A 72089-nucleotide genomic window follows, 5' to 3' on the forward strand; every position below is an offset into this window, starting at 1 on the left:
TGGAAAATGCCCTGGTATCAATGGGAGTAAAGAATTCCCCATCATAAGTATTAGTGGGAGGAATAGTGCCCCATTGTTGGCTTTGGGAAGAAATAGTGCCCCATCATTGGTGTCTTTGGGAGGAATAGTACCTCACTGTTGGTATCAGGAAGGAATAGTGCCCCATCATAAGTGTCAGTAAGAAGAATAGGACTCTGCAGTTGGTGTCAGTGGGAGGAATAAAGTCCCTTCATTGGTGTCAGTGGGAAGAATAGAGCCTCGTCATTGGTGTTAGTAGGAAGAATAGTGCCCCATTGTTGGGGTATTCATTATTTTTACCTGCAATTATACTAAGTTGGCAATTGGGGTATATTTATTGGAAAACAGGCTCACTGGACTAAGTAACAAATTCACATCAATTCATTTTTGTGTCTCTGCGTTAATGGAAAGGGTTCAGGACTTTTTTAAAAAGCAAAACTGTGCTTTTTTACATTCAAAAGACTTTATGGAGAATCTGCAGAAAAGAATGTAGTGCATTATTACTGCAATTTTGAGTTTTTTAATCTACCCAACAATAAATTTGGCAAAAAAAAAAAGCATAAAAAACGCAATTCGATGCAAAAACACGATAAAAACCCACAAAAAGCACTGCAGAAAAGCTCAAAAGCAAACTGCATAGGTGTGAATCGAGCCCCATTCACACTTGAGTATATTGATTTACTGGCATTTTTCAGGCTTTTTACAAGCTCTTTTAAAGCATTTCAGAAGTGTATTACAAGCGTTTTAGAGCTTCCGGTGTTTTTGTTTAGCCAATAGAAAGTACTAGGAGGAGAAGAGGGAGAGGAAATTAGAGGTGGAGAGCTGCTATTTGAAAGTTTTTCTGCTCAAGTCAGGCATTTCAAATTGAAGTCTATGGGGCCAAAAACGCTTGTAATCTGCCAAAAAGAAGCTCATGTACTTTTTTGAGCTTTGGGCATTTTGCTTCAGGTGGCAGAATGCTCCGATATGAACAGGGGCCATTGAAATGAAGGGGATTTTGCTTGTTGGGTATTTTGGAGCTTCAGAGCTGAGAGTTTTACAAGCTGAAAAACTCTCAGGTGTGAACAGTGCCCCGTCTCATCTTGCCATTGAGGCTTCTAGTTATTTTACTAATTTCTATAGCCCCAAATTGTCCAGCCAGATTTATGCTAGGCATACATGTGTAGAATAATCCTAGCCATACCTACAGGCTGAATGAGAGAAATCAAATAGATTCTGCCTTCTTTACCAAACAGCTGCCAGATATTGTATTCAAGCATCCACCAAGAGCTTTCCAAATACCTGAACAATGGCTGCATCTGCAAGAGTTGGAGTTTAGCAATAATGACCTTTGCTAGCAGCAGATATAAAATGTAGTGTAAAAAAGTTTGAGTTTTCCTGTTTGCATTTGGGCAGCAAAACCAGCCCAGGTAATAAAATGACCACAGCTACTACTAGTATTACCTCCATTCCATATCCCTAGGACAGCCAAATTAAGTTTACTTTGAAGTTTGGGATGAGTCATTCTTTGGGTTCCTGGTTACATAGACTACTCTAGACCTACTCATAATTTACTGTATAAGCCCTTCAAGGTGGCCCTTGCCCTTATAAGAGTGGCCCTACTGTCCCAAATATCTGAATAAATATATCTTTGTTGCCCCGTGATGGTCATTTTCCAAAGTAAAGAGCTGTTTTCAAACCTGATAAAGTAGGTTGACTGTTAGGCTGGGTTCACACTTGGATGCGGGTTTACCCACATCCAATTAGCATGACAGGAGAGTGTGCCTGGCTCACAATGGAGCCGGTTCACAACCCTCTGAGGCGGCTGCGGTCCACACTTGGAAAGGGTCCTGTGTGTTCTGATTTGGTTCTGATTCAGGTGCGAATTCAGGCAAAAATTCAGACCTGAATTGGTGAACAGGGACACCCCGGACCCTTTCCAAGTGCGGACCCCATGCTGTGAGCCGCAGCCACTGTGAACCCAGCCTTATGCAGGGACACATCAATGATGGTTGTGGGGTGATCAAAGTGAATGAGATTGCAGCATTTAAATATTGTTAGACCGTGAAAAGCCATAATTATTCTGCCTGCATAAGCAATCAGTAAATTTCACTGTTTATCCCTATAGACTATAGCTAGAGTACAGTTCTTTAAATAAGGGAGAGAGGCAGAAAGGGCGGGTATAGTTTCACTCTCAGCAATTGCCTAAAACAGATCAGTCAGTTAATATTAATCCCTGTAGCACTTATTTCCCTATGACGGTGCTCCCACAGAGAAAAAGGGATTGGACACTTCACATTGACTGTAAGCACTGTCCCTTGTGCTGATTCTTTTTTTTTTTTTTAAGTTTTAACCAAACTAATAAGGTGTTAAGCCATTGGGGTTTATTTACTAAAGGCAAATCCACTGTGAACTACAAGTGCACTTGGATGTGCAGTCGCTGTAGATCTGAGGGGGACATGCAAGGAAAATAAAAAACAGCATGTTCGCTTGCACATGGTTGGATGAGAGAAATCAGCAAAGCTTCCCCTCAATTCAGGCTTCCCCTCAGATCTACAGCAACTTCTATGTGCACTTGCAGTGCACAGTGGATTTGCCTTTAGTAAATAAACCCCTATGTCCAGGACCCAATGCTCAAACTTCCTCCTTGTACTTAAAAAGGAAAGAAAAAAGCAGCGCTGTATGAATAATAGTGATACTCTTCACATTCAAATATGCATAAACAAAACTGAGTTTTAAATCAAATAAAATAGATCACAATGAAGTGAATAGAAGTCCATAAGTATAAATGAAATAGTTCCAGTGTTATTACAGCACAATTTCAGTGAATCACCGTCTAGGTGTTTCCTCCGCAAAATATAAAAAGTGCACACTCACCAGAACCAGTTGCTGTCTTAAGTTATAGGACTGCAAAAGTGCATTCAGTATTCAATGGTCTTCCTTATTAAGATACATCTAATACTCTATGGATGTGGTGGATCTTCCAACCTCACAGATAAAGTCATCAGGGAAACTGCTCAATCTCATCAAGCCAGACAGAAGGATCACCGACCCCAGAAAAAAATTCTCATAGTGTAGTATTTATTAAAATATGTAAAACAAATGAAAAACACCTCTAACTTAGACAGCAACTGGTTCTGGTGAGTGTTCACTTCTTATATTTGGTGGAGGCAGCACACAGACGGTGATTTTATTTACACTTATGGACTTTTATTCACTATTGTGATCTATTTTATTTGATTTAAAACTCAGTTTTGTTTATGCATATTTGTATACTTGTTGAAGAGTAATACTATTATTCATACAGCGCTGATTTTTTTTTTATGTACTTTATGTGTTTGTATATTTAAACATTGCATGCTGTTTTTTCCAGACCACCTAAGCGCTGACAGCTGACTTTTTAGATTTCTTCCTTGTACTGTTTGACTGTTGTAAATTAATTCCAGGTAATATACTAACACTGGAGCAGATAGAACCTGGAGCAGTTGTGCATGGCAGCCAATCATCATCTATTTTGCATTTTCAAAGCTTATCTGAACAAGCCGAAGATAGAAGCTGATTGGTTACAGTGCATGGCTGCTCCATATTCTGTCTGCTTTAGTTTTAATAAATTCCCCTCATTCTGTAGCATAAGGGTCACATATTAGCCTGCTTTACTAGCTGATATAAGGTATTGTTTTGTGCACATCTTTTGTTCTAGCTTCATATAACCCCAGATACATGCTGTGCATAGGTATTAAACCCTACTAAGAAAACCCGGGAGTAGGGAAAATCATGTCAGAAGGCGTGGCTTGTGAAGTGGTGCAAGGTAGAAGCCATCTCACACGTTAACCTCACAGACTGGATTGGGAGAGTGGCAATTTTCTAAGTGTGCTATACACTATTGGATGGTGATATCAGCTAGCACCCCATTCCTGAGCGCCAGCAGGATTATACACATTCCCCTTCTTTGCCTAGTATTAGGGATTAAACCCTGTTCTAGATAGGTCAGATATGGCATGACGTTTGGACATCAGGTTTTATCTGCTGCCTCACTGGCTGATTTACTGCTATCCTTTCTATGTGTATGTATTGTAGGCTTCACTGCCTGGGCACTGGAAATACTGCTACTGTATACCCAGGACCCACTACCAAAAGCCTTGGTGCCAGAACAGCTGGCATATAAATTACTGGAATTGTCTGAATCCCTTTCCTCTGCCTGGGTGACAGTACAATTTGTGCAAACATTGCTCTGAAGAACTGAAATTTTTTGGTCCATGGTCTGAGCAGTGGTGCCACTTAAGTACTGGTCACTGCAGAGGGGGTTATTTTTCACTACCTTCCTTCCGTCTGAACTGGTGTATATATCGTCCTGTGAGCTTTCAGAAATGTTGCTTGATGCTTGGAGCCCACCAAAACCTATGGTAATTTCTCCTTTGAGCGTTTGAGCATTCTTTAACTCTGTTTGTGCCCCCCTATAACTAGTATACAGATCGCTCTGGAAGCTATCAGAGGTCTTTTTTTCTTGCTGATTCCCTTTGAAACTGGTGTACATATCAGTTTGGAGACTTTGAAAGTCCATGTGTGCTTGCTTCCCATCACAGCTAGTGTATATATCACAAGGATAGCTCAGAGAGTCCTTATTCTCTGTCTGCATACCACCACAAGCAGCATATAAATCTTCTGGAAGAATTTCAGAGTCTCCTTCTTTTGCTTCTGCCTCACCACACCTTGTGTTTTTGTCTTTCTGGAGGCTCTGGACATCTTTGCCTTCTTGTGATCCACTATAAGTGCACAGATCACTTTCCGAGTTCTCTGTCTTGGCCCGAGCACAGCTAGTATATATGTTGCTCTGTAAGCTTTGAAAAGCCTTGTTGTCTGCTTTTGTCCTACAGCTAGTGTGTATATCTCTTCTGAGGTCTAGAGGGTCCTTAATTTTTGCATTAGGCCCACTACAACTTGTGTATATATCACCTTGGAGAATTCCTGTATCCCTGTTTATTTGGGTACCACCACAACTAGTGGATATATTGCTCTTGTTGGTTGAGTTGTTGGTCCTAGCAAACAAATTACTCTCTAAGACATGATCATTCATATTAATGGTCCCCTCCTTCTTGAGAGATCCACTGTCACCTTTTTTTGAAATTGCATATTCCTGCAATTCAATCTCAGTAGAGATCCTTGATGTGCTGGAATCCATTGTTTTACAGTTTATAGCCAAAATGTTGCTATTGGATACTAGTGTCTCATAGCTCCCTAATGAGAGGTTCATGTTGGGCTTGGGTGAGCAAGTTTCACTAAAGCAGTCTTGCGTCATTGGGCTTCCCATGAATGTGTTACAGATGGACCCTTGTGTAACAGGGCTTGTCGTTGACATATTGCTGGTGAACCCTTGCGGGATGGAAGTTCTCACTGATGTATTGTTGGTGAAATCCTTGGAAACACTCCCTGAGGTATTGCTGGCAGATGCCTGTGTGTAAGAGTTTTTCAGTGATGCCTCACTGATAGCCTCTTGGTTCACTGAGCTTTTCACAGATATATTGCTGGTGGACATTTGTGTTATGTAGCTTCTCACTGATGTGTTGCTAGCTAAATTTGATGCATTACTAGCAGCCTCCTGTATGGGGGAGCTTTCTGGTGATGTGGCCCTGGTGGCCTCTTGATTTATCACTGATGTAATGTTGGTTGACTCCTGTGTCATGGTGCTTCTTAATGGCGTATCCCCAGTGGACCCATGTGTTCCAGAGCTTATCAGTGGGTTATTGCTAGTGGGCTCTAGTGTGTGCGAGCTTGTGAGTTGGCTGTTTATTCCAAGCAGGCTGCTGGATGGGCTCCTTTCAGAAGTGTTGCTGTTTGTTTCTTCTTTTGAATCATCTTGGTGAGCTGTAACCGTTGGCAGCTCTGAAAGGTCTATAAAACAAAAAAAAAAAAAAACATTGGTAGGTTATTGATTTAAGTTATTAAATTGAAGAAACAGCTGGCTTGAAAGTTTTTAATGGGCCTTTCATAGCCAAAAAATGGTTACTTTAGGTTTTCTACCTTCTAAAATGTCTACTTTATAATATAAACAATATAAACAAGATGGATTATATGCCAGGAACCCATTTGTTGGGAATTCCTGAAGCCGTAAAGCCACAACTACTGCTATATAGCATTGAAGGCTCTCAAGCAGTGTTAACAAAACTTTGGTCACTTTACCACAATAGTAACCTTATCAACCTGTAACCACTTGCCAACCGCTTATTTACGTCGGCAAAGTGGCTCTCCCAGGCAGAATCACGTTAATAAACGTCATCTGCTTGGGAGGAGCTAGGGGGCGAGTGCGCGCCACCGCCGGCGCAGTCCCGCCCCCGATCGTCAGCGGGGAAGCCAGTGCGGGTGTCAGGCGGCTCCGATTGCCGCCTGACACCGGCGATCTCTCCCCGCTGACGGAGAAGGACGGACAGCTGATGTAAACACAGCCATCCGTCCTTCTCCCTCGGATGATCACAGAGTCTATGTGATCCTTCTATATAGGATCGCATGTCTCTGTGTTCATCTCACACGTCCAACCCCCCCCCCCCCCAACAGTTAGAATCACTCCCCTAGGCTTACATTTAACCCCTTGATCACCTATACTGTTCAGTGGCATCTTAAGAGCATAAAGGGCCCCAGGCAATGCAGTGCACTGGGGCCCCGCCTGCACAATCACCCACGAGAATAAAAATGAAAATTATAAATAAGGAGATATTTATTGGTACAGCAGTGCCAGGCTAATGACAGCTTCCAAGTAGTGCGGCTGGGTCCAGTGAACACACACATGGACGGGAGTCAGACTTGACTGTCCTGTGTGTGCCTGTTCCCGTGGAGGCGGACAGGCATTCCTGCAGTTGTGGGCTCCCCCTCCACGGCCCAAGTGGCCTGATAGCAGTGCAGGGCTGACAGGCGCTTGCCATCTTCTAAGTTTGGGACATAGGAATCGGGACTAATGCTTGGCTGGGGCTGGGTCACTGGGCAGGTGGGGCCCTTCAGGCAAGTGGGGCCAACGGGCAACTGCCCAGCATGCCCATTCAGTAAGATGGCCCTGATACTGTTAACCCCTTTCCCTGCCAGTGTCATTATTACAGTAACAGTGCATATTTTTAGCACTGATTATTGTAGTAATGTCACTGGTCCCCCCAAAAGTGTCAAAAATGTCAGTTAGGGGTCCGATCTGTCCACCGCAAATGTCGCAGTCCCACAAAAAAAAAAAAAAAATCGCAGATCGCCGCCATTACTAGTAAAACAAAAAAAACATAAAAATGACATAAATCTTTCCTGTAGTTAGTAGACACAATAACTTTTGCGCAAACCAATCAAAATACGCTTATTGCGAATTTTTTTTTACCAAAAATATGTAGCAGAAAACAAATTGGCCTAAATTGTTAAAAAAAATGTGATTTTATTTTCTTTTGTTGGGGAATGTTATATAGCAGAATGTAAAAAATATTTTTTTTCTTTTGCAAAATTGTCGCTCTTTTTTGTTTATAGCGCAAAAAAAAACCGCACAGGTGATCAAATACCACGAAAAGAAAGCTCTATTTGTGGGAAAAAAAGGACGTCAATTTTATTTGGGTACAGCGTCGCAAGACCGCGCAATTGTCCGTTAAAGTAACGTAGTGCCGAATTGCAAAATAGAGCCTGGTCATTAAGGGGGAAAATCCTCCGGTCTGAAAGTAGTTAAAGCAGCCTTTCTCGACACAGGGGAACAAAAAAAAAAAAAAAAACTTTCCGGTGTCAGGGAACCCCTGCTAAAAAATGTCTACATCTTCAACTCATGATACATTAGTGTGATGGTCAGTGGGAGGAATGCGCATTATGCAGGCCGGTCAGTGGGAGGAATGCGCATTATGCAGGCCGATCAGTGTGAGGAATGCGCATTATGCAGGCCGGTCAGTGGGAGGAATGCGCATTATGCAGGCCGGTCAGTGGGAGGAATGCGCATTATGCAGGCCGGTCAGTGGGAGGAATGCGCATTATGCAGGCCGGTCAGTGGGAGGAATGCGCATTATGCAGGCCGGTCAGTGGGAGGAATGCGCATTATGCAGGCCGGTCAGTGGGAGGAATGCGCATTATGCAGGCCGGTCAGTGGGAGGGATGCGCATTATGCAGGACGGTCAGTGTGAGGAATGCGCATTATGCAGGCCGGTCAGTGTGAGGAATGCGCATTATGCAGGCCGGTCAGTGGGAGGAATGCGCATTATGCAGGCCGGTCAGTGGGAGGAATGCGCATTATGCAGGCCGGTCAGTGGGAGGAATGCGCATTATGCAGGCCGGTCAGTGGGAGGAATGTGCATTATGCAGGCCGGTCAGTGGGAGGAATGCGCATTATGCAGGCCGGTCAGTGGGAGGAATGCGCAATATGCAGGCCGGTCAGTGGGAGGAATGTGCATTATGCAGGCCGGTCAGTGGGAGGAATGTGCATTATGCAGGCCGGTCAGTGGGAGGAATGCGCATTATGCAGGCCGGTCAGTGGGAGGAATGCGCATTATGCAGGCCGGTCAGTGGGAGGAATGCGCATTATGCAGGCCGGTCAGTGGGAGGAATGCGCATTATGCAGGCCGGTCAGTGGGAGAAATGCGCATTATGCAGGCCACAGACGGTGCAAATGTCTTTTCTTCTGCAAACCATGGGTTGCAGGAAAGAATTTTGCATGATTGCCCCATCACCTTAGTACATTCAGCCTGCCCATACAGAATTTGAATCTCAGCCAGTTCCTGATGAACCGGCCCAAATTTGAATGGTTCGCCTTACACTTGTAGTCATTAGGAAGAATTACCCCTTTACAGACAGCTAAAAAGATCAATGGTGTCAGTGGGATTTTATCTGAGAGGCAGAAATTGCTCAAGTAACCCCTAGCAACCTCTGGAGAAACCCTAGGGTTCCATGGAACATTGGTTGAGAAACCCTGATTTATAGTGTCACCTGTATATTTCATGTGTGCAAAAGTGAGGATAACTACAAGTTTGTACCACACAGCCATAACTATGGGTGATGGGGCACCATAGCAAAACTATTACAGGGTCACCCATTGCTGTCAGCATTTTATCTAGGCATAGATTATATCAATTGCATTCATAGAACTCATATAGAGGTTCTCAAACTATACAATATATATTATATTTATCCAAATGTATTTGCTGAATTATATTGTTACTTGCATGAATCATTTTGTTGCCAGATAGTGCTGCCCCCCCCCACCCCGGGTTTCAGGGCCAAGCAGAAGTTGCCTGGTCTTCTATGGCTACAGATTCATCCTTGGCAACACAATTTGGGAAACCATGTTTTAAAAGTAATAAAGTAAGCCTAGACTGCTCATTGACAATAGAGGGTGGCCCTACACAATATTTTGGCCCTCTGTGTTCTGCATCTTCCAAAAGCTCCATAAACATGCACACACGCAGCTCCATAAACATGTACACACACAGCTCCATAAACATGCACACACGCAGCTCCATAAACATGCACACAGGCAGCTCCATAAACATGCACACACACAGCTCCATAAACATGCACACACACAGCTCCATAAACATTCACACACACAGCTCCATAAACATGCACACACACAGCTCCATAAACATGCACACACACAGCTCCATAAACATGCACACACACAGCTCCATAAACATGCACACACACAGCTCCATAAACATGCACACACACAGCTCCATAAACATGCACGGACGCAAGCTCCATAAACATGTACACATATGTGTGTACATATATTCGCCATGGAAAGGGGAGGCAGGAGCAGCTGCTAGACACTCATTTCTAAAGACATGCATGAGCTCCGGACCTCACCTGATAATTGCCTATGGTAATAATGTGTGTGGAAAAACATTGCAATGTTTGTGTGTAAAAATAGAACTAAAAGGCGCTCTATTGTGAAGGATGGCATGCAAACTTTTATTTACATGGACTTGGAATCTTATCTCATAATTATCAGAAAGTTCAAGACTTGATTGTAAAAAGTAGAAAGAACATTTGAATGACATACTTACATGAGACTATGGCTTTCCTTAGCTGTTCAAACACTTTCTGGTCACCTTGAACATCTTTATAGGCAAACATATGCCTTAGTTCTTTTGGGTAATATTGGAATGGCAGCTCTACCAAGACCGGAATCAAACGCCCATTGCCATGTGGAGCCAATGCCAGAAACTGCTGCATTTGATATTGGCACCATGGGTCTGAGCGAGAGCTAGAGGTCAGCAGCAGTATCCAGCAGTGACTGTTTTCTGCACCGTCTGTCATCTCTGTTGGAATGGCTCCACCAGGATTCATGTCCCGCATAGGCAGGAAGCAACGCAAACTTTCTGGCTGCTTCTGTAGGTACAAGAGCAATGCATGAGCATAAGAAAAGTCCTGTTCACTGGAGCAAATATATATGTCATACAGCTTCTGCCAACGGGCACTGTTCTCTGGCCACACAAGGACTCTCTCAGGGGCTGGTATGGTAGTTCTCGTTGTCACAGGTCTTCTAGGCGGATTGCAGCTATGGGTCGATGTTGGCTTACTTTCCTTAACACCCATATTTAAAACCCTGCAAAAAAAAGAAATGTATGGTATGATATATATAAGGCAGTTGTGTACGAGAGATTTTGCACACGGCCCTAAAGGCCTAAAGCTGGCTACACAGTATACAATTTTTATTGTTCAATTTCCTTTAGATTTACCTTCAACTACTGTATGTAGTGCAAGGGCCTGTCTGATTGCAAACATTTTGAAAGTGTTTAGGTTTTACCTCATTATATGGTTTTGGTAAAATCTAAAGAAAAATTGTAGAATGTGTAGGCAGCTTTAAGCCTCGTACACACGATCAGATTATCGGACAAATTTTCTTTAGATTTTTGTTGCATGCTAGTCTCATATGGAAAGTGAAGAGGTTACTTTCATATGAAAATTCTCGTACAACAGAATTCAACTTCAGAAGTGATGTCATGTGTTGAATTGTTTTGTATGTGTTCTTTAGTTTCCGAGCATGTCTAGTCTTGCTCTTATGATTTTTTTCGGACGAAAACTGTACTAATAAAACGAAAATCAGACGTTGTGTTCACGTATGATAAAAATTTTATAGCCTGCACATCCAGTTTTTGTCGTACGAAAATTCGTAATCGGCTGTCGAAAGCACCATACTAACTATTCGAAAATCAGCAGATAGTTCGTCAGACGAAATTTTACTTCCGATTTTCTTATCGTGTGTACGGGCCTTTACTCTGACCCTGGTCCCTCATTTCCTGCACCAAAGAAGCGCCACTGCAATTTTTATAAGCTAGAAGATGCTTTTGTGTTCCCAAGTTGTATTTCTGAACCAAATATATTTAGCTATATTTTTTTCCAATATATCAAATTGGCAAAGTGCTCTGAAAAGTTAATTTGAGAAATGAGTTTAGGTAGTTGGAAAGTCAGCTCAAATAGCAGTAATATTTGGTAATCTGTGATAGCCATATTTTACAGCTCCCCTTTTCCTAGTCTCCGAAGGAACAAATATGTAAACTTTTATAATCCAAGTATACGGTATACCTCTGCTAGCAAAAGTCTGCACAGGACCTGTACAGAGGAAATACACATAACAGATGGGGATGGGGGTGGTGCTGTGAATTCTACAGATGCATGCAAAAATAACAGGAAAATGTGCTGTGCATTTTTGCAAAGTTTGGTTGCAATAGAGCAGGATCCCTTGATTGCCTGGTCTAATCTTCCTGATGGTGTGATTTGCTGTTATTCTGTACATTCTACAGGGGATACAACTTCACTGTGTTTGCTGTGCATTCAATATACCAAACATTACAGGTTTTCTATCTATACAGTGCTAAATAGTCTATACTTAAAGTGATTTATATACATTCTACACCCCTTTCTGTGATATACAAACTTCACATTTACACTGAGACTGGGTTCACATATGCTGCGGCCGCGGTTCACAGCAGGGGGTCCGGTCACAGGGTGTCCCTGTTAACTGATTCAGGTGCAAATCCGGTCCAAATTTGTGCCTGAATTCGCACCTGAATAGGAACCAAAGATGCATACATAGGACCCTTTTTAAATGCATAACTCGGCCGCCCCCGGGCTGTGTGAACCGGCTCCATTGAGAGTCAGTCACACTCTCAAGTCATGCGAATTTGGATGTGGGGAAACCCACCTCCAATTCACATATGTGTGAACCCAGCATGAGTTATATGTTTTTTACACAACACTGTGATTTCCAGATTTTAACATTTACACTTTGCTGTATGTTCTATACTTCACATTTAAGGTATAGACCTTGCACCTTCACTGTGCTATAGATTCTATACTTCACACTGTGATTTACAAACTTCACACCTACACAGTACTGCAAGATCTATACTGCAAGATCTATACTGCACGATCTATACTGCATCATCTATACTGCATCATCTATACTGCAGACCTCTCCAGTATGTATACTGCATTTTTCTACACATTGTATTGTACATTCCAAACTCCACACTGTACAAATCTTTATACTATTTGCATTGTTACCATATTGTAAAGACTGTGCATTACATGCTGCGTTTCGTACAGATTTGGCAATTCTCCACTCTATTAACTGTGCTTTGCATTCTGTACTCCACCCTGCCACAGCCTATATAATTCTGTAATTGGCACTGCTGAACTCTGCTCTACAGTATATCCCGGTCTCCTGGCCTGCGGCCAGCTATCCGAATACCAGATTGCATTTATGTGCAAAGGAAAGTAAGTGATTGGCGCTGTCAAACGTAGGGTATTTGAACAAATAGATAAGGTGGGTTTAATGATTAGTGAATATCTATTATGGTGTATGGGGTTAATTATTGTGAAGTATAGTGATAGTGCTATTCCAAAATTGATAAATATTAGTACTAAAAAATATATAATAAATAGAAAACTCCTTTGCAGTGTATGGCAATAGTGCAAAATAACACACACACATATATATATATATATATATATATATATATATATATATATATATATATATATATATATATATATATATATATATATATAATATATGTGTGTGTGTTTCTAAAGAAAGGTGCAAAGTGTCCAAAAAATTGAGAGGTGTGTTGCCTCAAATTTATAAGAAAAGAAAGTGCAATAAGTGCTGTGTCTAACAGGTGTAATCACCTATAACAAAATTAGATATGATTATAAAAAGAATTCAATTGTTCCAACTGTCCCCAAATAAGAGGTATACTACAGCTGGATGAATGAATAAAAAACAAGTGAGCTAACTGGATATATATCCGTAATTATGTGTGACTCCAATATCAACTAAAAAATTAAATAGCATGTGAAAAGTAAAAAATCAATAAAAGGTGCAAATCCAGTGATGTGACAATTGATGTCCCATACAATACCATATAATAATAAATACGTGTTATATCGAAGGTTAAAAAAGGCTATATGATTCCATAATAAAATTCATAATGTTCATACAGCCTATAATCAATATATATAAATCCACAAAAAGTGCAAACACAAATTTGTATAGAAGTGTCCAATATTCTTATAATAGTGCAAAGTACATAGAAGGTCTTAGGGTGCTCTTTTTTGTTGTGGCCCGGAGTGCAGTGGGTGAGCGAAAAGATAAGGTGCTCCCCCTCTCCTTAGGTCCCACGCTTACCAGAGTAAAGTACCCCTACAGGGGTGGACCGGGGATCGATGTTGGGGATCGCTCCCTCACATCGGTGATCTGGTCCCTGGTTCCGCCCAGTCTCCTCAGTCGCACTCCAACTCAGTACAAACGTGGCTTACAGCATCGATATCCCAATCAGTTGGAAATAACCAGAATAATCCCGGGGCATGTATAAGAGAAAAGATGCTTCCAATAGTGAAGGATTGCTTTTAAATCCTTTATTTCATGTACAAAGACAAGTACTCACATAAGCAGCTTCAAAACAATGTATCCGTATGGCATAGGAGCCGCAACTTCCTCTCTAGCGGTGTGCGCTTGGAAACGCTTGGAAACTCTGAGAGCGTGACCACATCACTTCCGTCTACTGATCCAGAGGCTTGGGACGCATATCCGGCGGTTGATACGCACGCCGTTTCCAAGCGCCCACCGCTAGAGAGGAAGTTGCGGCTCCTATGCCATACGGATACATTGTTTTGAAGCTGCTTATGTGAGTACTTGTCTTTGTACATGAAATAAAGGATTTAAAAGCAATCCTTCACTATTGGAAGCATCTTTTCTCTTATACATGCCCCGGGATTATTCTGGTTATTTCCAACTGATTGGGATATCGATGCTGTAAGCCACGTTTGTACTGAGTTGGGAGTGCGACTGAGGAGACTGGGCGGAACCAGGGACCAGATCACCGCTGTGAGGGAGCGATCCCCAACATCGATCCCCGGTCCACCCCTGTAGGGGTACTTTACTCTGGTAAGCGTGGGACCTAAGGAGAGGGGGAGCACCTTATCTTTTCGCTCACCCACTGCACTCCGGGCCACAACAAAAAAGAGCACCCTAAGACCTTCTATGGACTTTGCACTATTATAAGAATATTGGACACTTCTATACAAATTTGTGTTTGCACTTTTTGTGGATTTATATATATTGATTATAGGCTGTATGAACATTATGAATTTTATTATGGAATCATATAGCCTTTTTTAACCTTCGATATAACACGTATTTATTATTATATGGTATTGTATGGGACATCAATTGTCACATCACTGGATTTGCACTTTTTATTGATTTTTTACTTTTCACATGCTATTTAATTTTTTAGTTGATATTGGAGTCACACATAATTACGGATATATATCCAGTTAGCTCACTCGTTTTTTATTCAATCATCCAGCTGTAGTATACCTCTTATTTGGGGACAGTTGGAACAATTGAATTCTTTTTATAATCATATCTAATTTTGTTATAGGTGATTACACCTGTTAGACACAGCACTTATTGCACTTTCGTTTTTTATAAATTTGAGGCAACACACCTCTCAATTTTTTGGACACTTTGTACCTTTCTTTAGAAACATATATATATATATATATATATATATATATATATATATATATATATATATATATATATATATATATAATAGTTATTTTGCACTATTGCCATACACTGCAAAGGAGTTTTCTATTTATTATATATTTTTTAGTACTAATATTTATCAATTTTGGAATAGCACTATCACTTTACTTCACAATAATTAACCCCATACAGTACACCATAATAGATATTGACTAATCATTTAACCCACCTTATCTATTTGTTCAAATACCCTACGTTTGACAGCGCCAATCATTTACTTTCCTTTGCACATACATTCGATACATCCCATATTGGGCTGTATTTTTTAAGTGGGCCGCAGCCAACTTTTGGGTTTATAGCTTTTATCCTAAGCGCGGATCTGTTGGTTTTTATCCAGATTGCATTTATCATTGCAATCTTTGCTCTTTCCAAAATGTTTTCTATTTTCTTTCTCCCATGTTATTGACCATAAATGCCAACCCTTTATTTTTATTTTTTTAACTTGAAATGAAAAGTAAAAGAACATTCTTGGCTGGTAAAGGGAAACTCAAATGTGGAGTTTTTAAATAGCCAGCTTTTCCAAGCACAGAGAAATTCCTGTCTATTTTAAACCTTTCCTTCACATTTTACTGCCAATACAACTGACCTGCTGATGACTTTAGAAACTTGTTGCAAAATCTTTATGCTGACTGATGTAAAACCAGTCCCAGCGAGGAAGAGTTTGAGCAACGGACTGACTATTTATAACAACCAATCAGCCTCTCCAATTACTTTACAATAAAGTGCACCATAAAATATAATTAGTTCAAAATAAGTCCAAACATTTCAGCCACCTTGACTCTAAGCCTCCGTTCACATTAGGTCGCTCCGACTTAGGGGGCGACCTGTGAAGTCGCGTGCAGCGCGACTTCGGCGAAACTTGCACGGACTTCACATAATGGAAGTCAATGCAAGTCGCCTCCAGGTCGCCCCGAAGTAGTACAGGACCCTTTTTCTAAGTCGGAGCGACTTGTGTCGCTCCTATTAGAACGGTTCCTGTACTACACAATGGGAGCGTGAGGACCGCGACTTGTCAGGCTGACAAGTCGCGGTCCAAGTCGTACCAGTGTGAATGCTGTCTAAGGGGTCTATTTATGTTTAGTCTGTTTATTTGGATTTTCAAAATTTGGGAAACAATAGGAAAAATTCCAAATATTCCAGGAGGCGTTCTACAGTTCAAGAAGCAATGCATTCAAAACAATGTTTGATCAGGTTATTAAAATTAAGAACTAAAAGGCGAAACATTTTTTGTCATATTGGATAGAATAAGGGCTCCTACACACTATGTGTCCGTCAAACGGACTCCGTTTATCTCAGCGGGGGATCAATCCGCCGATCCCCCGCTGAGCAGGAGGATGACAGCTGTTCTCCGCACTGTGTGCAGAGATACAGCTGTCAGTTCCCCATACATCTCTATGGGGGAATTGGATGGGAACGGACCGTCGGTTCGTTCTCATCCGATCCGCTGGACGGATGGAAAATAGGGTTTCCATCCGTCCAGATTTGACAGATCGGATGTCAGCGGACATGTCTCCGCTGACATCCGATGCCCCATAGGGATGCATGGGGGGACCGTTCAGATCCGCCAAAAAAACGGACAGGCAGATCTGGACGGTCCGCCTGTGTGAAAGAGCCCTTAGGGTTATATTTTTTTGCCATTGGTGTCCCATTGGGGAGATTTTTGTTCACTTCCTGTCCCATAGCCAAAATAAGAAGTGAAGAAAATCCTCCAAAGTGAGGATGAAAGCAGAACCTCTAACTGGCATAGGGGTAACCTCCTTTTTAGCTTATAGAATAGGGTTTGGGGAACCCCTCTAATCCCACACAATTTTTAGATGCAGCCTTTCACAGATTGGTGAACCTCTGCTCATCTTTACTTCTGAGACACTCTGACTCTCTAGGATGCCTTTTTTAGACTCAATCATATTACTGACCTGTTGCTATATAACCTAATTAGTTGCAAAATGTTCTTCCAGCTCTTCCTTGTTAATGTAGTGTTACCCCCCCCCCCCCCCCACAGGAGCCGCTGGTTGATTTGCTTGTTCCAGCACTGTTTGAGGCCTCAACCTCACTGACACCACCAGTATATCATCTGTCTTTCAGCTTCAATAAGTAGAACAAAAATTTGACTCACACCTCTATAGAAATTAGCATAATGCATTGGCAAGTTAAAATCAACCCACATAAAGTATAGTATTGGAAACACAACTAGATCCATAGAGTTACTTGCAGTGGTTTTACATTTTAGCATATACTGTGACCCCCAACAGCATAAACTGTTGCTCTCCTCATAAGATGAGCTGCAGCAAGTGACATCAAAGTGTAAAAAAACTGAGTAGGGCTAGGTCACTTGGAAGCTCACTATAAGGAACTAATCATTATTATTATATAGGATTTATATAGCGCCGACAGTTTACGCAGCGCTTTACAACTTGAGGCTAGACAGTACAAATACAATACACTTTAATACAGTAGGAATCAGAGGGCCCTGCTCGTTAGAGCTTACAATCTAGGAGGGAGGGTCAAGAGATACAAGGAGGTAATAACTGTGGGGGATGGGCTGATGGAGAAAATAAAATTACAGTTGTTAGGTGGAGGCCAGATAGGTTTCCCTGAAGAGATGTGTTTTCAGGGATCGTCTGAAAGTAAAAAAAGTAGGAGATAGTCGGACAGATTGGGGTAGAGCATTCCAGAGGATGGGAGAGGCTCGGGAAAAGTCCTGGAGGCGAGCATGCGGAAGAGGTTACAAGGCAGCTAGAGAGCAGGAGGTCCTGGGAGGAATGAAGAGAACAAGCTGGTTGGTATTTTGAGACCAGATTAGTTATGTAGCTGGGCGCCAAGTTATGGATGGCTTTGTAAGTTATGGTTAGTAACTTGAATTTAATTTGTTGGTTGAGTGGCAGCCAATGGAGGGATTGGCAAAGAGGGGTAGCAGACACAGAGCGGTTTGCAAGGTGGATGAGCCTGACAGCAGTGTTCATGATGGACTGAAGGGGGGATAGTCTATTTAAAGGTAAGCCAATGAGAAGGGGGTTGCCTAATTCTAGGCCTGTGGCAACTGTATCAATGTCAATATGGATCTACCCTCAGGATAAAGTAATCTGGATTCAGTTGTTAGCATTCATTTTCTGCCGGTTAAGTTGGGGCCTTTGAAGACGTTGGGCCGAGTGAATAAGGTATGTTTAGGACGTTAATAGTTGCAATCTTGCACCTTATAGGTCGGGCTGAAAGAGATAGGGGTTCTTTAGGATACAACTTCAGCAGTTAAGTAAGAAACAGGCAAAAGTGGCCAAGCTGGGCCTAATACAGCAGCAGCAGAATGATGGACAGTTGTGTGTGTAGTATTTTGGGAAAAAACACAAGCTTCTTGCAAGTGAACAATATAAACAATGTCAGAATTCCAGCTTAACTGTGGGGCTGCGACCCTCTCACCACTCTCCCTTGGGATTTCCTTCAGCGACCAGCAGAGACGTTAAAGGTGCCCCCCTTTGATGTATTATGTCTGACGGGAAAGATGATGTGTAACGTAGCAGCAGGACGCCTCCCTTGCTCCTGTAGAAGGCCTGGGCAGTGGATACTGGGATCACTGGTTGGTGATTCAGACTAGCACCAGAGCAGCCGACGGTGTTGATTTAGTCTAACTCAGTCCAGCAGTCTGTGTCAGGTTCCAGCAGAATCTACTCGCCAACTCCTTCTTCCCTTAGCAGGTCACAAACAGCACCTCTACTCAACAACCGCTCTCCAGTTGGGAGCTGCCCCCAATTCCTCCCCTTCGCTTCCTGGGCATTTCTTTTTATACCCCACTCCTGTCCGCTCCTCCTACTCTCAGGTACACTTTGGTACAAAATAGTTCTTTTCCCTGCAGTGGCTCCACTCTCAGCCCAAACTACTTTTCCCAGCTGCCGCCATCCTGTAGAAGAAAAAGAGTCCTGCATAGTCCAGTAACATCAATTCCTGTTGCGTTAGTGCCACTCACTTTGCCAGATTTTTGTTGCCCTGTCCCAACTTTTTTGAAATGCGTTGCTGCCATAAATTTTAAAGTTTTTTTTTTAAATTTGCTATTGTGAATAAAATATGGGTTTATAAGATTTTTAAATCATTGCAATTTTTTTTTTTTGTAAATTTTACGCAGCATCCTGACTTTTTGGAATTGAGTTTGCACTAGGGCACGTGTCTAACTCATTTAATTTGATCCTCGCACCTATCCTCCCCCTCATCTCTGCCCTCACTTTGTCTCAGTAGTCGCTGCAGAGAGGAAGTCAGAACTCGTTCTACAGATCCTGCACCTCTCTGTGCAGCCACAGCACCCCTTCATCTCCGCCTCCCCTGGTCTCAGCTATTAGCCCTCCTCTGGTCCTCCTCCAGACCCTGCACTTTTTCCTCAGCTCTGCCCTCAGCTTCTTCCTGACAGCAGGGAGATGCACTGTGATGTAAGGGAGGGCGGGGGGACTCTTGACTTCTGATGGTGGGTTGGCTATTGATATCTGATGTAAGGCAGGGGGGTGGGGTGCTCTGGACATCTAATCCTACAGATACAACCGGCCCTTTGAGGGAGTGGATACGGCACTTAATGAAATGGAGTTCGACACCCCTGCACTAGGGGGGATCAGGTATTTGGGATACCCAAATAGGGAACAGGGCAGAATCTTCCTAAAAGAGGACCCAATTGCTGCTTATGAGGAAATCTTTTTCCTCCCCAGGGTCACCAGAGCTAGTTCCCCAATTGGACGAGTTCCTCTCTATTACTGTTCTGGGGAAACCCCACATTTTGGGAATTTTGTTCACTTTCAATGATAATGGTAGACATGACAAAAAAAGAGAGGGTGAATTTCCCTAACGGGAGCAGAAATGTAATCACCAATGTGATCTGACAAAACTCTGAAAGACATGCCAAAGAAGCAGTTCTATTTTTAAAACAATCGTTTGCACAGCACATATTTTGTACATACCATGTCACCCTGTACATTAGTAAAATAACTGAACAGAATGTGTTGATGACTGCGGCCTTCTCACAGCAAAGACAAACTATCAGGAAAACCCCAAGGGTTCAATTCATAAAAAATTAATGTAGCCATTCGTCCAGTGAATTTGTATGGGCATTCAGTCTGTGCGAATTGGGCAAAAACGAATGTTATCGGGCTATTTTCACTTCGGAATGTTCCTTTATTATGGGCAGTAGTAAAATACCGCATTGTGGTTACTAGATGGAGCTGAAGACCATAGGAAATACATGCATTTTTTGTAACAATAGATCTTCTGTCCAGCGTATACAGTCAGGTCCATAAATATTGGGACATCGACACAATTCGAATCTTTTTGGCTCTATACACCACCACAATGGATTTGAAATGAAACATACAAGATGTTCTTTAACTGCAGACGTTCAGCTCTAATTTGAGGGTATTTACATCCAAATCAGGTGAACGGTGTAGGAATTACAACAGTTTGTATATGTGCCTCCCACGTTTTAAGGGACCAAAAGTAATGGGACAGATTAACAATCATAAATCAAACTTTCACTTTTTAATACTTGGTTGCAAATCCTTTGCAGTCAATTACAGCCTGAAGTCTGGAACGCATAGACATCACCAGATGCTGGGTTTCATCCCTGGTGATGCTCTGCCAGGCCTCTACTGCAACTGTCTTCAGTTCCTGCATGTTCTTGGGGCATTTTCCCTTCAGTTTTGTCTTCAGCAAGTGAAATGCATGCTCAGTCGGATTCAGGTCAGGTGATTGACTTGGCCACTGCATAACATTCCACTTCTTTCCCTTAAAAAACTCTTTGGTTGCTTTTGCAGTATGCTTTGGGTCATTGTCCATCTGCACTGTGAAGCGCCGTCCAATGAGTTCTGAAGCATTTGGCTGAATATGAGCAGATAATATTGCCCGAAACACTTCAGAATTCATCCTGCTGCTTTTGTCAGCAGTCACATCATCAATAAATACAAGAGAACCAGTTCCATTGGCAGCCATACATGCCCACGCCATGACACTACCACCACCATGCTTCACTGATGAGGTGGTATGCTTTAGATCATGGGTGTCCAACCTTTTGGCTTCTCTGGGCCACATTGTGTGTACAAAAATTTTCTCGGGCCGCATAAAAAATATATAATTTAGTTACGGTATATAAGTAATAAAATGCCGCCGCGCCCTTCCCGTGCTGCCATGACCCAGCCTGCACTAATTTAACACAACTAGAGGATGATGAAATGAAATAGAATCAGTATACAGAGGTTTACTTCTTCTGAGAGATATTAAAGGAACACTCTAACCACCATGACCACTTCAGTGATTTGAAGTGGTCATGGTGGTAGGATGTCAGAAACACTGCACATGCTGGGATACTTACAGTTATGTGTTGGGGGATAGTTGCACCCCTAGCACATATCACTTAGGTAGCCAGAAAATGTCATGTCCTCATTCATACATGTATGAACAAGGACATGACATATTATGACAAAACACAACTAGTTATTAAAAAAACATATTGCAACAAATTACACACGCTCATGCACATACCTTTTCTACTTATTTTGCAGACTGCTGGCGATTACTGCTGGCGGGTACTGCTAGTACGGTTACTGCTGGCGGATACTCCTAACGGTTACTGCTAGCAGTTAATGCTGGTGGGTAATGCTGGTGGGTAATGCTGGTGGGTACTGCTGGCAGTCACTGCTGGTGGGTAATTCTGGCAGTTACTGCTCGTGATTACTGATAGCGGATACTGCTGGCGGTTACTGCTGGCAGTTTCTGCTGGTGGGTAATGCTGGTAGGTACTGCTGGCAGTTACTGCTGGTGGGTAATTCTGGCAGTTACTGCTGGTGATTACTGCTGGCAGGTAGTGCTGGTGGGTACTGCTGGCAGGTAGTGTTGGTGGGTAATGCTGGCGGTTACTGCTGGCGGGTACTGCTGGACCTACAGGCAATGGCCAACAGGATCCACAGGCCATGGCCAACAGGACCCACAGGCCATGGCCCGCTCCCAGCAGAACCCACAGGCAGTGGCCAGAAGGACCCACAGGCCGTGGCCAGCAGGACCCACAGGCCATGGCCCACTCCCAGCAGGACCCACAGGCCATGGCCAGCAGGACCAACAGGCCATGGCCAGCAGGACCGACAGGCCATGGCCAGCAGGACCCACAGGCCAATGGCCAGCAGGACCCACAGGCCAATGGCCAGCAGGACCCACATGCCAATGGCCAGCAGGACCCACAGGCCAATGGCCAGCAGGACCCACAGGCCAATGGCCAGCAGGACCCACAGGCCAATGGCCAGCAGGACCCACAGGCCAATGGCCAGCAGGACCCACAGGCCAATGGCCAGCAGGACCCACAGGCCATGGCCAGCAGGACCCACAGGCCATGGCCAGCAGGACTTACAGGCCATGGCCAGCAGGACCCACAGGCCATGGCCGACGGCCAGCAGGACCCACAGGCCATGGCCAACTGCCAGCCGGGCCCACAGGCCATGGCCCGCTCCCAGCAGGACCCAAAGGCATTGGCCAGTTGGACCCACAGGCCATGGCCAACTGCCAGCTGGGCCCACAGGCCATGGCCCGCTCCCAGCAGGACCCACGGGCATTGGCCAGTAGGACCCACAGGCCATGGCCAACTGCCAGCAGGACCCACAGGCCATGGCCAGCTCCCAGCAGGCAATGGCCAGCAGGACCCAAAGGCAATGGCCAGCATTACCCACAGGCCATGGCCAACTGCCAGCAGGACCCACAGGCCATGGCCAGCAGAACCCACAGGGCATGGCCAGTACCAGATAGAATTGAAGGCTATTTACTATTTTAAGGTTACTGGGTGGGCAGGGCACTGGAGCTGGGTAAATGGGGTGTATGGGGAGGGGGAGATGGGATGTGGGGGTCAGGGTCTCTCACCTCAGTGATGCAGATTGCAGCTCCTTGAACAGCCTCCTGGGGGGGGTGATGACATCTTTAAGTAGCAGCCAGCATCAAGTCCGAGCCAGTCACACGTGTCCCCTTGCAGGCTGCCATGCCCTGCCTCTGCCTGCCTCCAGTCCAAAGACACCCGAGAGTTAATAAAAGTATGCTGTTCTCTGGGTTTTTTAAGGTTTCACTGCTGCAGACCCAGGAATTTTACCACCGCCCGGACTGCAGTGCAGCAGCAACTCAGCCAATCGGCGGCCGCGGCGGCTGACTTCCTCGGAAAAAAAAAAAAAATGTCAACAGAGCGGCCGTGATAGCGGCCGTTTTGAATATACTGTATGTTAGCGGGAGACTGTCTGGAGTTCCGCGGCAGGTGGGCCGCATTGCCTGCGGCACCGGGCCGCAGGTTGGACATGCCTGCTTTAGATCATGGGTGTCCAACCTTTGGGCTTCTCTGGGCCACATTGAGTGTACAGAAATTTTCTCAGGCCGCATATAAAATATATACTATTAGTTAAGGTATATAAGTAATAAAATGCCGCCGCGCCCTTCCCATGTTGCCGCGCCCCCCCCCCAGCACTAATTTAACACAACTAGTGGATGATCCCCTCCGAGGCTGCCTCTGACCGTGCCCCCGACTCGACTTCCTTCCTCCCCAGCAAACCGCAAAAAAAAATTAAAAATTGTCAGGGGGCAGTGGGCCGCATTGCCTGCGGTTCTGGGCCGCATGCGGCCCCCGGGCCGCAGGTTGGACCTACCTGCTTTAGATCATGAGCAGTTCCTTTCCTTCTCCATACTCTTCTCTTCCTATCACTCTGGTACAATTTGATCTTGGTCTCATCTGTCCATAGGATGTTGTTCCAGAACTGTGAAGCCTTTTTTAGATGTTGTTTGGCAAACTCTAATCTGGCCTTCCTGTTTTTGAGGCTCACCAATGGTTTACATCTTGTGGTGAACCCTCTGTATTCATTCTGGTGAAGTCTTCTTTTGATTGTTGACTTTGACACACATACACCTACCTCCTGGAGAGTGTTCTTGATCTGGCCAACTGTTGTGAAGGGTGTTTTCTTCACCAGGGAAAGAATTCTTTGGTCATCCACCACAGTTGTTTTCCGTGGTCTTCCGGGTCTTTTGGTGTTGCTGAGCTCATCGGTGCTTTCTTTCTTTTTAAGGATGTTCCAAACAGTTGATTTGGCCACACCTAATGTTTATGCTATCTCTCTGATGGGTTTGTTTTGTTTTTTCAGCCTAATGATGGCTTGCTTCACTAATAGTGACAGCTCTTTGGATCTCATATTGAGAGTTGACAGCAACAGATTCCAAATGCAAATAGCACACTTGAAATGAACTCTGGACCTTTTATCTGCTCCTTGTAAATGGGATGTGAGGGAATAACACACACCTGGCCATGGAACAGCTGAGCAGCCAATTGTCCCATTACTTTTGGCCCCTTAAAAAGTGGGAGGCACATATACAAACTGTTGTAATTCCTACACCTTTCACCTGATTTGGATGTAAATACCCTCAAATTAAAGCTGAAAGTCTGCAGTTAAATCACATCTTGTTTGTTTAATTTGAAATCCATTGTGGTGGTGTTCAGAGCCAAAAAGATTAGAATTGTGTCAATGTCCCAATATTTATGGATCTAACTGTATGTATTTTTGGTGTTATATTGAACTGCATCAGGTTATTACTGTTCTGTAATTTGCTGACATCTGGTGGCGATTTAGAGCCACTACAATTTGTTTACTTATGTGTTTTGGTAGCTCACTCTGTACTCCCCTCCTGTTTTATGCTAGTGAGTTTAGCCCTAGCTAAACCCTCTGTTTTCTTCCAGAATCCTTCAGTCAGTGTTTGTTAGTACTTCGCAGAGACATAGCATAGGAAAGTCACTGCCTTCTTACACCCTGGAAAATCTTCTGTACTGCAGTTATCTGAAGTGAAATTGTATTGGACTGAATCTAAAGAAGTATGTCCATGCATCAAATGGCATATGAAACAGAACAGAAAATACAATGTAACAATTCTTAAAGGATGCTAGAGGGAATCAGCAAATACATGTAACCAATGGTAACATGTACACTGCTCAAAAAAATGAAAGGAACACTTTAATCAGAGTATAGCATCAAGTCAAATAAACTCGTGGGATAATGATCTGGTCAGTTAAGTATCAGAGGGGGTTGGTAATCAGTTTTTAGCTGCTTTGGTGTTAATGAAATTAACAGGTACACTAGATGGGCAACAATGAGACAACCTACAAAACAGCAGTGGTTTTACAGGTGAAGGCCACTGACATGTTTTTCCTACTCATCTTTTCTGACTGTTTTTCACTAGTTTTGCATTTGGCTAGGGTCAGTGTCACTACTGGTAGTATGAGGCTATACCTGGACCTTATAGAGGTTGCACAGGCTGTCCAACTCCCCCAGGATGGCACAGAAGGTTTGCTCAAGAGTCTCAAGAGCATGGAGGAGACAGGCAGTTACTCTAGGAGAGCTGGACAGGGCCATAGAACGTCCTTAACCCATCAGCAGGACTGATATATGCTCCTTTGTGCAAGGAGAAACAGGGTAAGCACAGCCAGAGCCCTACAAAATGACTGCCAGCAGGCCACTGGTGTAAATGTCTCTGACCAAACAATCAGAAACAGACTTTATGAGGGTGGCCTGAGGGCCCGACGTCCTCTAGTGGGCCCTGTGCTCACTGTCCGGCATTGTGGAGCTTGATTGGCATTTGCCATTCAACACCAGAATTGGCAGGTCCACCATTGGCGCCCTCTGATTTTCACAGATGAGAGCAGGTTCACCCTGAGCACATGTGACAGACGTGAAAGGGTCTGGAGAAGCCGTGGAGAACATTATGCTGCCTGTAACATCGTTCAGCATGACTGATTTGGTGGTTGTTCAGTAATGGTCTGAGGAGGCATATCCATGGAGGGACGCACAGACCTCTACAGGCTAGACAATGGCATCCTGACTGCCATTGGGTAGCGGGATGAAATCCTTCAACCCATTGTCAGACCCTACACTGGTGCAGTGGGTCCTGGGTTCCTCCTGGTGCACGACAATGCCCGACCTCATGTGGCGAGAGTATGCAGCCAATTCCTGAAGGATGAAGAAATTGATACCTCTGAATGGCCCCCACACTTGCCTGACTTAAATCCTATAGAACATCTCTGGGAGATTATGTTTCAGTCCATCCAATGCCGCCAGGTTGCACCTCAGTCTGTTCAGGAGCTCAATGATGCCCTGGTCCATATCTGGGAAGAAATACCCCAGGACACCACCCATCATCTCCTTACGAGCATGCCCTGACGTTGTCAGGCATGCATACAAGCACATGGGGGCATTACCAACTACTAAGTACTATTTTGAGTTGCTCTAATTAAATTTAAGTAAAATGGACTAGCCTGCTGCATCCTTTTTTCACTTTGATTTTTGGGGTGTCTTTAAATTCAGCCCTCTGTAGGTTGATCATTTTCATTCCCATCAATCGATGTGGCATCCTTTCATTCCTAACACATTACCCAGTCCATATCTGTATAGTTATCCAGTATTATATTTTTCCCCATTGAGATCTGATGTGTTTTTAAAGTGTTCCTTTATTTTTTTTTGTGTATTATTTATCACCATTTTCTAACATTGTATCTCTTGTTACAAATATGTATTTTGTGTTCTCTCCTGCTCCATCTAGTGGCCATAATTCTGTATTTTTCTACTGCCCATATTAAAAGAACATTTATTCAGAAGAGAAAATAGCCTAAAGAACATTCGCTTTTGCCCAATTCCCATAGCACAAATGTACATGCAAATTCCTTTTATGAATGCAAATTTCTAAATAAATAGACCCCCTATAGAGTTGAATTTCACATGTTTACAAAAACTATTGTATAAGACTGTAAAGGTTTGTGTACACACATTTGTTTGCATAAGAATTACTTTTCACGTCTGGCAAGTGAAAGGCAATTTAAAAGCTACTCAGAGAGAGAGAGAGCAGAAGAAAAGACTGAAGATTTTCAAAAGCATACAAGCAGTATAAAGCAGTGGTGTATGAGAGATTGTGTTCATGGCCCTAAAGGCCTAACTCTGACCTTGGTCCCACATTTCCTGCTTCTTCCCTCTCACTACACCAAAGGAGCCCCAATACAATTTTTATAAGCTGTAAGATGCTTTTATCCTCCCAAGTTGTATTGGGAGCCAAATACATTTAACTACACCGCTTAAATATATCAAAATGGCAAATTTCTCCCAAAATTGAATTTGAGAAAGTGACTGCAGAGAATCTTCTTCAGCCAGAAGCCTATCGTCCAATCATGTAAACAAAGTCCAAATGTTTCTTATTTAAAAAAAACTGTAAACTAAGCTACTGTGACTATAAGACACCAATACGACTTGTCAGGCAAGTCGCGGTCCATTGACTGCTACAGGAACCGTTCTAATAGGAGCGACACAAGCCGCTCCGACTTAGAAAAAGGGTCCTGTACTACTTCAGGGCGACTTGCATAGACATTCATTTTATGAAGTCCGTGCAAGTCGCGCCGAAGTCGCGCTGCACGCGACTTTACAGGTCGCCCCCTAGTCGGATCCGACATAGTGTGAATGGGCTCTAGGCTACGTTCACATCTGTGCCGGTGCAAAAGTGCACACAAGTTTCTGCACAATTTTGTATGCCTCCTTTAGAGCAGCCCATTCATTTCAGCAGACTGCTCTATGCGTGAATAATTACACAACAAAGTTCTTGATATTTTTCTGTAAATCGTGCTGCACCAAAAAGCATTGTACTTGGTTGCAATAAGAGATGCACATATTTGTGCATTGCAGAAAAAATCATGTGCGTTCTCACAATGTACAAATGTGAACATAGCCTAAAGATTTGCGTACACAGGGCTTTTATTACCTCACTATGGCTTTTCATATCACACAAGTGAAAGAGAATGTAAAAGCAGCTCAGAGGGAGGTCAGAAGCAAGTCAGAGGAACCTCAACCTTCTCAGCTGAATACATCGGAATACATTTGCCCATCTACACAAACCATGGGCTTTAGTTCACTTTAGATTCGCTTCTCTCCCAATACACAAAAACGCTGCCAAAACAGCTCACATGCATCTAAAATGAATTCTGAATGATCTGAATGGAGTGTCTCAAAACAGATGTCAAATAGCACAGTGCAATTGTCCCAAATATAGCAGACTTTTCCATTGCTAGAACCCAGTATGCAACATCAGGAAAGTAATTTTAAAACCCAACTACCCGAAACTTGAAAAGTCTTCCTTAAAAAGTGGGAGGCATAAAAAGCATTTACTTACCCAATCATCGGCACCACTGTGCTGCTAGCTGGTCTCTGCAGTGTCTTCTCCTCCATGCTCCAGTGGCTTAAAGTCCTGACATCATCAAGCCGAGGGTCTACAGCCCTGCATAGGATGTGAGGACGCTGAAGGACAGTGCACCAATGAGGTGTGGAGGAGTGCCAGCTGCCAGGGGAGCAGAGGATCAGGTAAAGAAAACTGCTTTTACTCTCCCCTAGAATAAACAAGCAGTCAACCTTTGCAGCAGCGGTGGCTCGTCCATTGGGGGCGCAGGGGCGCCACCCCCCCATCCATGCGTCGGCCCCCTAATCTACATGCAGGGTGTCGGACGCATGGATTCCAATAGGGGATTTTTTTTTGAAGCACGTGATTAGAGCCAGAGGCTCTAATAGGCTTCAAAAAAGGGTGGTCTCGGGGCGCAGAGCACTGCGCCCTGAGCCCACCCAGTTGTATGGCAATAGCAAATAAATATTCGCTACTGTCACACTGACTCTCCTCCCAGCCAATCCGGAAGAGGGTTGTGAGACCCCTTTTCCTGATTGGCCAAAAGGAGAAGCAATCTTACCGGGCAGTGGCCAAGAAGAGGCAGAAGACACACGGCTGGAGGAGAAAGACAGCGGTTCAGCCATCCAGCACTGCTCGGCTCGGACAGGAGGAAGGAGGAGGTAAGGAGGCAGACCGTTGGGGAATGTGTTGCCTGCCAACCGACCGGGGGGGGGGGTGCATTGGTTTGCCGCCCCCCCCCCAAATTACCGAGCACCAGCCACCCTGCAAGGAACAATTTTCAAGTTTCCTGGAGCTGGGCTTTAATCAGTCGCTGATATAAATACATCTACAGCATTTTGTAGTGTAGTTACTTTAGATGCAGAAGAAAACATATGACCACATTTAATGGGACCAGCTATGGTTTACTTCTTTTCATTCACATCAGTCTCTGCCCTCAAGAATCTAAAATCCTTATCTCACACAAACAAAATAAGACCAAATTAGGCGAGAGCCAATTAACCTACCAGTCTTTGGAATGTGGGAGGAAACGGAAGTACCTGGAAGAAACCAATACAAGCACTGGGAGAACATGCAAACTCAATGCAGATATTGTTTTGGCCAGGATGTGAATTGAAGACCCTGCCACATAGCAGAACAGCTAACCACTAAGCCACTGATGTAATGTGTAGATTGTAGAAGTTAAAAGAGAAGTGATATACTCACCTAGATAGGTGCAGCACTGATCCCAGCTGCAGCTTTCCCCCACCGGCTCTACCCCAAGAACTGGGTGATCAAAAACCACTGATCTTTTAGTCTCCCTGTCAGGGTTACCTGATCCGAGGCCGAGGTGCTGAGAGGGCTCCCCTTGCGGCTCAGTGCGGCACACCCCTGGAGATGGTACAAAGGGTGTGGCGCCCCAAGTGGCACGGGTTACCAGCTGCAGGCAGGTAGGTAGAACCAGAGCAATCCGAGAGCGAACTGGAACAGGCTGGAATCGCAGCACGGTATGAGTCTTCAAGGCTCTGAAGCAGCCGGGCTACCTTGTGCCAAGGAATAGTCTCTAGTAGCGGAAACCGTGGTACAAGCCGAGGTCATGCACAGGAGACAACCAGAATAGCCGAGGTCTTGAAGCAAGCCGGGGTCATACACAGTAGGTAACGGAAGCAAGGTCAGTGGGAGAAGCCAAGGGTCAAACCAGGAGCAGGAGATCAAACGGAATCAGGAACAAGCCAAGTCACAACAGGAAATCCAAACAGGAAACAGGAAGCACAGGAAACACAGGAAGCTGAGAGATAATCCAGCAATGAGTCTGATCCTATGGCCACCTTTTATAGGCCATTTCCCTGACAGGCCAGCAGAGGGCTGTGTCAGTTGAGTCAGGAGCATCCATTTCTATTACTGGCAATGTTGCCAGTTCTCCTATGGCCATTTCCCTGACAGGCCAGCAGAGGGCTGTGTCAGTTGAGTCAGGAGCGTCCATTTCTATTACTGGCAATGTTGCCAGTTCTCCTATGGCCATTTCCCTGACAGTGCCCCCCCCCGAGGGGCAGCCTCCGGATGCCCAGACGGGCCAGTCTCTCTGAGTGTCTGTTGTGGAACTCCCGGATCAGTCTAGGAGCGTGTACATTATTTGCAGGCTCCCAGGAATTTTCCTCTGCAGAATACCCCTTCCACTTGATGAGGTACTGGGTTTGTCTACCCCTCTTTCTGCAGTCCATTATGGCCTCCACTTCATACTCCCCTTCACCCTCCACCAGGACTGGAGGAGGGGGTAATTCATGCCTACCAGAAAAAGGGCTGGGTACAACTGGTTTTAGCAGAGATACATGAAATACTGGGTGAATTTTGTAGGAGTTGGGTAAAACCAGTTCGAAAGCCACAGGGTTGACCTCCCTTTTGATCTCAAAGGGTCCAACGAATCTTGGACCCAGTTTTCGGGATGGGCAGGAAAGTTTCAGATTAGCTGAGGAAAGCCACACTTTGTCCCCTCTTTTAAAGGTAGGTTCATTTCTTTTCTTTTTATCATAGAACCTCTTGTAATCCGTTTGTGCTTTCTGGACGGCCTCCTGAAGGAATAAGTAGTTCGTCTGAATAGAATTAATCCGGTCTTGGACTGCAGGGACAGATGCTTCCGGAAGGGTATTGGGCAAAAAGGAGGGATGGAACCCATAATTCGCCCAAAATGGGGACTGGTTAGTGGAGGCATGTACCGAATTATTGTATGCAAACTCCGCACATGGGAGAAGGGATATCCAGTCATTTTGGGCAAAAGTACAGAAACAACGAAGATACTGTTCTAGCGTCTGGTTTGTTCTTTCTGTCTGGCCATTGCTTTGGGGATGGTAAGCGGAAGAAAGACATATTTTAATGGACAAGGTCTTACAAAGATCCTTCCAGAATCTGGAGGTGAACTGTACTCCTCTATCGGAAACAATATTATCCGGAAGCCCATGTAGTCTGATTACTTCCTTGATGAATATTTTTGCTGTTTCTGGGGCTGATGGAGTGCCGGTCATGGGCAGGAAGTGGGCCATTTTGGTCAGACGATCCACTACCACCAAGATGGTAGTAAAACCCCCAGATGAAGGTAAGTCAACAATAAAGTCCAATGAGATCATCTTCCAGGGTTGCTCAGGGATGGGTAGAGGCCTTAACAGACCCCAGGACTTGGTGTTGGACCCCTTGTTGCGCTGACAGACAACGCAGGAGCTAACATAAGACTGGCAATCCTTCCTTAAACTGGGCCACCAGAAGGAGCGTTGGATAAGCTCAAGGGTCTTTCGTACACCAAAATGTCCTGCCAGCTGATGGTCATGGAAAGTCTTTAGAACTTGGAGCCTGACTGGTTGGGGAATGAAAACTTTGTCCTGGTGCCAAAGGAACCCGTCTCGACTCTCCAAGGGGAGTATTTCTGTGTCCGCGTACTGGGTGGATGCCTGTTTAATTGAGGATTTTAATTCTGGCTGGATCAGGAAAAAATGTTGTGCTGACAGAATGGTACTTGGTTCCACAGACTCGGGGGCATCAGGGAACATTCGGGAGAGGGCGTCTGCTTTCCCGTTCTTGGAGCCTGGTCGGTAAGTTATGTGGAAATTAAATCTTGAGAAAAATAAAGCCCACCGGGCCTGTCGTGGTCTCAGACGTTTAGCGGCCCTCAGGTATTCTAAATTTTTATGATCAGTGAAGATCAAAATTGGGTGGGCGGCACCTTCCAATAAATATCTCCACTCCTCCAAGGCGGTTTTAATGGCCAACAGTTCTCGGTCACCCACATCGTAATTTCTCTCTGAGGGGCTCATCTTTTGAGAGAAAAAGGCAATAGGGTGAAGTAGGGCCTTAGGTCCTTGGCGCTGAGACAAGATGGCTCCTGTGGCTATTTCTGAGGCGTCTACCTCTAACACAAAGGGTAAAGCCGGATCTGGGTGCTGTAAGACTGGTGCAGAGGTGAACAGTCCTTTGAGTTTGTCAAATGCTGCCTGAGCTTCTGGGGACCATTTGAATCTGGTCTGCTGGCGAGTCAACTGCGTAATCGGTGAAATGATAGCTGAAAAGTCTTTTACAAATCTTCTGTAAAAATTAGCAAATCCTATGAATCGTTGAACACCCTTCTTGTCTGAAGGGGCTGGCCATTCAAGGATAGCTTTCACCTTTTGTGGGTCCATTGCGATTCCCTTGGTAGATATGATAAGACCCAGGAATTGGATGGAAGTCTTTTCAAATTCGCACTTTTCTGCTTTAATGTATAAACCGTGCTTCCTCAGAGTCGCAAGGACTTTTTTCACGTGAGCTCTGTGGAGATCCAGGGTAGCAGAGAAGATGAGGATGTCATCTAGGTAAACGATTACGAAATAGTCCAAAAATTCCCGGAAAATATCGTTTACGAAGTGCTGGAACGTGGCTGGGGCGTTACATAATCCGAATGGCATAACTAAATATTCAAAATGTCCGAACCGGGTCCTGAAAGCCGTTTTCCATTCGTCCCCCTCCCGGATACGAACAAGATTGTAAGCTCCCCGTAGATCAAGTTTAGTAAAGAGCTGGGCAGTTCGGAACCTTTGGAAAAGTTCAGGGATGAGGGGAAGTGGGTATCGGTTTTTAATCGTAATTTTGTTAAGTTCCCTGTAATCCACACATGGCCTTAGTGAACCATCTTTCTTCCCGACAAAAAAAATTCCAGCTCCAGCGGGGGAGGAAGAAGGGCGGATGAATCCCTTTTCAAGGTTCTCATTAATATACAGTCGTAAAGTTTCTAGCTCAACCTCAGATAACGGAAATATACGTCCGAAAGGAATCTCGGCACCAGGAAGCAGTTCAATGGGGCAGTCGTAAGGCCGATGAGGTGGGAGAACATTGGCCGCCTTCTCATCAAAAACATCCAAAAACTCGTGATAGACTGTAGGTATAGCCTGACCGACATCTGGAATTGATTGGATGGTTGAACAACTGGCAGGACTGCTAACCCCAGGAACGAAGCAGTGTTGCAGGCAGTAGGAAGAGGTAAAGGAAATCTCCTTCTTGGCCCAGTTAATCTGTGGATTATGGGCTTGCAACCAGGGAATTCCCAGGATGATGGGGAACATGGGAGAGCAAAGGATGTCAAAACAAATGAATTCCTGGTGGCCAGAGTTTGTTATTGTGAGGATGGGCTTGGTTTCCTGGGTGACAAGTCCAGAACTGGGCAAGGAACCATCGGCCAGATGTACCTCAAGTCGCTGACGTTTATTGCAGAGGGGTACACGGAGTCTTCTTGCCAAAGTCAAGTCCATAAAACAGCTGCAAGCCCCCGAATCAACTATGGCTAGGAGCCGGACCTCCTCTTCCGCCACCTGTAGTGAGACAGGAAGAACGAGATGAGATGGAAAAGATCCGGAAACTTGGAAGTAAGGGCTTTGTGGGAGGAACTTACGGGGTCTCACGGGGCAGTTTCGTAGGAAGTGTCCAGACCCTCCGCAGTAGAGACAAAGATTGGCGTGTCGGCGGCGTTGTCTTTCATCTGCACTTAGTGAAGAACGCACTTGGCCGATCTGCATTGGTTCATCCTCTGCATGGGTAGCGGGGAAAGGTGCTGGTGTTGGAGTGAAGTGGTAAGGGGCCCTAGGCAACATCCAGGTTGGGCGAGAAGTCTGTGAGCGCTCAAACCGACGCTCCCGGAGGCGCCTATCGAGCTGGATAGTAAGTTGAATCAGTCCCTCTAGAGTAGTGGGAGTCTCTACCCTGGCCAACTCATCCTTAAGAGATTCGGATAATCCCAGACGGTATTGGTACCTGAGGGCCGCCTCATTCCAGCACGTATCAGTGGACCACTTGCGGAACTCTACTGTGTAATCTTCGGCGGGGCGTTTTCCCTGCTGGAGGGAATGCAAGGTAGCCTCAGCCGTAGCCACACGCTGAGGATCATCATAAAGTTGGGCCATTAGATCAAAGAAGGTGTCAATAGAATTGAGAGCAGGGTCCTTTTGCTCCAGCAGGCCATGGGCCCAGGCCTGTGGCTCCTCCAACAGTAATGAAATCACAAACCCAACCTTTACAGTCTCTGAAGTGAAAGTCCTAGGCTGGAGGGCCAGGTATAGTTGGCATGCGTTTCTGAAGGCCCTGAATTTCTTCCGTTCACCAGAGAAGCGTTCAGGTATTGGCACCCGTGGCTCAGGGGGAGGAACCATCATAGTGTGGGAGGAAACTGGCTGTCCCGGGAGGGATGGAGCAGAAACTGTGCTGGTGGATGAAGGACTGGGATCCGCAGGAGCAGGAGAAGTTGTCAGATGTTGCAGTCGACCTTCCAGTTGGAAGTATCCCTCCTGCAGACGCTGTACTGCCTGGGTAAGGGCAGTGACCTGCTGGCATAGAGCCACGAGTGGGGAAGCACCTCTGTCGGCCTCTGACATGGCTGGATTATACTGTCAGGGTTACCTGATCCGAGGCCGAGGTGCTGAGAGGGCTCCCCTTGCGGCTCAGTGCGGCACACCCCTGGAGATGGTACAAAGGGTGTGGCGCCCCAAGTGGCACGGGTTACCAGCTGCAGGCAGGTAGGTAGAACCAGAGCAATCCGAGAGCGAACTGGAACAGGCTGGAATCGCAGCACGGTATGAGTCTTCAAGGCTCTGAAGCAGCCGGGCTACCTTGTGCCAAGGAATAGTCTCTAGTAGCGGAAACCGTGGTACAAGCCGAGGTCATGCACAGGAGACAACCAGAATAGCCGAGGTCTTGAAGCAAGCCGGGGTCATACACAGTAGGTAACGGAAGCAAGGTCAGTGGGAGAAGCCAAGGGTCAAACCAGGAGCAGGAGATCAAACGGAATCAGGAACAAGCCAAGTCACAACAGGAAATCCAAACAGGAAACAGGAAGCACAGGAAACACAGGAAGCTGAGAGATAATCCAGCAATGAGTCTGATCCTATGGCCACCTTTTATAGGCCATTTCCCTGACAGGCCAGCAGAGGGCTGTGTCAGTTGAGTCAGGAGCATCCATTTCTATTACTGGCAATGTTGCCAGTTCTCCTATGGCCATTTCCCTGACAGGCCAGCAGAGGGCTGTGTCAGTTGAGTCAGGAGCGTCCATTTCTATTACTGGCAATGTTGCCAGTTCTCCTATGGCCATTTCCCTGACACTCCCTCTTCGCTCTGAGCAGAGAGCCGGGGCGGTCAGTCAGTGGCTCTCTGCTCTGTCCCTCCAGCGCTCAATGGAGAACTGGGCTGTGGATGGAGCTAGCTCAGCCTCCCAGCAGCAAGTATGAGAGGCCAAGCAAGCTGCTGGTCCAGGCATTTGGGTGGGTCCCAACTGTACAGACGGGATCTTAACTGTGCCTGGCTTTAGACCACTGTCAGCTGAAAATGGGTCACAGGTGTGTGGAACTAATTTCACTCCTGTGATCCATTGAAGAAGTAAAGTCAATATAGCTTTAGCCATACTTCTCCTTAAATTTCTTTGGTCAGTGATCATTTGTCTGTGTAATTTGTGACTAATTTTCAAATAAAGTGGGTGGAAGTGGATTTGGTGGTTTTGTTAATTGTCTGTGATATTCGTTTGTTTTTTCTGTTTTTTTTTAATTGACCTATTGTGCTATTTGATCTGTTGGTCTATTCCAGTGATGGCGAACCTTGGCACCCCAGATGTTTTGGAACTCCATTTCCCATGATGCTCAACCACACTGCAGAGTGCATGAGCATCATGGTGAAGGTAGTTCCGAAACATCTGGGGTGCCAAGGTTCGCCATCACTGGTCTATTCTGTGTGGGAAATGGAGGGTGAGATGAAAAGCAGCTAAGATATAGTCTGTGATTTAAAAAAAATACTATTTGATACACCTGTGTAATACATATTTCTCCAGGTTTTATCCTTTCACTTGATGCTGTCAAAGCATTTGACAGTATTGAGTGGTGTTATATGTGGGAAGTTGTAAAAAAATTCTGGTTTGGAGATTTTTTTTTTGTACCTGGGTTAAATTATTGTATACTTCTCCAAAGGCCTCGCTCTGGATCAATGGTGTGCAGTCCTCTCTCTTTCTGCTTTATCGTGGAACGAGACAGGGCTGCCCTCTGTCGCTGCTTCTATTTGCGGTCACAATAGTGCCATTGGCGACTGTTAAGACAGACTCTAGAAGTGCGTGGCTTTTATAGGAAAATGAATGAGGAGAAAGTAGCTTTTTATGCTAATGACATACTCCTTTTTCTCCATTCTCTGTACCTGCCTGCACCAATCTCCTCAAGATGGTCTGAGTGCCCCAACTGTTATACTTTTTACATAAGTCACCCTATTGGATACCACTTAATTATTTTAGGAATATTGATGCAATTTTTAGAAATTTGATCTGTTGAAAGAAAACCCTCAGGATTACATTAGAATTTTTGCAAGATTCTAAAGAGTGGGGGTGGGGTTATCTACTCCCAGACTCATGGGTGTATTTCCTTGCTGCTCAGCTTAACCACTTAAGCCCCGGAAGATTTTACCCCCTTCCTGACCAGGGGGTATTTTGCGATTCGGCACTGCGTGACTTTAACGGACAATTGCGCGGTCGTGCGACGCTGTACCTAAACTAATTTGACGTCCTTTTTTTCCCACAAACAGAGCTTTCTTTTGGTGGTATTTGATCACCTGTGCGATTTTTTGATCATGCGCTATAAACAAAAAAAGAGCATCAATTTTGCAAAAATAACAATATTTTTCACATTTTTTTATATGAAATTCCCCAAAAAAAATGTAAAAATCAAAATTTTTTAACACTTTCGGCCAATTTGTTTTATGCTACATATGTTTGTTAAAAAAAAAAAAATCGCAATAAGTGTATTTTGATTGGTTTGCGCAAAAGTTATTGCGTTTACTAACAAAGGGAAAGATTTTTGTCATTTTTGTTGTTTTTTTTTTAACGCGTAATGGCGGCGATCTGCGATTTTTTTTTGCGGGACTGCGACATTGCAGCGGACAGATTGGACCCTTGACTGACATTTTTGACACTTTTGGGGTTACCAGTGACATTACTGCAGTAATCAGTGCTATACATATGCACTGTTACTGTAAAAATGACACTGGCAGGGAAGGGGTTAACTGTATTGGAGAGGGAGGGGTTAAGTGTGTCCTAGGGGCGTGTTTCTAACTGTGATTGGACATGGCTACTAGTGTAAAAACAGAGATCAACGGTCCTACATAGTAGAACCGTCTGATCTCCATTTTTACACAGGGGAGAATGACAGGCGGCTTGTTTACATTAGCCGCCTGCCTTTCTCCTTTCCCGGCGAACGATCGCGAGTGACCGGCAGACATCGGGTCCGCCGGTCACACGCACTGACTTGTTGGGAACGAGCCGTGGCGGGCGCTCGCCCGCTATTGGCTCACAAGCGAGTGACAGGCTAGTGACGTACCGGTACGTCACTTTGCCTGGCCGGGGTATATGTACTTGCGGCGGTCGGCAAGTGGTTAAGCATATTGCGGGATGGGGAAAGGCATAGACCTTAGGGGTCTTCCTTTAATATTTTTCTTTTTTTTTTACTTAAAGGTAAAAATCCATTACAGATGATAGAAACTCCTACTGTTCTTAAAGAGCAATCTGCACAGTCTGCAATAAATTTGATGCATAAGGTGTGGCAAACAGTTAAAACTCTTTTGGAAATCATTGGATACATCAGATATACACCACTTTGGTCCAATGATACATTGGCGGAACTTTCTCAGCTGAAAGGCTTTTTGAGGTGGGAGAGAGCAGGAATCACAGCTCTGTCTCAGCTTTATTTTAATGGAACCCTTAAAATCTTTTCAACAATTGCGTTCAAAGTTTAACTTGGAACAGCATTGGTTCTATCAATATTTACACGTACGTCATGCACTTTTTGCATTGGGCTTGATTCCATCCACCTCCTGTGCCTCAACGTCTTTGCTTGATATACTTGCCTGGGCTGAGACTACTAAGGGACTCCTCTCTTTGGCATACACACATTTCTTCTTAAGTTTCCTCTTCCATGTAAGCACAGATGGGAGGAGGATCTGGGTCCCCTCTCCGAGGTGCTGCAGAATAGTCAGATTATTACACTTTCTCCATCCCATAACACAGCTCTTTATTTTGCATAGTGTGTATCGTACACCAGAATGTTTGCATAAAATAGGCTGCAGGGAGTACTCACACTGTGCTAGATGTGCCCATCCACATGGTAATCTCATACATTTACTGTGGAGATGTCCAAAGCTTAGGCATTACTGGCAGGGGTTTTTTTCAACTTTAGATAATTTATATGGTATTTCCATAACCCTTGACCCTATTTTTTGTATCCTGGGATATTTTGATTTCAATACATTGGACTCAAAGTTACAAGGGGGAGGGGGGGGGGGGGGTACCACGCTTTAAAGGTGCATCTGTGCTCTTTTAAATATATATATAAAATGTGAATATAAATAATTATGCAGATCTATGTATAAAAGTGTCTCAGTGGTAAATAAATAAATATAAATGTATGCTTGCTATAAACAATTTATATAAATAATATCTTGCTTGTGATAGTGTGTAAAACCATATAAATATATATTCAATGAAACAAATCTAATAAAAATTAATTCCAAAAAAGTGTTCTGTGCTTATACTGTGTTCAACCGTTTCTTTAAGTCTCTTGTATAAGTCCACAAATAGTTCAATACAATTTGTATATTTAAAGTGCTCAAGTGTCCCAAATAGTGCTTATAGTGCTCAAAAAAACTTCCTTCAAAATACACATGCAGGTGCTCTTCAGTGCTGTGACCACTAGGTGTCCTATGCGCTCACCTCCATTTCTTTAATATAAAGCCTTATATCCAAAGTGTGTGTTTCTTATTCCTCTGTGCCTCTTTCTCCTTATACTGGGAATCGATGTGGCCAGGTCACAGAAAGGACCTCTCAGTCTCCAAAGAAATAAACGGGCTCAAATAGTGAAATACCGCCAGGTTATTTATTCATTAAAATAGAGTAACACCCACATGTATCTTTCTTTGTTAATAGCCTGTATCTAAATGCGGGTCCGATTGCCGCTACGTCACTTGCAGTGCTTGATCCTACGCGTTATGCTGCGTACTCACGCAGCTTCTTCCAGGGGAACTCAAAGTTAGTTGTTGCAGTTCTAAGATCTCTTTTTATTGCACGAAAACCGATTGCATCACGATGGGTATCCATTAGTCCGCTATCACCAGATGAGTGGAAATCCGAAGTGGATAAATATATTTTGTTTGAGAAACAGATGTATCCTCGCTCGCAATGGTCTACATAAGTTTGCTGCAATATGGTCTAGTTGGATAGACACAATGGGCCTGTCTATTACTCTTTGATGAGAAAGTTTCTTTTATTGTTACTTGTAGGATATTTATTAGGTTGCCAAGTATGTTAGAAGGGTACAGGTGCTACATTGATATATGTATTTAATGGTATCTTGTGGGCTTAGTGTTGTATTATTTATTTATTTTTTTCGTTTTTTGTTGCTATTTGGTTTAAAAAAAAAATCTGTATTTTTTTAGCTCTTTTATTTTGTGTGACAGTGTGTCTCTATGTTATTCTGTACTTGTAAATAAAAAATCTCTAAAGAAAATTTGATTAAAAAAAAAAAAAAAGTATAGAATACGTCTGCCCAGATCTTCTTACTGGACTACAGAACATCCCTTTTCCTTACCTCCATAACATAAGTGAGAGGTGTCCTGTAGTACAAACGAGAACTGGGTAAGACAGCTTTTGATTAAAGTATAATTAGAGGCAGAACTTTCTTATTTGGGTTGCCATCAGAACAATAATAGAGGGAAATCTTCCAATAGGGACACTAATTCATGTGACCACTAGGGATTCACGCAGTTTGGAGGGATTTCCTCTCACTTCCTGTCTTGGTTGTGGGATAGGAAGTAAAGGAAAATCTCCCCAATGGGACACAGATGTAAAAAAAAAAAAAAAACTACTGATGGTAATTAAACCCTTCCTTACTCTATCCAAAATGAAAGAAAAAAAGGTTTTGCCCTAGATCCTACTTTAAGCACCTGTCAGTAGCTATGTAACTGTGGATTAAAGCGGTTCTAAAGCCTAAACGTTTTTTACCTTAATGCATTTTTTAACTTAGGCATCAATATCCCCTTCCCTTTTACTTAACTGAGCCCGCGTTAGATCAAGTGCTGTGCACATCTGCAGCTCTTCTCTCCCCCTGGTCCCAGAGGCTTTGCTGTGGCAGCAGACGAGCCACTGGCTCCCACTGGTGTCAAAGCTAGTGACGGGGGGTGGGGCCGAGTCCCACTGTTTCTGACTATAGACACAGACAGATAGGCTCATGATCGAGCCTGCACAAGTGCCCCCATAGAAAGCGGCTTTCTATGGGGCCAGAAACTGGAAGGGAGGAGCTAGGAGCACAGGTGGGGGACCCCAGAAGAAGCTGCTTGAGCAGGTAAATATAAAACCTGTTTGTTATTTAAAGGGATTGTAAAGTCAGAAGGTTTTTTATCTTAATGCATTCTACGCATTAAGCTAAAAAACCTTCTGTGTGCTACAGCCCTCCTTAGACCCTTAATGCTTACCTGACCCCCCCTCTCGATCCAGCGATGTCCACAACTGTCGCAGCCATCTGGGACTCCCCTCATTGGCTAAGACACAGCAGCGGCACCATTGGCTCCCCCTGCTGTCAAAATCAGTTAGCCAATGAGGAGAGAGAGAGGGGGCGGGGCCGAACCGCAGCTCCGTGTCTGAATGAATACACGGAGCTGTGACTCGGCTTGGGTGCCCCCATAGAAAGCTGCTCGCTGTGGGGGCACCCAAAAGGGAGGGAGGGAGGGACCAGATGAGCCTAAGAGGGACCCAAGAAGAATAGGATCCAGGCTGCACTGTGCAAAACCAACTGCACAAGGGAGGTAAGTATAACATGTTTGTTGTTTTTATTATAAAAAAAAAAAAAAGAGGACTTTACAATCACTTAAAAAAAATAAATAAAGGTATTTGCAATCATTGTAAATACTCCTATGAAATATTCAATCACTGCTTGTAAGACCTCCCTCTTCTGTGAAGGTTTCCTAAACTGTGGGGTGATTATTCGTTGATGATCTGCTGTACTTACCCAACAGTTAGAAAAATAAGTACAGTAAAACCTTGGTTTACGAGCAACGCGGTTTACTAGCATTTTGAAAGAAGAGCAACTTTTTTTTTAAATGTTGCCTTGGTTTGTGAGCGCTGTCTTGATATACAATATCCAAGCAGTAGTTTCCAATGTAAAAAAAATAATGACATTCACAATGTTAACCACTTGCCGACCGGTCACGTTGACCGTACTGCGGCACAGTGGCTCGATATCGTCCAGCGACGTAGACCTACGTCGCTGGACTCCTCCCTTTGTGGGCGTCACAGCGGGAGTCGGGCCAGGGGAGGAGCGGCAGTGATCACCACCGCTCTTCCCCGATCGTCGGGGATCGAGTGTGGAGATCTGCCCGCTTGTGTAAACAAAGCGTGCAGATCTCCTAAGTGACAGACAGTGACGGATTACAGGATTCAGCATAGCTGAACCTGCGATCTGTGCCTGTGTCACACAGTCCCCTCCCCCCACACACGTTAGTAAGCACCAGGCATACATTAACCCCTTGATCACCAATAAAAGTTAACCCCTTCCCTGCCAATGTCATTTTTGCAGTAACACTGCATATTTATAGCACTGATTACTGTAGTAATGTCACTGGTACCCCCAAAAGTGTCAAAAATGTCAGTCAAGGGTCCGATCTGTCCGCCGCAATGTTGCAGTCCCGCAAAAAAAAAAAAAAAAAAAAAATCGCCGCCATTACTAGTTAAAAAAAAAACAATAAAAATTACATAAATTTCCCATAGTTGGTAGCTGCGATAACCTTTGCGCAAACCGATCAAAATACGCTTATTGCAATTTTTTTTTTTACCAAAAATATGTAGCAGAAAACAAATTGGCCTAAAATGTTAAAAACATTTAGATTTTTACATTTTCTTATAAATAAATGTGAAACATATTGTTATTTTTTCAAAATTGCCGATATTTTTTTGTTTATAGCGCAAAAAGTAAAAATCGCACAGGTGATCAAATACCACCAAAAGAAAGCTCTATTTGTGGGGGAAAAAGGACATATATTTAATTTGGGTACAGTGTCGCACGACCGCGCAATTGTCCGTTAAAATAACGCAGTGCCAAATCGCAAAATATAGCCTGGTCAGGAATGGGGTAAAACCTTCCAGTCTTAAAGCGGTTAAAAATACGCTCATTGAGAATTTTTTTGTCAAAGACATGTAGCTAAATACATTTTGGCCTAAATATATGACAAAAATTGAATATATTGGATATTTTTTAACTGTCAAAGTAGAAAAATATTGTTGTTTTTTCAAAATTGTCGCCAAAAAAAAAAAAAAAATTGCACAGGTGATCAAATACCACCAAAAGAAAGCTCTGTTTGTGGGAAAAAAAGGACGTAAATTTAGTTTGGGTACGGCGTTGCACGACTGCGCAATTGTCAGTTAAAGTCGCACAGTGCCGAATCGCAAAAAGTGTCCCAGACGTAAGACAGCAAAATCCTCCGGTGGTAAAGTGGTTAAAGTGTTTGTTAACCCACACTGCTATGTTGCTATAATCCTCTTTGTTTTCAAATGCTAGCTGCTCCTGTCACTGTTGATAAAAAAAAAAATGCTGGTTTTACCAGATTTCAGAGTGCTGATCGGCCATCACGTGACCTCTCTGCCTCTCTCCTCTCCCAGCCTGACCCAGCAGAGCCGAGATTCCCCCGCTGACGTCAGTCAGAAGGGGAGGAGGGGAGAGCTGGCCGGTCAAGTGATGGCCGAGCAGCGCTCTAAAATCGGGAAAAGCCAGAATTTAAAAAAACACAGTGAGAGGAGCAGCTAGCATAGGGAAACAAAGAGGATTATATAGGATAATAAATGTTTTTTCAGCATTAGAAGGGAGGGGACGGGCACCTGACACAGGCCACTTACACAATATACTTTATACTGTATTTTGTATTGCCGTAATCATTTTTATATGGATAAATGGTTGTGGAACGAATCATCTGAGTATCCATTATTTCTTATGGGGAAATTAGCTTTAAAATAAGAGCGCTTTGGATTACAAACATGTTTCCGGAACGAATTATGCTAGCAATCCAAAGTATTACTGTATGTGTTTATACAATAAAACTGTATCCTAATAGAGGCAGAGATAGCAAATGGTCATAAAAAAGAAGAGTTGTCTGTGTCACTGACAACATCCAAAAGGATTTTTCCTCTTTGTATTACACCACACTAGAATGTCACCTTGCAGACGTAGACAGCAGAATTCTAACTAGCACCTAAAGGGTTAATTACAGCTTTTAATTACACCTCATTCTTTTACATGCAAATAGGATCCGTAATGCGCGCACAGACTCTCCGTCTGTTTATGACTCATGTATTGATCTAGTTTTTCACAAGTAGCACGCAAGTTGCATAAGCAAGGAAGGGCTCCACTCTTAAAGCGGTAGTATCCCGCTTTTTGACACTTTTACCTACAGGTGAGCCTATAATAAGGCTTACCTGTAGGTACAAATAATATCTCCTAAACCGGCATGGTTTAGGAGATATTTGCAGTGCATGCAGCCGCTCGCGCGAGCGGCGCATGCGCTCTGAAGGTCCGGGGGGACCTTCAATTTTGTTTGCCGGAAGCTTGCCGGAAAATCACTCCCACGCGCATGCGCGGGAGTGACGTCATCGCGGCTCCGGCCAATCATCGCGCCGGAGCCGTCTCTTCCGGCCAATCACTGCGCCAGAGCCGCCGAACCCGGAAGAGACGGCGAGGGATCATGGCAGCGCCCGCAGCGATGTCCGAGGGTCCGTATCGGGGCTTCGTTCTAAGGTAAGTTACACATAATGGGCTAGTATGCGATGCATACTAGCTCATTATGCCTTTGTCTTGCAGGGTTATTTTTTTTTTAGTTTTTTTAGGGTTTACAACCGCTTTAACACATTTCAACAGTTTGATTTCTCAGAGCTTATAGGATCTCACAATATAACTTTTTTTATTATTTTAGTTTTTGACGAAGTGGCATGGGGTTAGACCCTCCATTATTGATGTCTGTGGTCCTACTGGTTAGAGTTGCCCTCTCTGTTTGTACCGGTGACGTTGTCACCTGGGATTAAAATTGCAGTATAATGCAAATGCTGTCACCAGAGCAGGATTTAGAGGGGTGGTTGCTGCACTGAATGATGTTCAACAATAATATGAGCCCGGGCCAACATGACGACAACGCACACCCAGTGCCGAATTCTTTTCATTTTTTGTCTGCCAATAAATCAGGCTTTGAAAAAAAATATTGGCCCAGAGGGGGCTATAAGTATAAGCTAAAAATAATGCTATTAGCTGCCGCCTAAGAGGAGAAAGTGAAACTACCCAAGGGTGTTTTAGCGTTTTTTTATAGCTTCATCCACAATGAAAGAAAATATAATTTGGCTGGAGTTCAACTTTAAAGCAGATGTAAACCCAATCACTAAAATCTCATATAATCCTTAACATGTGTATATCATTTCAAAAGTCATTTTCAGTACTTTTGAATCTGCATCCTTCATCAAAATAATAAATAGTGATTCTGCCATTAGGATCTTTGTTCTGGCAATTCCTGTTAGAGGGCGACAACCTGTCCCTGTCTTCCAATTGGGCTTCTGTGTTGTCATTCTGTCATATGAGCTTCCAATGGAGAAATGGCTGTATCAGCGCACATTACACAGGCCTGGTCTGCTGTTGTCACCATCAGGAAACCCGCAGTGAGAAATGCCATACACCTGTCACTGGAGTGCATGTAGACCGATAGTAGTTGCAAAGATGCCACAGGTGATCAGCAGTATTAAGCCAGTCCATACAGTCTTTTTTTTTTTTTTCAATCAGTGGGTTGAATGGGGAAAAAAAAATGACCCGATTCCCCCATCCACACATTCGAGGTGGATGGAAGAATCACTACTGCTGAGCTATTGTGTTCTTACGGCGGGTAAGTCTATAGTCGTAAGGGCTGATCATGCGTTAGTTTTCCCAACAGACTGGTTGTAAAGAAGTTGACCTTTACAACCAGCCTGCCCATACATGGATTGAAATTCAGCTGGACCCTGCTGAATCAGGTGAATTTCAATCCATGTATGGCCAGCTTAAATCGGTAGTAAGCCGCAGGTGGGGGGCACAATGACATTACTCCTGCGAATGCACCCGGAAGCCGCAGTTTACGGCCCGGGCACTGTAAGCCGAACCCTCAGATATTCACAGTACCTTTATTATAGGCTTACCTGTAGGTACAAGTGGTTTAACAGAGTTTACTACTACTTTAAGATGCAACAAATTTGGGAAATTGGTTAAAACAAGGATTTTATTTAAAAACAAAGTGATGATACTCAGTAGAGATCTAATTAATAAATTCTGGTTAGGGTTTAGGATTATATACTGTAGGTCATGTAGGGCTGAACGGTCTTGTACCCTATTGCACAGCTTTGAATCCAACCATGCAAACAAATTATATTTAACTAGTTCCCTCCTGGCCAATAATCAAATGACGACCGGGCAGAACATGCGTCGTATAGGGTGGACATCATATGAGAGCAGACTGTCACTCACTGGATGACTGATCAGTGTACCAGCCGCTACCGGTACCATGTGATCGCTGTGACTAATCACAGTAGATCACATGACAATTGTACACAATGCATGGCTTTGATTGCCATTCATTGTGTACTATTGTGTTGATCTCTGACTGGTCACAGTGATCACATGGTAAGGACAGGGCCAGTCACAGTTCATCTGTACCATGTGATTGGCTGTAGCCAATAATAGCTAACCGCAATAGTAAACACAGAATTAATCCATTTCATGCAGTAAAAATGGTTGCTTATAAACATCAGGATTGATCGATTTTCATATATACGGTATATACCAAAGTTTAGTCTATATGAAAGTCAAACACAAACAATATACACTGATTTTGAGTTATTTTCACCAAAGAAATGTAGCAATATACATTTGGCCCAAATTTATAAAGGACGATTATTTGAAAAATGTTATAATAAATTAAGAAAAACAAATAATGGTGATTAAATACTACTGAAAGAAAGCTCTATCTGTATGAAAAAAAAATGATTGAAATGTTATATGGGTACAGTGTTGCATGAGTGCGTAATTCTCAGGGGTGAAAGTGTCTGGTATTGAAATGGTTTCTAGAAAAATTTGCCATTGTCTGAACTTTCTTTTGCATTCTAGTCACAATTGTTAAATATTTGTTTTAGCTTTGCCTTTGGTGATTAAAGCCACGTAAGAAAAAAAACAAAAAAAAGAGCTTGGGAGGAGACGCTGTACTAACAATCCAAATGTTAGTACAGTGATCTCCCCTCGCTGACCTATTGTGTTCTGACAGGGGGGTGCCCCCCGCCAGAACACACCGGCGAGTGCTCTCAGCCACTGGACCAGACAGGCTGACGGAGACACCGGATGCATTATTTGGCCCCTGTGTACAGCCCTTAAAAATATATGAAGAAAACCATCTATAGAATATTCTATGTAAAAGAAAAGGGTATATAAACCAAAACTGTGTAAACAAAAACGACCTATAAAACTCTGACAATTTAGGACACGCGGTGCCGGGCAAACTGTCACGTAGATTGATGTCAGTACTGGAAATAATGACCAGATCTGGATCCTATTGCATGGTTTTGAACATTATCTAACCGTGTGAACCAAACAATGTACGGTACTGTATATTGAACCTGACTTATATGTAGCACTATGATAATGGAATTTCTCTGTCTGATAGTACATGCTGCAAATGTATTAAGTATGGAGTCTTCACAGTAATATAATGACCGAACAGTATCTATCGGACAGGCTGGTTGTACAGAAGTCAACGGCAGATCGACGTCTGATCAACCACTGTCCCAATACATGGTTTAAAATTGGGGCAGTCCCTTCTGATCTGGCCAGATTTTGATCCATGTATGGCTGGCTGGCTTAGGGCCCTTTTGTAAATCCAGGCGGTTAAAAAAGTGCCTCAGCCACCTGTCAGTGGCTTCCAGATGGCCCCATCAACATGGTTCCGGCCATGAGGCTGTATATTGCGGCACAGTAAAGAAAAAAAAAAAAATAGGGCAAGTCACGTTTGATAGGCGGCAATCCTGCCTGCCAGCCTGCCCAACAGAAGCAGATGTGGTTGCGCTGCTACTGCATTTAATCAAAGTGTTAGCGGCGAACTGAAGTGAGATATTACTGTGAAATCCCTCTTCTAACAGGCATGGGATGGGTGGCATATTCCATTCTGATTGCCTGCTACCGACAAAAGCGATCCACCAAGGATTGAGGGTCAGCAGCCCACGTAAAAAGTGCCTAAGGATCTTTTCACATGGGTGGTCCAATCAGATCCACCTGTCAGTTGTTTAAGCAAATCTGAACAGAAACTCAATGTTAGTCTATAGGAAGGTAGAATTAAACGGACAGGTGTCCATGTACACCCAATTACCTCCAAGTTCATCTAGGTCCAGAAAGAAGAAAAAAATGCAAAAGGTTGGCAGATCTCATTATCAGCTGTAAACTAGATTTGAGCATTGTCCTAGCAGAGGGTGAAAGATCTAGAAGTTGGCTTTCTTTGTCACTGGGAAAATACCAACATAATAATTTCCTCTTATTTGAAATTGTTCAGAGTAGCTTGCCCAAGGCCTGCTCCAAAGACACACTTAGAAAGGGAAGAAATATTTTTGGAAACTATTTTTAGGTATGCAATGTGAATGAGAACACATACCAAACAAATAATGGGGTTTTCCCAAATTTGACTGCAGAAGTGGAAATACATCCTGTGCGGATAATAATTAATAATGTGGAAACTGCCATTCTGATCCTGGATTCACTACCTAGTAAATCACTGTCCCAAAACAAAAGCCACATTTGTGACTTCATCATTTTATTTTTTTTTGTGCAAAACCACCTAACAAAGCCACAACTGCAGTGAAACATGTTGGGTGCAGTTATCCAAGATTTGAGTAAAGCACTTTAATATTTTAATATAAGCTGTGAAATATTGTGAAGAGGAAAGATACTTTAATAGAGAAGAATCAGTTGGTGGTATTAGGAAAGAGAGAAATTAGAAAAGTATATCAAGTAATTTTGAGACCTTGGTTATGCTGGCTATATACTATTAGATATTTTTGATCACCCTGCAGGCTATGTATATAGCTATTTAGCGCAGACTGGTGAATCTCCTTTTTTTCCTTTGGTATACCTGAAAAGCAGCTGCATCTAATTGGATGTAGCCACTGTTCGGCTAAAAATTTTCCATCCAGCTCCTCCAATTTTTCAACCAAGGAATGTCAGGCATGGGGGAAGGGGGCCTAACAGGGCTATACATATAGTGAAATTTGTCTGGTTCATTAGGAACTAGCTGAACTTTGCATAGTATGTCCAATGTAAGGAGATTAAGAAGGAGAGAAATAGAAAAGCACATGTAAGGAGATTAGACAGAAATATTGGTAATGTATAGTATATTGACCTGGAATACAGTGCAGTCGTTTTTTAATAGGGTGCCTTCTGGGTTTTTCACGGGTGCCTTGGCAAAATACCTAAAAAAATTGCCCCAAAATTGTCAACAAGGCAGCATGTTGATCGAGCCAGCCTTTTTTGTTATGAGCCAAGTTTTTATTGTGCAGCAGTACAAGCTTGTACTAAATGTTGGCATCCTAGCAACCAGTGATATAAATGGTTGCTAAGGAGGACGTCAGACCCTTACATCTCTGTTTGCCCCTCTCCTGCACTGGGATCACTTTTTAGCTGAGTGAGTTGAAGAGGAATACTGGAATATTAGTCAGTACCAGTCTGCAAAGGTGCATTAGCTTTGTAAGACTAAAACAGCTCTAATGTTGGGTGTCCTACATGTGTGGATGATGCCATTTTATGTCAGTCTATTTGTTTAGTTCTTTGCATTTTAGAATTAAATGCTTCAAGATGGTGCTAAATTTAAAAAGGTCCCTTAAGTAAAAAAATAAAATGAAAAAAGAAAACACTGGTGTAGAGGAAGAGGAGGAAGATTAGAACAGAAGGGTAATAGTAATGCCCATACCAGTGCTGCACAGCCCTCATTATAGTTGACGTTATCCACTATTGCTGGCAACAAGTAATAAAAGTAAGAAGAAAATAATAATAATAATAAAGTTTAGAATAGTTGAAAATAAAAATTACATATACTGTATTTTAGTATTCAGTGCAGATGCTTTCCGCTAGTAAAGATCAAACCCAGTAAAATGTAGAAAGAGAACATTCTGGTGTATCCCTGTGTCTGCACTGGTACTCCCCACCCACTCTTAGGCACAGATGTGCAAATTCACACTTTCATGCTTGAACAACGTTCATTTGCATGTGCAATCATGCATGGAAGCCTGATGAGTGTTTTATTTTGCTTTGCCCTAAGTAAACTCTACAGTCCTATTGTCATTTGCCTTTGCTCAGAATTTTTTTATTATAAACATTTTTTTATGGGGGGAGTGGTTCAGCGTGATGTGAGCAGTGCGCATGGCTCATCTGTGCTCCAATATCCTGGATTGACCCGCGTATGCTAAGAGCGAGAGGAGACGCAGGAGGAGGGACATCGAGCGGAGGAGCGGTGACTCGGGTGCTGGTGGGGAGAGAGGATCCATCCCGGCCGCATTGGCGAAAACGGCTAAGGTGGCCCTTGAGGATTCTCGGGAGTACTTTGTTGCTTGGAGGGGGAGACTGTTCGGTTGTGGAAAGGATGAGGCGGCACAGCATTGAGGAGAACAAGTGCGGTCTCTGGGTCCTCTTCAGCCCTTATCGGCCTCTGTCTCCTGTCAGCTTCTGCTGATGTGCTTTGGCACTCCTCGGCTCCCCCTGGCGCTCCTCAACTTCCCTCGGTCCTCCTCTGCTCCCTGACTGTCTCAACTGTCCCTCTGCTAACCTGGAAGGAGTTATTGGGACTCCCAGGAAGATGATGTTCGAGGACTGTATCTAAACTGTTATTAACCCTCTATTAGCCTGATCTTGGTTAGTAGAAAGTTTTCCTGGTTAACAAGCTCTCAGACCATCTGGATTCCTGGACTGACATTTGAAAGCACACAGAGAAGTGAAACTGACTTTCCCTTTTTCATTTTCTTTTTCCATTGCCTAAACCTGTGTTTAAAGCAGTTTGGAGTGTGGTCATATGTCTAGCAATAAGGTCACTATCTAGTAAAGCATTTGGAATATAGGGCTAGAAGCAATGACAAAGAAAAAGGGAGATACATCAGGGCTGCAGGAGGCCTCTAGCTCACAGCCCCAATGAGCGGTAATGGAAAAAAATAAGGAAGCAACAGCTAAACTGGAACAGTTTGCACATAATCCATCTCAAAATAATGTGAAAGGGTCGCAACCTAAGATATCTGTCACCTTCTGCAACTCTTAAGGGGTTAAGTCCAAGCGGTAAGCCCTCTGAAATGGCTTCAGTACCCTCTTCCCTGATTGCAGGGAGATCACCTGACCTCACTGTATCAGAGGCCTCAATGGCCAAGGAGCCATCTTTGAGAGAGGTATTAATGGTAGTAAATGGATGTAAATCTGCCCTATCAGAAATGATGGACCAGCTAAAAGGTATAAAAGTTGAAATGTCACTCTTCAGACATGATTTGCAAAAGGTACAGGAACGCACTACGGAGCTGGAGAGCAGAGTAAGCGGAGTGGAGGATGAAATAAAACCTATGAAACAAGAAATTGAGCTATTAAAAAGGGTACAGTTGAGAAGCAAAGTGATAAACTAGAAGATTTGGAAAATAGACTAAGGAGGAACAACTTCCACATAATCGGACTACCAGAAAAGAGCAAAGGGAACGATATGAGACATTTTTTGGAAAGATGGCTGCTGGAGGTGTTTGGGAAGGAAGAACTGTCCCCCTATCAAGAGGAGGCTGCAGCAGTTAAATGTAGGACGCACTATACGCACTTTAAGAAAACGTTTTGGCAAACATCACCGGGCAATTGAGACCGGCTAAGATGAACATAGCGTCCCAAGACACTTTGCCAAACATCACAAGAAATCCACCTCTGGCTTGAAAGTATGGGTCATCAAATCTATTCCCCCCACTTTCTCTGAGGTGGAAAGGTTTGTGCGCCTCTGTCGCAGAGAAACCTATTGGATATATGCCTTTGATGCCCTGTCACCCAGAGGGATAAATGAAGAATTAGAAGTCAATAGTTTACTGTAGGGTATTGTAAGCTTACTGTTATACTCCTTTTTCTTTTTATGCATTACTCTTCGATTCTATTCATGTATTTATCACCCCTCATTGTTATTGTTCACATATGATCGATTCATGCAGATGCAATACTGATGTGTAAGCCTGTGCTTCTCTGGTCCCCTCCTTGTGCTGTCTTGTGCCCAGAATAAGCACGAATTGTCATTTGCCCCCTCCCACTCCCGGCCCCATCCGTCTATATATATATATATATATATATATATATATATATATATATATATATATATATATATTTACACACATAGATCTTCAGTGGGCAGAGGTCTGATGAAGGAGCTGCGCATGCTCCGAAACATGTAACCTACCATCCACCAGCACTAGATGCCTGTTTGCGTCTCAGCGTGGTAGCCGGAAGTTCACGCCCCGCTCAGTGTACGCCCATACAGGAAACAGCTTCTTGGACATCCGTTCACGCGAGCATCGGCTCCTCTGACCCTGGACGCCACCACGGACTCACTGCAGCTCCTCACTTCACTTTTTATGGCTTACATTCTGTAAGTGTTTTTAACCTTTTATCCCTCAATAAATGTGAGATACTGCATTTAGAGGCACCTTGTTTCTTTGAACCTTTCCACAGAGCTGCTTCTTCTCCCAAGTGCTGCCTGGGTGTAGGTATCCCCACACAATCCATCCAGATCCAGGTTCTTATCTCACGGAAGCGCCCTCATACACCACTTTTTTAGCAGTTAAATATACAATACCCTATGTTATATCCGGTGCGACTGAGATTCGCTGCACAAGGAGTGGTCCAGTTTTTTGACACACCTGCCGCAGCCACAGCTTGGTTAGAAAGGGAATGAGCGGTCTATATAAATCCTGAAATAAGAGGTACAAATCTCAAGATGGGGACACAAGGGTTTTGTATATTGGTTTAGTAATAATCTTTTCTTTAAAGAGCATAGGATTGGAGTTATGATTTAAGGGTGAAGTGTGAAGTTGTTTAGAGAGTCACAGGTGTTTTTTGACACTGACACAAGGTATTTTTCTAAGAAGGAATCCTGGCACTTACACGAGCGGAGTATGGAACCACAATCAATACCCCCCAGGGTTTTTTTTTTTTCGGGGGGGGGGGGGGGGATGGGGTGGGGGGTATTCTTTTTTGTAAAATTAGGATAGAATAAGCAGATGCACTTATTTGGGATAGAAAGGAAAATGGGTATAGACCAGGCACGATAAAACTTTATCACGAGAGAGCGTTTATGTCGTCATGCAGGAGTGGAAGAGGGCTCCAGTGGCAACCTGTGAAGCTCTGATGAACTCCATGTCCAAGAGGGTTAAGGCAGTGCTGGAAAATAAAGGTGGCCACACAAAATATTGACACTTTGGGCCCAATTTGGACGTTTTAATTTAGGGGTGTACTCACTTTTGTTGCCAGTGATTTAGACATTAATGGCTGTATGTTGAGTTATTTTGCGGGGACAGCAAATTTACACTGTTATACAAGCTGTACACTCACTATTTTACACTGTAGCAAAGTGACATTTCTTTAGTGTTGGCACATGAAAAGATACAATAAAATATTTACAAAAATGTGAGCGGTGTACTCACTTTTGTGGGATACTGTACATCTCATTGATGTATGGAGGGTCTTATACCCCAAATCTCAGAACTATACCCATTTCTCCCAAGTTCATCAGTCATACAGTCGCATAGATTACTTCTTAATTGATCACAGTTGTTTGGATTGGTCTCCTGTATGTGACATTGGCTCTATGGTTTGGTCAGATTACTCCCCTATCTAGTTAACATTTTTGCTCCCCTCCACACCGGTAAAGGAGTGGACCTGGCGTCTGAACGACTCATTACTCTCACACTCGAAAAGTGTTGCACGGGTTACAGAGACCATCTCTAATTTCTTTGCGGATCATGCTTCGGATACCACCTCGCTCCCCATTCAAAGGGAAGCATTCAAAGCTGTCCTACGAGGCACCTTTAATCAAATAGGGGCCCACTTAAAGAAAGAACGCTCAGCCGCCATAGTGGCCGCGGTTCAGAAATGTAGAACCATGGAAACAGAACACAAACGGGTTCCCACAGTGGAACGTCTCACCAACATTTCTTCGGCCCGGTCTCAACTTCGAGAACTGTATGAGACGTCTGCACATATGTATGCAGATAAGCTTACCCTACACCAATATAAAACTACAGGATAAGTGTGGTAGACCTTTAGCCCACTCATTACATCCAAAATTACCTTCTACCTTTATAACCCACATTCAAGATAAATCCCCAGAGAATCAGTCTTTGCACCCTCATAAATAGTTCAGACGTTTAATGATTTCCAACAATCCCTGTATAATATTTCTACAGCACAGCCTCCTAATACTACAGCCCCTTCGGAGGAAGATAAGACATCCTACATTACTAGGACCGCATTACCCACTTTAGATGAAGACACTGTAGGCAAACTTAAAAAGCCAATCTTGGAAGATGAAGTAACGAAAGCTATTGCTTCAACCCCTGCTGGCAAGAGTCCAGGTCCTGATGGCTTTACTCCCAAATTTAACAAAGTATTTTCTTTCCCCCTTGCCCCTTTCTTGACTAAAATGTTTAATTCCCTATCAGAGGGTTCCATCTTCCCTCCATAGCCGCTTGAAGCACATGCAGTATCTCCCTTATCCCAAACCCAGATAAGGACCCATCCCTCTGCACAAACTACAGACCCATTTCCTTGTTTGGGGTAGAATTAAAAATATACGCTAAGGTGTTGGCCAATAGACTGCAGCCATTATTGCCTCAGCTAATATACTTAGACCAAGTTGGTTTCATAAGTGGACGTGAAACAAGAGATAACACCCTGAAAAAAACTCTTCTTCTGACTGATTATGCTCGCACTCAAAATATTCCTCTTTGCCTCTTAACGGTTGATGATGAGAAGGCATTTGATCGAGTGGACTGGCAATTACTTCGCCTTTCCCTGCAGCAGATAGGGCTTGGACCTCACATGCTATTAGGGATAATGACCCTATACACCTCCCCATATGCCAGAATCCAAATCAATGGCTCGTTATCCCCAGCGTTTCATATCCAGAATGGGATGTGACAAGGCCATCCCCTCTCTCCCCTTCTTTATGTTCTTATGATGGAACTCTTGGCCATTGCTCTGCGAAACAATCCCTCCATTCAAGGTGTTACAGTTGGTCCCCTACATTCCAACCTTGCCCTCTTTGCAGATGATTTGTTATTGTTTGTAACCCAACCCCACTCATCACTACCCTCAATCATACAAGAATTCAAGGAATTTGGGGCTGTAAGTAACTTCAAAGTCAATCACAGCAATTCAGAAATTCTCAATATTTCGTTGCCTGAGGTGACTCAAACAACTGTCGTCCTTGTTTACTTTTAAGACTGGTTCTACTTCTATCCGTTTACTAGGAATCAATATACTGTCCGACACATCCCAATTCTTTTCTGAGAATTAGGACCCACTGCTTCTCAGAACCCATTTGGACTTATTCACTTACGCAACTAAGAGACTCTCCTGGTTTGGAAGGGTAAACGCTTTGAAAATGGATGTTCTTCCAGGCTTCCTATAATTATTTAAAACACTCCCTGTGAGTATACCCACCTCTTACTTCAGGAAGCTTCGCCGGATATTTTCTAAATTTTTCTGGAAAGCAAGCGGCCCTAGAATAAGGAACGAAATGCTCTCTCTTCCGAAAATTCACGGAGGAGCTAGAAAACCTGACACTTCTCTATACCACAAGGCAACGGTACTTACAACGATACTTACTCCAGTGGACTGGTTTCACCACTCCTTGTCCAAACTCTGGGTCCAATTGGAACACCACCTAAACTCCATCGATCTCTGCACTCTGCTATGGACACCCACGGTTCATCGCAAGGCCATGTCACTTTCCTGTAATCTCACTTGTCAGACACAACAAATATGGGACCGTTTGATGTCATCCAGTACTTTTTCTAAATTGCAGGGACCCATGACTTTCTTCTTTTTGACTCCGGCCCTTTCCGCCGGCTGCTAGTAGAACAGGGTTCCTTCTATGGCGTAAAAGAGATCACAGATGCCTTGCCCAAGCCCTACGTGTAGACCTGTCTTTGCTGACTGACTCCCCGACCCGGGTATCCCTTCAACTTCCGACAGGATGGTTTCAGAGACAACAGGTTCTATCATACCTCCATACTCTTCCTTCCTTACCAGGCGTTACATCTGAACCATCAGGATTTAAAGAATTGCTCCTACAGGCCGATCCTCCTACTCGTTTCGTCTCTCAACTATATTCCTTATTACTTAATACTTTCTCTCCAGACCTTCCACCATACACATGAGTATGGGAAAAAGAGCTACAACATAATATTTCGCCTATAGACTTGCAAAAATGCTTTTTTTTTGACACATAAGCTCTCCCTAGCAACCAAACCCCAAGAAAAAGGATTCAAATTGACAACTAGATGGTACAGATGTCCTACCACCATTAAACACATTGACCCTACCTTGACTGATACTTGTTGGAGATGCTTATCTACTAGAGGTACTCTACTACACATATGGTGGGACTGCACTCCCGTCCGGAAACTATGGGAAACAATTTTGCTTTATACTGATGGCGACCTCTATCCAACCCTCACCTGAGAAAGCCCTACTATCTATGATCCCGGGCTCTTTCAGATCAATTAAAAAAGATGTCCTTCAACATTTCTTAGTCGCAACCAGGGCAGTAATTCCTAGATACTGGAGGATGTCGGATGTACCTTCCCTGGGAGAATGGGCCCTTGAGGTGGACAGAATCAGAGACCTGGAGCATTTTTTGGCTCAAGAATCTGGAAAGGAGGAACAATTCTCCATTGCTGGACTTCATGGTCCACGTTTCGATACTCAGCGGAGTTTGCCAAGTGGGCTGGGGGCTTGCCTGACAATACTGCCCCTTAGCCGTAATGGAGTGTGTATCCCTCTTTTTCTCTTCTGTGTCTTCCCCTTCTGCTCCCTCTTCTATCCCTCCCTCTTAATGTGACAACTTATTGAAACTAGCCCAATCAAACACCAGTTCCGTGAAACCATTCATTCATAACAAACTTTAAGTGATCCCTTCAGTATAACATTTCCTGAGAGATTGAAATTCTCAGATGAATATGCGAGGCCTTACAATACCCTAAAGTGCCCACGTATTATTCCCGGTTGTTTAAGTTAACTGATTGCTATAGAATATATTCATGTTTTCATATTATTATCACGGCAACCAACTTTTACTATATCACAATATGCAGACAATATATTGTCAATATTAACCCTTTTTTTTCTACTTAACTATAAATCTGAAGCACTATTGTACAAAGATATGTATACCTTACTCTGTCTACTCTTCAATAAAATACGATTGAACTAAAAAAAACAGCAAGATCCCCTGTCAATGAACAGAGCTCTGTATTGTTTGCAATTACAGAGCTCTGTATTGTTTACAATTACAGAGCTCTGTATTGTTTACAATTACAGAGCTCTGTATTGTTTACAATTACAGAGCTCTGTTCAGTGAATCACGGAGTCGATCACCAGGTGCCAGCGGTCAATCACCGAGACCCTCTGATCAGCATGCACCAAAATCATAGCACAGCCAGGTCAGTGGGCGTGTGGCTAACATACTAGGTACACGATCCAGCTCAGAGAGGCTGCTTTGCTGCCATACTAGTACATTAGGTGGTCAGAATATAGAAGGCATAACATTTGTATATACTGTATAAACATATAGCTACCTTTGTTTCTTTTACTTAAAGTGATTACATAACTTTTTTAACCTTTATTTTCAGATGCATAAGGGGCTGCGAGAAGTGGGGGTGGAGACTGCGTGGGGGGAGGTTGAAGACTGCAAGGGAGGGGGTGTCAGCAAGAGACAGAGAGAAAAACACTCCAACCGTTGGAGGACAGGCAGGCTGTTCTCACATCACAGCCAGAAAACTGACCATGCTGGGAAGGATGTGCTCTCATGCCTGGTGTGGTCAGTTTAAAATAGAAAAGCAAGGGGACTGGCAAGGTTACCAGATACTTCACACAAAGGAAGAAATACAAATACAACAGGATCCTTTTTAACACAAGTACACAGTACAACAGACACATATCAGGATTATGAAATGTTGGAGTAACATTCACTTTGAAACCCAACTCCGGTTACCTTGAAAATGATCACTTGCAATGGGTCTGCCTGCACTGCAAGGGTTGATTACTCACTTAAGTCAAGGGGGACTTGTTTTACTTAGCAGAATTTCTACTGCTGCTGCACACTGCAATGTCTATGTTTCATATGTCATTAAGACCAATGCAGGGTCCATAGGCCTGCATTAGATTTGATGATGCTGAGGGACAATTCATTGCCAGAGTATGGGCGAGATGAGCATTGGATGAGTAAACATTCTTACTCTCCCCAAGACTCAACAAGCAATTAACCATTGCAGTGTGGGTGCAGCAGCCCCACTACAAGGGAAGATTTTCACATTTCCTGGAGTTTGGCTTTAAAGCTGAACTCCAGCTATGGATTTCAGGTCCAATGTAAATATGCCTGCACATTACTGATTGCTGTGTAAAGTGACAATAACTGTAAGGCTGGGTTCACACTGGTGTGATGAGGGAACCACAGCGATTCTAGAATCGCAGGCAGTTCACACTGCGCTCTGTGAACCGCTGCAGGTGTCAATATAAAGTTGAAACCCCCAAATTGGTTCACAGAATGCAGTACAAACTGTGGAATCGGATAGAATCGGATCACATGGGTCTGAACACCCATGCAAACTGATTCCAGTGTGAACCAAAAAAAAGAGTGCTGCACCATTTTGATGCGAATGCGATGTAATTTCAGCCACACAAACCCCACAGACATCGCATGTGATGTGCACAGGAATGCGGTGAGAATCAAATGCGATGTCTGAAATTGCATTAGTGTGAACCCAGCATTATGCTTGCCATACACTAGCCGAAGTATCGGGCAAACTCAATTTCGAAAAATTAAAAATCGGTCCTGAGAGCAGACGATCGTGCCATCATGTAATGACCGAATTTTGAGCGATAAATCGTACAATGGACATAAATGAATTCAGTTTGTCACATTTACCTAGTGCAAACAGGTCGGCAGAGAAACACATTAACCTTTCAATTCATCGTTCGTTTATCGATCGGCCGGCAGATTTTCAAAACCTGTTCCTTCGATTTTTCGGCTCTGAAAACTTGAAAACGATTTTCTATTTGTGCCCATTAACTGGACAAAAAAGGGACGATTGGACCAAATGACAGATTTTCAAACGATTTTTCGGCAGGTGTATGGCCAGCATTACAGACGATACTAATAGGGTGATCGCCACTGCCTTCCAAGTCCCCTGCTTAGCGGCTGCTCTGCTACATTGTGAACTAATTAATGCAAAGTGTTCCCTAATTGGACGAGGTGGAGAGGTAGAGAGGTGATATCACGATCCACCTTGTTCAACCAGAGAATGCTTTGCATTCCTTGAGAAAAACTCAAGTCATCCTATGACTGGTGCCTGTGTGGACTGAGTAACCCCTGTAGTTGCTATACAGCAGGGAAACAGCTCAGCATGGGCCCCAGAAGATAGCGGAGATCACTGTAGTAGTCACCACTTCCACAGCGGTCCAATGGGTAAGATATATGCATGCTTACCTTGTTCCAAGCTGGACCAATGAAACTGCACAATGAAATCCATAAGTAGAATTCAGCTTTAATCAAGTTAAAACAAGAGGACAGCAATACATAACCATAGCTAAATAAATGCCTGCTTTGCAGTAAAAAGAATCAAAACCTAAAAGAGACCCCAAGTACTTACCTCCTGCTCTGGGCTCCTCTGCCATCACAGATTATTGTCCGGATCATGTTTGCTCATTTTTCTCCAGCAGCCATTATTCCTTCATCAGATGCAAGAGGGGGGTCCAGGGATGCCTTGGATCCTTCTGAAAGTTACTTCACAGACACCTGTCTGTTCAGTCAACAGGTGCCACACTTTATCCCAAAAGAAACGCCTGGGCGCGAGCAACTGTTGTTCGAGCTGGTTGCAGTATCATGCAGTAGTAGGTAGAAGCTCAGGAGTAGGAAGTCTGATGGGTATTCCTCCTCACTGTAGGCCTGCCCAGATCACAAGAGGCTTTCACTTCTGCATGACCCTCCCCTTCAGTTCTGAGTCAGATGTCATAACAAACCTCTGTGTTTAGGCAGGCAGATGATGGAAAAGTAATGCAAGGGGACAGGCTACCGGGCAGATTTCACCAACATTGAAACAAACATATGTCTGCGTGGTTTAGGATGTTTTGTTGCAGACTTATGGGCCATACACACTATAAGATTTTCTGAAGACTTTTATCTTTAGACTTACCAAAACCATATAATATGAGGTCAAACCTAAACACTTTCAATTTGTATGCAATCAGGCAGGCCCTTGCACTACATAGAAAAGGTAAATCTGAAGGAAATCTAACCACAAAAGTTGGATAGTGTGTATCCAGCTTTATGCTTGCCTTACACTATACGAAAAATCATTCAAACTCATTTTCGAAAAATAAACACTTGGTCGTGAGACCAAACATTCGTATCATCATGTAATGACAGATAAATCATTCAATGGACATGAAAGAATCAGTTTTTTGTTTGTTTTTTCACTTATACCTAGTGGAAACAGTTTGGACGAGAAACACATTAACCTTTCAATGTATCATTCATTCAGCAGAAAATGTCCAAACTTCCCTTCATTTTTTTTTGGCTCAAAAAACGTCGCAATTACTGATTTGTGCCCATTAACTGGCCGAAAAACGAACGAACTGTCCGAAGGACCGAATTTTGGCCGGTTTTTCGTATAGTGTATAGCCAACATAAGGCTGGGTTTACACTTGTGCGATCACAGACATCGCTTGTGATTCGCACCGCATTGCTTTGTAGATCACATGCGATTTCTGTGTGATGAAAATTCAGCCTTACAAACTGTATGGCTGAAATCGCATCACAATGGTGCAGGATCCTTTTTTGGTACGCACTAGAATCCGATCGCATTGGTGTTCACACCTATGCAAACTGATTCCTGCACCATTTCACAGTTCGCACTATCTATGAACCGATATGGGAGTGTCATTAACTTTACATTGACAGCGACTCGCAGCAGTTCACAGATGTCAGCTTTGCTTTTTTGGTTCAATAGACTTCAATATAAAACCTGCCGAAAAGCACGTAATTTTACTGCGATTTTCCCGCGTCTTGCGTTTTTAAATCTGCCCAACAACAAATTTTCCAAAAAAGAAGCATAAAAGACGCAAAACACAAATCGCTGCAAAATCATGGAAAAAAACGTGGAAAGTCTCTCAGATCGCCCACGAAGTCAGACTAAAATGGCGGTTTAAAATAGCGCAAGTTCAGCTGAACTCGCGTGATTTCAAACCCGCACTCAGTATGAATGTGAGCTTAGGGCTCAGTCATAGGAGTGTTCAGCTCCATGCAGTATTCAGAGCCTTTTTTTTTCTACTGTTGAGCTGCGTGCAGGCGGCCCATCCACAGTGAACGGGTCCACATCGGCTCAACTGCACAGCCGGGACTCAACTGCACAGCCGGGTTTGACAGGTAAGCAGGGATGGATGCACAAACCTGGATGCAGAGCCTGTTGGTCCAGTTCCGTGTGCTCATCCCTGCATACCTGTCAAACTCAGCTGTACAGGTGTCTCTTCCAGGTTCTTGCAGTCCAAATAAATGGCCATTGCCCTCACCTATAAATGGCCTTAGCAGCAAGGAGCACATGGAAGGGCAATGCATGCAAACCAAAACCAGAGAAATTCCCTGCTCAACTTACCAACCAGCCTGCAAACAACTGAATTCTCCTGTCTAAGAGTATGCATTAAAAACAGGGGTTTAATCTAGGGATCTACCAATTATCTGCAAAGCCGATATATCGAGGGCCGATATGCACTTTCCCCAATATATCGGAATTACTGATATTGCCGATATAAGTGCTTGTACCGGAGTGATGCCTGCAGCTAGAGGCATCACCCCTGTACCGGCATCCATAGCCAAGGATCGGCTGTCTTGTAATGATGACAACCAATGCGGCTGAGAAGCCAATCGGCTGTCATTACAAGGAATATAAACATTACAAGGAGTGCCGCCTTCCGTGGCTCGGCCGCCAAAGGCCCGATCAAAGCCCCATTCGTCTCTGATCGGCTCTCCATGCAAAAACCCGGAAGTGATGTCATGACATAACTTCCAGGTACTGCCGCCAGATTTAAAAAAATGACAGCTCAGATCCCCGCTGAGCAAGCAAAGTCCGTGAAAACGGATCCGCCCCGTGTGAAAGGGGCCTAAAGGTGAAGTGTGGGAATCAAAAATGAAAAAATCATCTACACCCACTTCCCTGTTGCAGCATCAGTCTGACACTGCAGCTGTCCCCCTCCTGCTCTTAGCCAGAAAACTGAGAGATCACATGACCACTGATTGCTCAGTTCTTGGCCCACTCAGAGCGAATAGCAATGACTGTGAATCATCGCTCTCTTCTCTGCCCCTCCAGCATTCACTGGGGCAGTGGACTGTGGAGGAGATGGGAAAGGCTGACTCAGGCTTTCGGAGGTGTGCTAAAAAGCTGAGCCAGCTGCCGATCAAGCGTCTGGGTGGATCCTGACATTATTGTTGGGTTTTTCTCAGAGAGACTGGAGCGACTCTGTGACATTAGCCGACAGTGAATTTTAGCGTGCTCTTGGCTGATTCTGGTTCATAGGAGAGCACAAGTAACTCCACACCTGTAAACCAGAAGAAAAGTATGGGCAACCAAGATTTGGCCATACTTCTCTTTTATAGAAAAACTAAAAGCAAAACTTTTTCATTTGAAATTGAGTAAGGGAGGGCTATAACCCCTGCCATGTTTTTTTTGCCATCTGTTTTCCATTGGGGAAATGTCCCTTCACTTCCTGTCCCATAGCCAAAACAGAACCCCCCCCCCCCCCCCAAAGTGAGGGAATCCCTAGTTGTCACCACAGCTAGAGTCCCTTTTTTGAAGTTTTCCCTGCTATTGCTCTTCTGGTGACAACCCAAAATCCGTAATTTAATTTTACTTTAAGGTAAACAGGATAAACAGTAAGGGCGAATCTACCTAATGGGAATACAGACAGCTATAAAAACCTGACAGGGGTTCTAATCCCTCTCCACTCCAAAGCTTAAAAAAATAACCTCCAGCTATACTTTGAAGTTAACCTGTATTTATCCAGGGTGAAGCAAAGTTAATTTTGTTCTCCTAAATGCAGTATTTTATTTTATTACATTTGATTTTGCAATAGATTGATGCCAAAATTCTCCTGACCTGTATGCAGCACCTTTACAAATGCTCCTATCCTCCTCTTAGGTTTTAATGACGTATTCAAGTCTTACCTGTCCTGTCCAACTGGTTCACTTTTAGTCACCTGTGCCAGGCCTAATTACAGTAATTGTGGTTATCGATCTTCAATAAACACATCAAAACAGGTGCCATACCGATTCATGCCAATCATCCAGCCACACTGTCAGTCCATAGCATACAGAGTGACGTGTGTTTTGTCTCATCATGGCAAAGTGAATAAATCACAGTTAAGCTGGCCATATATTATACAATTTGATTGTCCAATCTCTGTACAGTGTTCTCTAGATCTACCAAAAATTATAATGTAATGTTTCACGTAACAGCACAAGGGGCGAGGTCTCACTGTGACATCACTGGATGGCAACGACCCATGGCAGACATCGGAGATGACACAACTCCAGGAGCCAGTGCAGGAGAAGGACCAGGTTGGTGGCAGAGAAGACAGCAAGTGGTGGAGAAAACAGCAGGCGGCGGAGAAGACAGCAGGTGGAGGGGAAGACCAGAGGAAGAACACATCACCGGAGGGGAAGACCAGAGGAAGAAGACACATTGGGGGACATTCTTCGCTTTTAACCACAGCCCAGGGTTGTCGGGAGGAGGCCCTTGTCCCAACATGGGGACAAGTTGCACCCTGCCCCAAAGCACCCACCCCCCCCCACGTTGAAGGCATGTGGCCTGGTATGGTCCAGGAGGGGGGGGACGCTCGGATAAGAGTCTGGTAGAGATTTTTCGGGGGACCCCATGCCGGTTTTATTTTTTTGGTGCGGGAGTTTTCCCCTAAAGATCCATACTAGACCGAAGGGTCTGGTATGGTCTTGGGGGAGAGGCCAAGCCACTGAAGCCCGCTGTCGGCTGACATCACAGAGCCAATCCTGGCTCAGGCAAGATCGCGACAATGAAGTATGGATCCGCCCACATGCCTGGACCGGGGCCCGGCTCAGCTTCATAGTGAGCCGCTAAGAGCCTGAGCCAGCCACTCCTGCCCTCCTGTCCCCTCCACAGCACAGCACTCCAGTGAGCACGGGGGGGGGGGGGTGGTCAGAGCAGAAAGCCGGTGACTGACAGTTACCAGCTTTCTGCTCGGGGTGCCCTGGGAACCGAGCGATCGGCAGGGCTTGGCCACTCGGTTCCCAGCCTTAGAGCCGGCAGGGGACAGATGCAGCATCCACCCAGGTAAGCATGATTCTGCAAAAAAAAAAAAAAACATATTTCTGAACAGAAAATCAGGGGAAATCTCTCCAATGGGGACAGAGACCATATGGCCGGCCAATGGCCATACACAATGCAAATTTCTTCAAATTCCCACGATTCCCCCATCAGCACAGACAGTGCTGACAGGGAAATCCCTCCTGCTGAGGAGAGAAGACTAATCGCAAGAGAATCCGGCAGGCTGGTTGTACCAAAGCTGATCGATTAATCAACTTGGTACCTTCAGCCTGCCCATTAAAGCGGAGTTCCGGAAAAGTTTTTTTAGAAAAAAATACCCCCAGGACAGTGAGGGCTAGTGCATTCCACAATGGATAGCCTCTGAACTGTCCCAGGTCGCACTTACCTTTTAGAAGAAATACTTACCTTGAAAATTTTTTCTCCAGCGCTGCCATCTCGGGTGTGGGCAGCTGAAGCCAGGGCGTCCTCTTCGGTGTTCTCTTCCGTGTCTTCTTCCTCCCAGAATGCCCTGCACCGGCCCCGCTCGTCACTTCTGGGGCAGGCGCATCATCCCTGCACAGCTTCTGGGCATTAGCAGGGAATGACGCGCCTGCACCGGAACTGACGAGCGGGGCCGGTTCAGGCACGTTGATTCCTGAGAGCAATGACGTTCAGCTCCCAGGAGTCATCGCAAGCAGGAAGTGATGGCGCGGGCCGCGGTCACAGAGGGAGGAAGTAGAAGGAAGGTAGTATACTTTCTTCAAAAACAAGGTAAGTAAACAAAAAAAAAAATCCATTAATTTTTCAGGTTAATGTCAGCTAGCGGATAGCCCAAAGTAATTTTTGAGGCCGGAACTCCGCTTTAATGGCTTGAATCTCAGCTGGTTCCTGCTGAACCGGCTGTGATTTGAGCCGTGTATAGCTGGCCTTAAACCTCACAGATGTTCTAAAGCACAGGTGGCAAACACAAGGCTGCGGGCCGAATCTGGTCCGCCAGGCCTTGTCATGTGGCCTGCACAGCGACCGCCAGCCACTACCCCTGTTCTCACCAGCTGCGTTTCGCTGTCACAGAACAGGTCTCCTTGGCAACAGGGGTAAACACTCTCCTCCGCATAGACTGTCAGTGGCGAAGGTACTTGACGGCTCCGGTGGCTGTGTGTTCTAATCTATATCCAGCGGCTGCATCTGGAGGGTGGGCTTTTGAGGACTTGTAGCAGTAGTGGCAATGAAAGCATTCTGTAAATGCCATCTTACATCAGGTAGGAGAGAGTACAGATGTGAGGTTTGCTTTGGAAGTTGAAAGGGGGGAGGGTTGGGCTACATACAGAGTGCAGGGGAGGAGGGCTGTGGAGGTGTGTAGGAAGATGTGTTTAGAGGTTGGGGGTAGAGTGCTGGGTGCAGAGGTCAAAACCCAGGAGGAGGAGTGGTGGAAATGAAATGTTGCACATTGGGCACAGCACACCCTTGAACCCCTGCACTCTGTATGTAGTGCACCCCTGAACCCATGCACTCTGAATGTAGCGCACTCCTGGATCCCTTCACTCTGTATGTAGCGCACCCCTGAATCCCTGCACTCCATTCATAGCATATTCCTGAACCCTGCACTTTGTACGTATCGCACCCCTGAACCCTGCTTTCTGTACATAGCACGCTCCTGAACCCTGCACTGCATATGTAGCGTACCCCTGAATCCCTGCAATCCATATGCAGTGCACCCCTGAATCCCTGCACTTCGTACATAGCACATTCCTGAACCCTGCACATAACGCATTCCTGAACCCTGCACTCCGTACATAGCGCATTCCTGAACCCTGCACTCCGTACATAGCGCATTCCTGAACCCTGTACTCTGTACATAGTGCATTCCTGAACCCTGCACTCCGTACGTAGCGCACCCCTGGACCCTGCACTCCGTACGTAGCGCACCCCTGAACTCTGCTCTCTGTACATAGCATGCTCATGAACCCTGCACTCCATACGTAGCACACTCCTGAACCCTGCACTCCGCACACAGCGCATTCCTTGTGGCAGACGCAGCACTATGAAGTGCTGTATGCGCTGTGGCATTAGAAGAACTTGATTTTTCTGACTTCAGTCTAACCAGACTGTCTGTTACTCTATAAATTCCTCTAATACCGTTCTATGGAAAGCAATAGGTTTAAAGAGCACACCAAACGCTTAAGATATCTTCTTTATTAACTTCAACTTTTCTTCATATATAACACTGACACTTTTGCAGCAGACAGTACATGTGCAAACATGTGTTGAATGAAGTATAACAAAATGGTGGTTCAACTGTTCAATCTTGTCATTCTACATAAAATGGTGGATATATTTCTCTCTTCAGTATCTGTACTTTCACTTTAAATTGCTTAAACACTTTATGATCTCTCTGAGGGGTATAACTGATGCTTAATCAATAGTTTTACTTGCTCTATATTCTGTTTGCTGTTTGATATTTGGGTTTGCTTGTTTGATCTGGTTTGGGTTTGATTTAAGTTTGGTGGAACTACAAGTGAACACATAACTAGTTCAGTATACAGTTCTAATCACATTACTAACAATAGGAACATATATAACTGTTAATTACCTATTTTTGGCCACTTGCTTCCATAAAACTGACTCTGTGGATCTGTGTCTGTACAGATCTTCTATCTCTGGTGGAATGAGAATGCTGGCTGTGAGCATAGAACTTTTAGACCAAAATGAGTGTAAGGCTGGCTGTAATTGGCCAAGACACTTGCTGAGTGTGAGATTGGCTGTGATTGGCCACAAACTCCTGATGGGTAATAAAGTTTAACTCTGTGCTTTCTGGTTTCAATTCTGCTGTGTCTGAGCTTACCTTACAGGCATACAATGAATCTTACAGGCATATTTCTTTTTTGCTTCTGTGAACACAATATACAATTGTTTTATGACATCCAAACATAAAATCACAGTAAATAACTGCTTTTGTCTCTCACATATAAACATATGCACTGTATTGAGGATATTAGCAAGTCTAGCTGTATATACATGTGAGTTATATTAGCAACCTAGGACAAGTTTTAGCTGGCCAGCTACATTCCTGAACCCTGCACTCCATACATAGCGCACCCCTGAACCCTGATCTCTGTATGTAGTGCACTCCTGAACCCTGCACTCTTTATGTAGTGCACCGCTGAATCCCTGCACTCCATACGTAGCCCACCCCTGAACCCTGCTCTCTGTACCTAGCGCACCCGAGAACCTGCTCTCTGTACGTAGTGCACTCCTGAATCCTCCATAGGTAGCGCACCCCTAAATCTCTGCACTTCGTATGTAGCACACCCCTGGATTCCTGCACTCCGTACGTAGCCCACCCCTGAACCCTGCTCTCTGTAGGTAGCACACTACTGAACCCATGCACTCTGTACGTAACACACTGCTGAGCCCTATCCTCTGTACATAGCATAATCCTGAACTCTGCACTCTATACATAGTGTGACCCAGCTACAACCGACCCTTTGAGGGCAACCACACTGCCGATGCGGCCCGCGATGAAATTGAGTTTGACACTCCTGTAATCTAAGCCATCCACTCTTTATCTACAGCTAAATGAAGAGTTTCGGCTGGAGTTGGGCTTGAACATAAGTTGTAACAAATCACATCTCCTGGAGACCCTATTAAAAGATAGTTTGTGTCTCTCCCCCTCCCACAGGTAAGGTGTCCGTCCCTTACAGCTGGCCATAGATTGAATCTTGGCTGGTTCAGCAGGGATCGGCCAAGATTCGATCCATCTATGGGCGAGCTGATACCCAATCCATCAATCGCCATGGGTACAACCAGCATATCGGATTTCAACATAAATCACATATGTTGCGCTGTTTAAACCAACTATAATGTGCGCAAATCGTATATATATCATAAATATTGTACAAATAAGTCCGCTATGCTTGTTAAATCAATATTTGCACATATTCGTTGTGACAAAAAATCAAATGTGATCTCAATAACTGCGAGCAACTTTCCCCGCTGGTGACGAGTTCTGAGGTTCCCATCCATTCATCTGCATACTGGATCCTTTCTGAGTTAAAGAGGAAGTAAAGTATGCCCTTTTTTTTCTTAACTGCAAAGTAAATGCATAATGTGCTAGTATGCATTGCATACTAGCACATTATGTGACACTTACCTGCGAACGAAAACCTGTGTCGTCCCCGCTGGAGGCTGCAACTATCTTCGCCTGTCTTCCTTCCGGGTTCGCAGACTTCTGCTGTACTAATGGGCGGAGCCGCGTGTTGTAACTCCCGCACATGCGCGTGGGAGCCGCAGGTCACGGCACAGGGCTCGTAAAGAACGGCACGGACGGCCGTTCCTTCAGAGCGCATGCGCTGATCACGTCATCAGCTGCATGCAATGTAAATGTCTCCTAAACGGTGTAAGTTTAGGAGATATATAGAGTACCTATAGGTAAGACTTATTAAAGGGCTTACCTATAGGTTCAAATTTTAAAGGTAGGTTTATAACCACTTTAACCAGTGATGCACCACATGCTCTATAGACCTCCTATAATTGCTGTGCAGATCACATGTGATGTCTGTGCGATATGACTTCAGCCAAACAGTTTGTATGGTTGAATTTGCATCGCATTGGGACCAAAATGGTGAAGGCCCCTGTTTTTGGTCCGCACTGGAATGGGATTGCATAAGTGTTCACACCCACGCGATCCGATTCATGCATCATTTCACAGTTCGCACTTTGATCTGCGAAACAATCTGGGGGTGTCATTAACTTTGTATTAACACCCGCAGCGGTTAGCATAGGGCAGTGTGAGCTGACAGCAAGAGACATGCGAAATGCGGGAACCTGCACTGGAATCGCGCTGGTTCCCGCATCGCAATAGTGTGAACCCAGCCTTAATTATGAATGGTGGTGGAACACACTGGGAGCACATTATTCTAGTTTGTTTTTAGACACTTTATGGCCATTCACATTTGAATATATGGACTCACAGCTGATTTTATGACACACTGAATATGTGCAAGTAATGGTTTAACAAGCACAGCACAGCAGACTTATTTGTTCATTTAATATTTATGATATATGGTTTGTGCACTTTATAATTGGTTGAAACCGTGCAACATATGTGTAGCACCACCCCCGCAGGAGCTGCTGATTAGATTATTGGGTCTACGTCCTGCCTAACAACCCACAGAATTGGCTCGAACCCTCCCTAGGCACAACTGACCCAGAATAGGACTGGAATACCAAATGGCTACACAGATTGGAATATAACACTTCAATAAATAATAATGACCTGTTACCTCTCTCCAGCTGCAGTCCTTCTGGGTAATACAAGGTGACCACACACAAGCTTGCTTTTAAACAGGAAAGTTATTTACTGTGAATCAAATAAACAGTTTCGATACAGTAAAATATGACTTTGTAAAAGGATATACTAATTAATTAATCAAAGATAAGATAAATACTGTGATATCACTCCTCAAGGGCACATTAATTGTTTCAGGAAATGTCTCAGAGCCTATAGGACCACCATCTTAATCACTATTATACTTTTGGAGATAAGGCTCAGCATTCAGTTAGACACAGTATCAGAATGTCAGACCTATCTGAGTCCGCTGTTTCTTCTCTATATCTTCGCTAGCAACGTTGGTGCACTCGCAATTTGTAATCCACATTGAGGATGGGTGATCAATAGAGAGAATGGCAGCAACAGTTAGTAATCACCGCGGGGTGTCTGTGCAGGATTGCCGGTAAAACTTCTGTGAGAGATGTACTGGGCCACCTGGTATATTGCCTTCTACTACTCTAAGGCTAATCCTGACTAAAGTTACTTCTTTGATAGATAGAGTCAGTTTTTGGGCAGGTGCCCTCTCACCAACAGGACTGTCTCCCAGGAAGCCTCCGCTGCTGTCTCAGTCTCCGGCCTCTGTCACCAGCCGCGCTAGGTATTTGGGGTGGATGAGTCTGGTCTCTGTAGAACATCGATGGGACCTCCAGGAGGGATCCTCTACTGGAGATGAAACACTGCAACTTAGTCACTTAAGGCCCAGGAGTTTCGGCCTAGCATACAGCATCAGCCCACAGCACTGGCATCCTGCTTGTCTCACTGTGTCTTTCCCAAGAGAGTGAGCCTGGCTCCTCCCTTCCTTTATAAAGCTTCCCCCAGAAGGCTGTGCGGTGCAGCAGTGCACCCTGGTATTCTCAAAGCACTATGGGCGATGAAGACTGCTCAACTTCCTGAAAGGAAAATAACATCAAAAGACATTCCATAGCCGCTGCAATGTGTCCTTTTGGCCACTAGATGGAGCCGAGTTCCTCTCAAATGTCAAGCAGCAGTCTTTTAGAACTTGTATAATGGAAGACCCCGCTACACACTCCCCCCACTTGAGAAACTTTGGTCCCCAAAGAGGACAACAGCATGTACTCCAGTGCATATGGTGGCAGTACACAAAAAAAAACATTAACATATGCATAACAGGGAATCATCTTCCTTTTCATAAGCAGAGTTCAAACTTAACAACTGCATATTACAACACAGGTTCGACATAGGAACCTCCCACCAATTGTCAGGGGAGGGAAGGTAATTCTGTGCACAGACCCCTGACACTTGAGTGGCTTGTACAGATGTGCCTGGGGGTGAGCTAGGGTTGTCCTCCACCAAATCTGCGGTGGAAGAACTAGGCTGATCAAGAGTTCGTTTGGAAGTAAAGATAGCCTCTTCTGAGCATTCACCCAATTGGTCATAGGTCAGTCTTTTGGGCGGGTGAATGACTCTTCTTTCCCTCTGTTCTTTGGGATGCACGATCTCAGAGGTACTAGGACCAGCCACTTCTGGGGATTCTTCAATGTCCTCCTCCTCATGTTCCAACACACAGGAATCTGATGCTTCAAGAGCGGTCAGTTCTTCTTCAGAGGAAGGTGCAACCTCCTCCTCAGGATCTTCATCATCAACTACTTCTTCTGGAAGCATGTGGAAAGGTATGAATTCGGGGGCTTCCGCCCGAAGGGTTCCTCTGTCAGCCAATTCGGATGAAGACAGGGAGGCAGGTGTGGGTTCTGGTAACTGAGACGACCACATCCAGTCAGGTACCTCCTCTTCATCTTCCAGATCTTCAGATGGAGAATTTCCCTCCCTCACATCTGGGAGTGTCGACTGAGATCTGGTGACTGGTCTGGACAGGCGAGAGGTCGAAGGGGTCTCTGGCGAATCTACGACAGGAGGCATGCGAACTGCTTCAGAGAGAGGCAGTAAATGGTTCCTATGCCAAGTCTTCAATGGACCCACACTTCCTTCAGGCCGAATTTGATACACAGGGAGGTTTGGTAGTTGCTTGCAGATAACATAAGGTTGGGACTTCCAGCGGTCTGCCAACTTGTGTTTTCCCGGGACACCCAAGTTCCTCAACAATACCCTGTCCCCTGGTTGCAAGTCTTGGATCCGAACTTTTAAGTCGAAATTCCTTTTATTCCTCAGTCCACGTTGATCAGATGTGGCCTGAGCTTTATCATAGGCCGATTTCAGACTCTTCCGCAGTCGGTCCACATATCCCTTGTGCGATGCTGAAGAGGTGTGATCGGGCGAGATGCCAAAGGCCAAATCCACTGGCAATCGAGCCTCTCGTCCAAACATTAGACGATAAGGGGAATATCCAGTAGCATCACTGACAGTACTGTTGTAGGCATGCACAATGGCAGCTACATGTTTGCCCCAATGCTGTTTCTTCTCTGAGCTTAAAGTCCCCAACATGTCCAAAAGAGTCCTGTTAAATCTTTCCGGCTGGGCATCCCCTTGTGGATGGTAGGGAGTAGTTCTAGTCTTTTGGATGCCTAACAGATCTAACAGTCTCTTGATCAGTCTGCTTTCAAAGTCTCTTCCCTGATCTGAATGGAGGCGTTGTGGTAACCCATAGTGTACAAAGAACTTTTCTACAAGAACTTTGGCTACTGTAGAGGCCTTCTGATCCCTTGTTGGGAATGCTTGGGCGTATCTGGTAAAATGGTCTGTTACCACAAGGACATTCCCTTGGCCACTCAGATCAGGCTCTAGGCAAAGGAAATCAATGCACACCAGTTCCATGGGTCCCTGGCTTTGCAGATGGCCCATTGGGGCTGCTTGACGTGGCAGAGTCTTCCTTTGTATACATCGGACACAAGAATGACAGTATCCTTCAACTTCGGCCCTCATACAGGGCCAGTAGAACCTGTCTCTGACAAGCTGAAAAGTTCTTT

At 44.2% G+C, this 72089-nt stretch overlaps 1 protein-coding gene across 1 annotated transcript; it reads right to left on the reverse strand.

Annotated features, from left to right (window-relative positions):
• Positions 1-4009: 4009 nt before the first annotated feature.
• Positions 4010-59470, reverse strand: TIRAP (TIR domain containing adaptor protein; the record flags this gene model as incomplete). The annotated part of the gene is made up of 3 exons (XM_082273503.1): positions 59199-59470; positions 9999-10540; positions 4010-5886 (listed from the first exon to the last, which is right to left on the reverse strand). Exons 1-3 carry the CDS (start codon positions 59243-59245, stop codon positions 4010-4012), a joined length of 2466 nt encoding a protein of 821 aa, XP_082129629.1. The 5' UTR covers positions 59246-59470.
• Between the last annotated feature and the right edge of the window lie 12619 nt (positions 59471-72089).

This window comes from Pelophylax lessonae (genome assembly GCF_965119305.1).
Source record: "Pelophylax lessonae genome assembly, chromosome: 12".
In the NCBI taxonomy this organism is placed as follows: Eukaryota; Metazoa; Chordata; class Amphibia; order Anura; family Ranidae; genus Pelophylax; species Pelophylax lessonae.